Here is a 67,311-nt window from a genome sequence, read left to right on the forward strand (position 1 = left end):
TATAGAAACATATCTTTATGATTTCATGACAGTGAATGATTTCTTTTTCTTTTTAAAAAAAAATTTTTAATGTTTGTTTTTGAGAGAGAGGGAGACAGAGCATGAGCAGGGGAGGGGCAGAGAGAGAGGGAGATAGAATCTGAAGCAGGCTCCAGGCTCCAAGCTGTCCCCACAGAGCTGATGCAGAACTCGAATTCACGAGGTGTGAGATCGTGACCTGAGACGAAGTCAGACGCTTAACCGACTGAGCCACCCAGGCACACAGACAATGAATGATTTCTTAAACAAGACCCAAAAAGCACAAATAAAAAAGAAAAAAATTCAATAACATTTACCTTTGAAATTTTAGTAGAGGCAAAATATATCAACTAAGTTAAAATCAATTCAAAAATTGGGAGAACATATTTGAAAAGTGTATCATCAGTAAGGAATTAATATCTAGAATCCCTCAAGAACTTATATAAATAAGTAAGAAAAAGATAAAAAAAAAATTGAAAACTGAGCAAAGAACATAACCAGGCAATTCATAGAAAAGGGCACTCCACAAGCCCCTGGATGGCTCAGTTGGTTAAGCATCCAACTCTTGATTTCAGTTCAGGTGAAGATCTCACAGTTGTGAGATCAAGCCCCACGTTGGAGCATGGAGCCTGCTTGGGATTCTCTTTCTCCCTCACTCCCTGCTCCTCTCCCTCATTTTCTCTCTCTCAAAATAAACAAACAAACAAACAAACTTTTTTTTTGTGTGTGGAAAAGGGCACTCCAGTGGCCAATAAACTTATGAAAGATGCCCAAACTGACTAGTCATGAGGGTAATGCAATGAAAACAATTAAAACAACCAATCACACCCATCAAATTGGAAAATTAACCAGAGTAATAATTCCAGGTGTTGGTGAAGATATGGGGAGACAGGAATTTTTAGACACTTGTTGAAGGTATAAATTGCTATAGTCACTTTGGAGAGTAATTTAGCAACATCTAATAAATTTGAAGGTGTGTCTATCCTTCAACCCAACAACTCTCCTTCTAAGTACATACTCTAGAGAAATTCTCATACTTGGTCACAAGGAAGCATGAGAAAAATGGTCACTGCAGCACTGTTTGAAGAGTAAGACATAGGGGTGTCTGGCTGGCTCAGTTGGGAGACCATGGAACTCTTGATCTTGGAAGCAACTTAAAAATCCATCAGTAGGAGAATGGATAAGTAAGCTGTGGCCTATTTGTGCAATGAAATACTAGCTCAGTAAAAAAAAAAAAATACATAGATCAATTAATTTATAACTCCATATTTATCATCTTGGATGTCTAGAAAACTTGTTCAGGGAGAAAAGCAAGTTACAAAAAGATTCAGGAGCTATAAACTGAATATCAGAAGTAAAGCATACGTAATGCCATAGATTATCATGAGCAAATATAGATGCAGTAAATGTTTAATAACAGACAGAAGGATGGGTTTATTTATTTATTTGTTTATATGAAATTTATGGTCAAATTGGTTTCCATACAACACCCAGTGCTCATCCCAACAGGTGCCCTCCTCAGTACCCATCACCCACCCTCCCCTCCCTCCCACCCCCCAGGATGGGTTTAATAACACAACTTTAGGATGGCAATCACCTCTAGCAAGGAAGAGAGGAAGTGTATCTGTATCATTTTTTAAAAAATTTTATTTTTTTAAGTGATCTCTACACCCAATGTGGGGCTTCAACTCATAACCCTGAGGTTAAGAGTGGCATGGTCCACTGCTTGGGCCAGCCAGATGCCCCTGTATCATTTTCTTTCTGATTTAAAAGCATCTGAGGCAAGCAGGTTAAAAGTTGTTAAAACCAGGAAATAGATAAGTGGCTATCTTCTGTATTTTCTGTATTATACATATCTTTGAACTATTTAACAATTTGCTTTTAAAGTAGACACAATCCCTGCACAAGGTTGTTTGATGGTAGAAATTGATGTTTGATTTTGGGGAACTGTTCAGTTCCTGGGTCAGAAATTCTCTTTCCTCAGATGAGAATGGTGACCCTTCTTTTGTTACCTGATAGGGTTTTGGTGAGCATCAGATACACCCACACTCGAGAGAGCACTTGGAAAACTATAAATTCTGCTTAATGCTGATACTATTGTTATCACATAAAATGAAATGGCAAAAACATAATTAGCTAAGAACGGCTCAGTCTGAGATTTACAGTTAGAGCACACACTAATTTTGAATTAGGTTATAGATAAAGAGAAGGTACTCAATTTCCCCTTCATGTTTCCCCAGGGTGTTCTAAGCAGTGCAGATAAAGGCTGCTTTCCCAGGGAGGCAGGTGAGAAGGTCCTGGGCTTAACTGTAAGCATAAATCACTCCTTTGGCAATCTACCAGACCATCTATCAGAGGGGCCTTTTAGTGGAAAATGCCAGAGGCAGCAATCGAAGGCAGCTCTTAGAAGTGATTAGTTAGTCACAGAGGGGAGTCATTGGAGAGAGGATACAGGTGCATTCTTGGCATTCTTGGGACAGGAAGGCCATCAACACTTGCCTGTGAGCAGCTCAATCTCTCACACCTTTGGGCAAGAAACCAACTGTTTCTGATTCGCATTATTATTACTAGAATGATCTCAGCCTTTTAGATAGATTGGGAGAAACCAGTTTCCTGGACAAATCTCAGTAAAATCATTGTTTTCCCATCATCAGGTGGAAATCTTGTTAAGCGCTCCAAGGAGATTGATTTTACGGGTTTATGTTCCACAGCCCCTGGCACCTTAGCTAGGATTTCATTCTAAAATAACATTTCCTCTACAAAGTCTTCTAGCTCCACGCACTTGGGCTCAATGGCCTTCATGAGCTTTTGACTCAAGGAGGCCCAGGGGTGAACTGCAGGACGTTTACATATAATCTCTTAGTTGACCTACAAGATGAAGTGGGGACTCCTTCTGTAACTACCAAGAGCCCCATCCAACCATTCGGAATTTGTATTAAATGTAAAATTTTTTGAAAATAGATTTTACATTTGAGGGCACTTTTAGGTTCATAGCAAACTTGAGCAGAAGGTACACGGTGTTCACTGATCTCCCCTGCGTCCACATGCACAGCCTCCTCTCTAGCCACATTCCCCACCAGAGGGGCCGTTTGCTACAACTGATGAACCTACACTGACACGTTACTAACACCCAAAGTTCATAGTTTACATTAGGGTTTATTCTTGGTGTTGTATACTCTGTGTTGTACGTTTTGACAAATGTATAATGACCTGCATTATAGTATCCTAAAGAATAGTTTCACTGCCCCAAAATCCTCTGTGCTCTGCGTGTTCATTCCTCCCTCCCCGCCAACCACTAGTCTTTCTACTGTCTCCACAATTCTGCCTTTTCCAGAATGTCAGGTATATGTAGACCTTTCAGGTTGGCTTCTTTATATATGCAATATGCATTTCCGTTTCCTCTGTGTCTTTTTTTAAATATTTATTTATCTATTTTGAGAGAGAGAGAGAGAGAGAGAGAGAGAGAGAGAGAAAGAGAGAGAGAGAGCCAGGGAGGGGAAGGGGGGGGGAGAGAGAATCCCAAGCAGGCTCCAAGCTGTCAGCACAGAGCCCGATGTGGGGCTGGAACTTATGAACCATGAGATCATGACCTGAGCTGAAATCAAGAGTCTGTTGCTGGGGCGCCTGGGTGGCTCAGTCGGTTGAGCGTCTGACTTGGGCTCAGGTCGTGATCTCACAGCTCTGTGAGTTCGAGCCCCGCATCGGACTCTGTGCTGATGGCTCAGAGCCTGGAGCCTGCTTCGGATTCTGTGTCTCCCTCTCTTTCTGCCTCTAACCCACTCGCATTCTGTCTCTGTCTCTCTCAAAAATAAATAAACATTACAAAAAAAAAAAAAAAAGAGTCTGTTGCTTAACCGACTGAGCCACCCAGGTACCCCTCCTCTATGTCTTTTTATGGCTCGATAGCTTGTTTCTTTCTAGGGCTGAATAATACTATTCCACTGTCTGGATGTGCCACAGTTTATCCATTCACTACTGAAGGACATCCTGATTGCTTCCAAGTTTTGGCAACTAGAATAAAACTGCTTTAAATACCTGTATGCAGGTTTGTGTGGATATAAGTTTTCAACTCATTTGGGTAAATAATCAAGGAGCATGATTGCTAGATCTTATGGTGAGTGTATGTTTCATTTTGTAAAAAAACACCAAACTATTTTCAAACAGTGGCTCCGTCATTTTGCATTCCCACCAGCCACGAATGAAAGTTCCCGTTGCTCCCATATCTTCACCAGCCTTTAGTGTTGTCAGTGTTCCAGATTTTAGCCATTCAAAGAGATGTGTAGTAGTATCTTATTTTTGTTAAAAATTTTTTTTTAATGTTTATTTATTTTTGAGACAGAGAGAGACAGAGCATGAATAGGGGAGGGTCAGAGAGAGAGGGAGACACAGAATCTGAAACAGGCTCCAGGCTCTGAGCGGTCGGCACAGAGCCCGACGCGGGGCTCAAACTCACGGACCGCGAGATCATGACCTGAGCCGAAGTCGGCCGCTTAACCGACTGAGCCACCCAGGCGTCCCTTATTTTTGTTTTAATTTGCATTTCCCTAATGGCATACGATGGGGACATATTTCCATATGCTTATTGGTCATCTGTGTATCTTCTTTGATAAGGTGTCTGCTCAGGTTTTCCCTTTTCTTATTAAAAAAAAATTTTTTTTTGAAAGAGAGAGTGCAAGCAGGAGAGGGGCAGAGGGAGAGAGAGGGAAAGAATCTTAAGCAGCCTCCATGCCCAGCACGGAGGCTGACGCAGTGCTCAATGTCACCACTGTGCGATCATGACCGGAGCCAAAATCGAGAGTCAGACGCTCCACCGACTGAGTCACTCAGGCGCCCCTCCTTGTCTTATTTTTGAGTCCCAATAGTTCACTTATATTTTGAATATACAGATTATTTATCAGACATTTAGAAAATATTTGTCAGATGTTTCTTTTACAAATATTTTCTTTCAGTCTGTGATTTGTCTTCCCATTCTCTTGACAGTATTTTTGGCACAGGAGACCATTTTAATTTTAATGAAGTCCAGCTGATCAATTATTTCTCCTAGGGATCAGGCCTTTGGTGTTGTGAGAAAGTTTTCACCCTGCCCAAGGCCATCTAGGTTTCCCCTGTGTGATCTTCCAGCAGCTTTATAGCTTTGTGTTTTACACTTAGGTCTAGCATTAATTTTTGTGAAGCTTATAAGGTCTGTGTCTAGATTCACTCATGTGAACATCCAGTTGTTACAGCACCATTTGCTGGGAAAACAAAACAAAACAACAACAACAAAAGCCCTACTTCTATCTTTACAATCAAATGAAACTCCCAGTAAGCTGAGTCATTTTCTGAAATTATAACATTGCTCACCAAACAGAGAAACCCAAAGAGCATTTTCAGCTCTTTTCCTTTTCTGTTTATTATGTTTTATCAACCTCCCTTCTGCTCCTTCCTTCCTTCCTATTTTTAAATAATTTTAGACTTACAGAAAAGTTGCAAAAATAAAAGGGAGAATTAATGTATATCTCTTAGTCAGCTTCCCCTGATGTCAACTACTTATATAACCACAAGGCAGTTACCAAGGCCAGAAAATTAACATCTTTACAATACTACCAATAAAACTACAGACTTTATTTGAATTTTGCAAGTTTTCCTACAAATGCCCCTTTTTCTTATTCTAGAATCTCACATTGTGTTTGGTTGTTCTATCTCCCCAGTCTTCTTGGATCTGTGGTGGTTCCTCATTCTTTCCTTGACTCTCACATCCTTGATACTTTGGAAGAGCATTGGTCAATAACTTTGTGGAATATCTCTCCATTCGACTTTGTGTGGTGTTTTCTCATTGACTGGACTGAGGCCATGCATTACTGGGAAGAATACTCCAGAAGAGGTCGTGTGTCCTTCTCAGTGGATTCTATCTGAAGGTACATGACGTTTTCTTATTACTGATGATGTTAACAAAGCAGTGTCTGCCAGATTTCTCCACTATAAATTTATTTTTCCCTTTGTAATTGATAAATATCTTGGGAGAGCTACTTTGAAATGATGCTAATATCTCTTTCTTCTCAAACTTTTGTCCCCTGATTTTAGCCTCTATCTTGTCTGCAACAAGTATTATTACAGACACATTATTTCTTAAAACATTTTAAAAATTATTTATTTATTTTGAGAGAGAAAGAGCAGGGGAGGGGCAGAGAGAGAGAGAGAGAGAGAGAGGGAGAGAGAGAGAGTCCCTAGCAGTCTCTGTGCTGTCAGCACAAAACCTGACACAGGACTTGAACCCACGAACTGTGAGTTCATGACCTGAGCCCAAGTCAGATGTTCAACCAACTGAGCCCCCCAGGTGCCCCCCAGTGAGTCTTCTTTCTATAATTCAGTGTAGTCTCGTTTTGCAATTAAATTTATTTTGTGTGCAATGGAATATCACATCATATGTTTTAACAGCCATTTCTGTAATTCCTTTTCCTGTGAATTCATGGTTCATATCCCTTGGACATTTTTCTCTTGGGCTAATAGTCTTTATTCTTTTTGGTTTATGAAAGATGTTTATATATTAGGAAATTAGCCCTTGGTGATATAAGTTGCAAATATCCTTTCCTAGTTCGTGATTTGGTTTTGCTGATTGTAGTTTTTGTCATATAGACAAATTAAAAAAATTTTTTTTTAACTTTTAGTAGTTGAATGTATTAGTCTTCGGGGTTTCTGAAGGTTGTGTTATATTTAGAAGGCCCTTTCCTATGCCAAGATTATACTTTAATTACTCATAATTTGTCTAGTGTTTGTTTACATTTAAATCTTTAAACCAATTGGTTGTCTTTCATTTCTAAATACATCGTAATTTGATTTTTTCCTTTTTTTTCTTCGTCTGAGTATTTAGGAGAATATTTTAATTATGTTTTTAAAAATTTTTAATGTTTATTTATTTTTGAGAGAGAGACAGAGACAGAGACAGAGACAGAATCTGAAGCAGGCTCCAGGCTCCGAGCCATCAGCACAGAGCCTGAGGTGAGGCTTGAACCCACAAACTGTGAGATCATGACCTGAGCCGAAGTTGGATGGTTAACTGACTGAGCCACACAGGTGCCCCTATATTTTAATTATTTTTCTAGGCAGATAATGTTTTAATTGTCCTTTTGATATTATTAATCTTGAATATTATTTTACTGTGTTCACAGACTGTGACCTCTTTATGATTTTTCTATTTTTAGAGTTTGTTGAGTTTTCCTTTGTAGCTTAAATCAGGGTCCATTTTTTGAGACTGTTCCCTGCATGATGTGTGTGTGTTTGTGTGTGTGTGTGTGTGTGTGTGTGTGTGCATACTTTCATTGGATTTTGTGTGTATTTGTGTTTATGTGTATGTATTCACATATGTAATAGAAATTTATATATGATCAAGTTTAATTACGTTATCAAATATTTCACTTTTACCTAATATCTGAGAGATGTGGCCAAAATCTTCCACCATGTAGATTTATTAATTTCACCTTGATTTTCTTTATTTTACATGTTTATTTATTTATTTTGAGAGAGAGAGAGAGTGTGAGTGGGGCGGGCAGGGAGCAGAGAAAGAAGGAGAGAGAATCCCAAGCAGGCTCCACTCTGTGAGCACAGAGCCCAAAGTGGGGCTCAATCTCACTAACTGTGAGATCATGACCTGAGCCAAAGTCAAGAGTCAGATGCTTAACCAACTGAGCCACTCACGAGCCCCAATTTCACCTTGTTTTTCTATCCATTGTTGCTCTCTATATTCCAAAGCCATGTTCTTAAGAGCATAAAGGATCATGATTTTTATTTACCTTAATTTTACCACCAGTTGATACATAAATATGTCTCATGGTTAAAAAGCAAACAAACAGAAGCAGAAGTGAAAAATCACTACTCAGCTTTATAACATTAAAGCAACAACAAGATGCCATTTTCCCAATAACAGATCAACATTTTTGAAAGTTTGGTAACATTTCATGATAGCAAGCATGTATGAAAGGTCCTAGAAGTTCATTGCCTGGCAGCTGTGTTAGAGAGGTACAACAAATGTTACTTCTTGTTACAAGTGAAATTACTGGGTATGACGTTTATTTATTATATTTTTAAAGTTTTTATTTTTTTATTTTTATTTTTTTCAATATATGAAATTTATTGTCAAATTGGTTTCCATACAACACCCAGTGCTCATCCCAAAAGGTGCCCTCCTCAATACCCATCGCCCACCCTCCCCTCCCTCCCACCCCCCCATCAACCCTCAGTTTGTTCTCAGTTTTTAAGAGTCTCTTATGTTTTGGCTCTCTCCCACTCTAACCTCTTTTTTTTTTCTTCCCCTCCCCCATGGGTTTCTGTCAAGTTTCTCAGGATCCACATAAGAGTGAAAACATACGTTATCTGTCTTTCTCTGTATGGCTTATTTCACTTAGTGAAATAAGTTTTTAAAGGTTATTTATTTTTGAGAGAGACAGAGAGAGCGTGAGTGGGGGAGGAGCAGAGAGAGGGGGAGACAGAGGATCCCAAGCATGCTCTGTGCAGAGCCCCATTCGAGGCTGGAACTCATGGAACCATGAGATCATGACCTGAGCCAAAACCGAGTTGGACGCCTAACCGACTGAGCCACCCAGGTGCCCCACTGGGTGTGACATTTAAAACTTTGGTAGATGTTACCAAGTTGGTCAGCCAAAAAGCTTTTGTTTTTCAAGTTTATTTATTTAAGGAATCACCACACCCGATGTAGTGACCCAGGGATCCCTCAAGACCCAGGGATTAAGAGTCGCATGTTCTCCTGACTCTTTAGTAGCCCAGACACGCAATTTTCTGAAAAAGCTTTAATGGCTCTCTATCCAACCCACTGGGCTCTGAGTCCCCATGTGTCCTCAGAGACAGGGAAAGGCAGTCTGAGCCATTGTTTCCTCTCCCTCCATCAGGGTCGTGCAAAGGTTCTGGGCTGTCGGAGATGCTAAGGCATTGGCTTCTGGCTCCCGTGGGTTTGCCTGGAGCCGTGTGCTGTGCCAGGGTCCCCCCCCCCCCACCGCACCTGTGTACTTTCTTCCTGCAGGGAGCCCTGTGCCAGGCATAGGTTAAGGAGCCCTTTGACGAGGTTGGGAGTGCAGGTGCTCAGACCCACTGAAATCTTACCATCACCCTAGGTCACGTTCTTAGGGTCATAGACCTCTGTCTCCTTCCCCGACCCCTGGAAACCCCCCTTCCCCAGCACCACACGTCTTCCCTAGCCCCCTCCAAGACTCCTCATCTTATCCCTTGTTCTGTGGTTTAATACTTTATAAAAGGGGAAAGGCCTTTGCTTACAGTCTGTGTCTGCTTTCTGTCCGACTCTGAGGTAAGGAATTCCAAGTCCTGCTTGTCTCCCAGAGTTGAGGAGACAGAAAGGAAAATTTAAGGGTAAACGGATAAAGGGTGATATCTCATAAATTATTTTGCCATGGCATCTGTCATTATGATTCCACCTTAAAGGCTAAGGCTACTTTATTCTTTCCCAGCTCACTTAGTGTGTGCACCCCCAACACACACACACACACACACACACACACACACACACACACTCTTGTGCATTCCATTTAAAAAGACAGCTGAACTAATGGGTGCCAGGTCTGTGGAGCAGAGAGCCCGGTGCTGAATAGCTGCTAACTAGGCCCTCTAGCTCAGTGTCTCCCGAGTTTGTCTTTCCTGTAGGACCATCAAGGTTGCCTGGCAACCACCAGCAGGTCGGCCTCTCTCACGGTTTCCTTGAAGAAAATGGCAACGCTCTCTTTCCCTCACAGTGCAAGCAAGGCCTAATTAGTGTGAACCAGGGAATCAATCATGGAGGGGTTGGGAGTGGTGGTGCAGGATGGTAAAAGGGTGTGAAGAGCACAGGGGAGGGCCCAGTGTGAAAATAGCCATCATTTCTTCATTTTATCTCTTCCTGCCTCCATGACGAACCGAGGGCAGGGCTTATAACAACCGGGAACTTCTTGGGCTTGAGTCTGAGCTACGGTTGAAGGAATAGGGCACCTTGAATCTGGAGAAGACTCCTTTGAAGAACTGGAGATTGGGAGGCACCTGGGTGGCTCAGTCGGTTGAGTGTCCGACTTCGGCTCAGGGCATGATCTTGTGGTTCGTGAGTTCGAGCCCCGCCTCCTCTGTCTCCCTCTCCCTGCCCCTCCCCGACCTGTGCTCTCCCAAAAATACCTAAATATTAAAAAAAAGAAGGATTGGAGATATGGAAGTCTTTACATATTTGGAAGCCAAGAGTGCAGAAAAGGGATTAGTCTGGTTCTAGTTGGCATGAGAGGGAAGCACACGTGCGCCCATGAGGATGGAGTGGTTTTGTAAAGCTGTTAAGTCATTGATAGAGGAAAGGGTTTGTCTTGGGGAGGCAGTGAGCTCCCTGCAGCACAGGGATGCACACTGAGGAGAGGCGGTGCACAGGTGAGCACTGAAGCCTCTGATGTGTCGGTCTCCAGCTATGACACCCCATTTTCAGTGGGTCTGTGCTCCCGAGTGGACACAGGTGGTTCAGTGTGGGCACTGAGTCTGCCCCACCTGTACCCCGAGTTCCGAGAACCGGCCGTCCTCCGGTCTCCGTTGCCAGGTGTTGGGTATGCTGTTGACATCCTCCTCATATGCCATGGGAATTTCAGCCCAAGATCTCCTGAATCCACAGCTCTGGTTGGGGCCACAGCTTCTGCGGCCGAGGCTGCTGCTGGGGGCACTGAACACAGAGCGAGTTGGGTCAGTCTCGTGGGATGGAAAGGCTTGGCCCACTCTTACCGAAGCGGGCAGCAGCTGTGTGAGCAGGGGACGGGGCAGGGGTTACAAGTGGGACTTCCACAGTGGGAGTAAGGATGGGAAAATCACGGAGCTCATGATGGGGCAAGGAAGAGGGAGAAGTTGATGCCAAGTGACGTGGAAGCTCATTTCAGATACCGAGCGTGAAGCTGACACAGGGACAAGGAAGCAGGAAAAGGCTCTTGAGGGACCAGCTGTTACCCGGGGACCAGCACTGCCATTTGATGTGTGCCTGTGATGTGCCACGTGCTTTCCACTTAATTATCTTTAATCATCAACAATTGCTAAGGCAGGAAATACTATCCCCACTTTACAGGGGAGGAAACTGAGGCACAGAGTGGCCAAGTGACTTGCCCTCAGTGACTTAGGAAAGGGCAGAGATTCAAATACAGCTGTGTCTCCTTCGAATTCTACCTCTTTCCACTTTGCTGCCATCCCCCACCCCCCACCCCCCACTCCTGCCCCACAGTGGGCGGGGATCCAGGCACTAAAGCTACAGTTGTGCACACACAGCCTGGGTCCCTTGGTCATAGGGGTGTTAAACCTGAGAGTTTAGCAACACTCAGTTGTGCATTCCATGAAAAAAATAGATTTTTCTCTTATTTTTTTAAGTTTATTTAAAAATTTTTTTTTGAGAGAGAGATAGAGAGCAAATGGGGGGAGGGCAGAGAGAGAGGGAGGCAGAATTCCCAGAAGGTTCCGTACCATCAGCACAGAGCCCCACTCAGGGGTCAAACCCACAAACCGTGAGATCATGACCTGAGCCCAAATCAAGCGCTGGATGCCCAACCGACTCTGCCACCCAGGTGCCCCATAGATCTTTTTCTTTTAAATGTATAAGCAGATGAGGTGCCTGGGTGGCTCAGTCGGTTAAGCGTCTGACTCTTGATTTTGGCTCAGGTCATGATCCCAGGGTCATGGGGTTGAGCCCCGTGTCAGGCTCCACGATGAGTGTGGAGCCTGCTTAAGATTCTCTCTCTCTCTTCTTCTGCCCCTCTCCTCTGCTCACACACTCTCTCTCTAAAAATCAAATAGAAATAAATACAGTAAATGTGTAAGTAGAGGGATAATAGAGAGAGAGCATGTGCATCAAGGGCACTTAGGCAAATAGCTGGATGACGTTTTACAAATGCATACACCTGTCCGATCATCACCCAGGCCAGGATACAGAACGCTTCCATCAGCCCCTGTGTGTTTTTCTTAACACAACTCAGAACTCTATCAGAACAGCTAAATATATACATTAGTGGGTCATGTGCCACTAGATAGACCCTAACAAGATTTGCTAACATAGGTGCTGTGTTTTCTCTGCAAATGCTATGGTTTCCAGAGCTCAGAAGAGGAGGGGACGAGACAATTGTACAGCAGATAAGATCCTGAAGCCTAGCATTTGAGATGATTAATGGTCCCTGGGCTGCGCTCTTTTTTAGTCTGATATGGAAAGAGGGCAGCCTTGTTTAAATTCTCCCTGTTCCAGCCACTCCCCCGCCCCCCACTAACCAGGCTACTCTGTTATCTCAGCGAAGTCAGAATTAACTCGTGTTTAAACTACCGGCAGCCTTAGAGAAGGTGAGTGATTGATAGAAACCCATCTCTTAACAAAGTCAAATGAGAATTTCCGAAGTGTCACCTGGGAACTGAGAACACTGCCTTATAGCCCTTGGAGCTTGGGGGGTGGGGTTCATTCTCCCTGGCAGGTGTGTGGGGCCCCTGCCGCCCCCTGGCTTTGAAGAGGTGAGCAAGGAGGCCTGGGTGGCCATGTCTGGAGAAGGAAAGTGCCAGATGGCTGGCCAGGTGCTCCAGCTGACTTAACAACCTTATCAGATGTCCTGAGGGGCCCAGCCCTCAGCAGACAGTGATGTTTTGTGAAGGCAGCAAGAGAAGGTGTCCCCACTCCTCCCTTCCCTCTTCCCATCTCTTGAACCTGTCCCACATTGGTCGCAAGGCCATCCATTGGTTCTTAGCAGCTGACTGTCAGTCTGTCCCCAGAGGCTGCTGGCCAGGTCCCCACAAGGACCTTGGCTGTCTCCCAAACTCACCAGTTATGGACTGGCACGTGTGACAAATCACTCCGTGGCTGGCTGTGAGGTAGGATTCCTGTTTGAGTGGAAGGGGACGTATCTTACCAGGGCCTGACTACTCTGCCCTCCTGCACTGAGCCCCGAGCCTCCAGCCTTCAGTTTTTATCAGTGGGATGGAGGGGAGAAGAGAGTAACCCTGGGTGGCCTCACCCGTGGAAGAAGTGGCCAAGCTTCACATCCCAACTACTCTGATTATTGGTTACATATCATGAGTGTCAATCTCCAGTTGCAAATGCCCACCCCAGCCATCTTGGGACAGAGCCCAGTTCTTTCTGAATATACCTCAAATGATGTCCTTTGCCTATATTCAGCCTTTGGAGACTAGGGAGGCTAGATGTCCCCAGGATCACAATCCTTCCTGGCACCCCTGCTCCCATAAAAGATAGAAAGGCCACCAGGTCAGGGTGGCCCCCTGCACACATGTGTTTCCCTCCTGCCCACTCCAAATCCCAGGAATATAGAGAAGAACCCATGTACAGAGGGTACCCATGATGACAAGGGAAACAGGAAGAGGGTCAACTGTGCATTAAGTGACTAACAGTTTCCAGAAGGAAGAAAGTCGTGGGTAATACTGAGCAGGAGTAGCTGAACACTCTTCCTGTCCTGCTGCAAGAGGACAGGAAAAGCTCCAAATGCAGAGTCCGAGGAAAGGAGTGGCCAGCTGCTTGACATCTATTCTAGAAGGAGCTGGAAGAGCTCCTCTGGGGACAGACCCCTGGGGCTCCTGTTGTGTCTGATGGTGCTCTGCATCAGCGACCCTCAAATTCCGCGACACTCCAGAATCCCCAGAAATACCCCATGCCCAGGCTGTACCCCTGGGCGATGAAATCAGAGTACTTGGGGAGGGGACCTGGGACCCAGCTGTCGTAAAGCTCCCTAACTGCATTCATTGGGGGGTCATGGTTGAGAACCGCTGATCAAGGGGACACACTCTGTTCTGACATTGGGGAAGGGGTGACCAGCCCATTCACTGCTTGTTCCCACAGAGAGAAGGCTGCTGGTCAATAAGGGGGCTCTTTGTTTTTTTTTTTTTTTTTCCTATTTATTTATTTATTTATTTATTTATTTATTTTAATATATGAAATTTATTGTCAAATTGGATTCCACACAACACCCAGTGCTCATCCCAAAAGATGCCCTCTTCGATACCCATCACCTCCCCTCCCCTCCCTCCCACCCCCCATCAACCCTCAGTTTGTTCTCAGTTTTTTTTTTTTAACGTTTATTTATTTTTGAGACAGAAAGAGACAGAGCATGAACAGGAGAGGGGCAGAGAGAGAGGGAGACACAGAATCTGAAACAGGCTCCAGACTCTGAGCTGTCAGCACAGAGCCCGACGCCGGGCTCGAACTCACGGACCATGAGATCATGACCTGAGCCGAAGTCGGACGCTTAACCGACTGAGCCACCCAGGCGCCCCTGTTCTCAATTTTTAAGAGTCTCTTATGCTTTGGCTCTCTCCCACTCTAACCTCTCTCTCTTTTTTTTTTCCTTCCCCTCAATAAGGGGGCTCTTTGGATACACCCCCTGGCCTGGGCCCTCATCACCTGGAAAGGTGGGCCAGTGTCTCCCTCCCTCATGGCCCTGTCTCCACCCTCCCTGCCTGTCCTCCACAGCCCTGAGCTGATCTTCCTAGGGATTGCCTCCAATCCTGTCACTCCAATCCCTGCCCTCCACTGCAGACCAAGAGCAGCTGTGGAGACTCTCCAACAGATCCCCATGCTTTTCTGTCTAGACGAATTTCCTCTCCTGCCCCTAATACTCTGGTCAAACTGAGGGAGGCGTTCATCTTACTCTTCCTGCGCCCCCTCTCCACCCCCAGTGCCTGGCCAGGGGACCCGTGCATAGATGCTCACATAAAGGGCTCATTTTGCTGAACTGAGCGGTGTCTCTGGGCTGTAGAATGAAGGAAACATGATTTGTCCTTGCTGAGCTGTTCTGGCCACAGATGGCCTGTTCTGAGGGGAAAAGGCGGATTATAAGTAGCTTGAAAGCTCAAGCATTTTTCTCAACCTACCATTTTTGGCTGTTATTTGTGTTTTATTTTGAATACGTTCAGCGTAAATATCTGTACTGATTTTGCTGATCATTAAAATAAAACATGTTCGTTATAAGTCTTAAAAACAAGAAATATAGGGGCGCCTGGGTAGCTCAGTCAGTTAGGCGTCTGACATCAGCTCAGGTCATGATCTCGTGGTTCGTGCGTTCGAGCCCCGCGTCAGGCTCTGTGCTGTCAGCTCAGAGCCCAGAACCTGCTTCGGATTCTGTGTCTCCCTCTCTCTCTGTCCCTCCCCCGCCTGCGCTCTGTGTCTCTCAAAAATGAATAGACATTAAACACATTTTTTTAATAACGTAAACAAACAAACCAACCCAGAGATACATACGAAGTAGAAAGTAAATCTCTCTCTGTTACCCTGCCCAGGAATAACCATTGTCAACAGATCCATGTCTAAACTTGCTGACTTTTTGTTATCTGTGTAAACTCTTTTCTCCCTCAAGTGGGTCCACGCTCTGCATACTGCTTGTCATCAATGAACCATAGTCATGAATGTGCTTTCCAGTTCACACAAAACTCATCTCATGTAACCACTGTCTGATAGTCCACCTCCCTTTGTTAAACCAGAGTCCCCTCTTGGTCGACTGTTACGTTGTTCCCAACTCTAGCTGTAAGTATCACTTTTAGTTTGTGAAAAAGTACATTCTAGAAATAATTCATGGAAAAAAAAAATGGGAACAAAAAGCAACAGCACTCACTCACTGTGTCTCACCCAACTATTTGGCCATGGTTACTTCTGGGCATCTCTCTTCCCGTATGTTTTTGCTAAAACATTTTAGACTCAGGGTGTAGGCAATTCGGATCCTCCTTTGGCACTCATTTCACCATGAACTTATACCATATTAGGAGTCAGTTGTCCTGACTGTTGGCTTTGGAAGCTGCTTTAGACTCCTTGAGGGGGCTGTACAGAGTTTTCTCAGTCCTTGCCCTGCTGCAGGGCATCTTGGTTGTAATGAACAGTCTGGCGAGGATGGTGCCATTCCCCTAAGAACTGTGATTATAATTCCTGGTCAGGGGCACCTGGGTGGCTCAGTCGGTTAAGCATCCAACTTCCGCTCGGGTCACGATCTCACAGTTCATGAGTTTAAGCCCCGCGGTGGTCTCTGTGCTGACAGCTCAGAGCCTGGAGCCTGCTTGGGATTCTGTGTCTCCCTCTCTCTCTGTGCCTCTCACGCTCTGTCTCTCTCCCTGTCAAAAATAAATAAGCATTAAAAAAAATAATAATTCCTGGTCAGAGTGATGGTGCTCTCCTCCAAGATGCTTATCACCGGTTCTCTGTTTCAGTAATTTCCTTCAATACCTGCCTCCCAAAGGGAAATACGTGTTCTAGAAGGTGTCTCTCTCTGTGTGCTTTCTCACCTACTCTCCCTTCTGTTGCTTCCTCCCCCGACAGCTGCTCACCAGACCCACTTAGAGATTACTTCTTGAAGACCTTCCCTGACAAAGGAGCGCCTGGGCTCGCTGTCATCTGCTGTGTGTAGCCACATGGCCCCGTGCTTCCACACCCCTTCTCTGTTTGACAGTGGGAGTTACTCACCAATGGATCCTCAGTGGCTGAAAGGGAGGGCAATGTGGGGGATGGGAGGAGGTTGGGGGCGAGGGCAAAGAGGAATGCCCGGTCCACCTCCCACAGATTGCCCTCTGGCTCCCTCCAGGCCCTCTGGTGCCTGGTGGAGGTAGACAGGAGGTGCATTCTAGCTCGCCCACCCCATCACACCTGCCCTCAGAACAGGCCCTCCCCCCACTCCACAGTGCTTGGGCTGCCAGACCCCAGGAGTTAGGTGGTGGATGGGGAGGAGGCTTGTGCTTGTGGGTGGCCAGGCCACCCCCCCTCTTCCAGCCATCCCAGCTGCCCCCATATACAGTGGCCAGGAAGGACTGTTTGTTCAGTCTTCATAACAGAGGGGTGATTACCGGCGCTGGAGGGGAAGACCAGCCAGCCTTGGTCCCCTCACCTGATACCCTCCCTAGGTTTTATCGAATCTCTGTGTCTCACAATTACCTGTAATTTCATTGCCTTCGTGGGAAGAAGAGTGCTTTTCCCTGCAGCTAAGATTTTTCACCTTCCCTGGACTTTGCCTCCTCAGCCCCCAGCTTCTTCTCCTCATTTCCAGCAAGCATCATGAACAATCCTTCCCCCCACCCCAGCTCTGCCCGCACCCCTACCCTGGCCACTCACTCCTCAGCCATTCTCCCACAGTTGTCCTGCCCCGAGAGAGAGAGGAGGGTGGGACAGGAAGGCCCTCAGGCTTGAGGGACCCCCAGCTTGAGGGACACACTCCATGGGGCTCTGTTCTGTGGCTGAAACAGATACTGAAATAGGAGAGAAGGTGCTGATGGTTTCTTACCTCTCTTTCCTCCCCAGAGACCTTCTTCTGACCCTGGATCTCAAGCACATCTAGAAGGAGGAGAGCAGTGGAGCTCAGGTTTGGCTTTACTCATTCATTCATTCATTCATTCATTCATTCATTCATTCATTCACCATTTTAACAAATACTCGTTAGGACTCTAATATGCAGTAGGCAGTTGGCAATCAAGGACTACTTACTTAACACAGGATTGTTCAGCACAGTTCCCAGGTGAGGCGTGGTCATAGACATAATTTTAGGACATGGTAGCTGCCTTTGAGAAATTTCAAATCTGCCTGGACATAGAGACGGTTGTAGATTGAATAGCTGATCGGATCCAGCACTGTTGGAGGTAATACTGTTATCCTTGTTTCAGAGAAGAGACAAGTGAACCTCGGAACCTGTAGCCCTCCCTCCTCTCACTGCCTACTTCACCCTTTGTGATTCAGTACTGCCGAACCACACTGTGTTCTCTGTAGACACCGGGTTCTTTTGCATTTCAGACCTTGGCCCCTGTGGTCCCCACGGCCTGGAACACCATCCCTGCCTCTCCTTCGCCATCTTCTGTAGCATTCGTTTTCAGAGTGCTGAGCTGAGTGCCCATCTAGCCACCTTGCACAGACCTCTACCTGAGTGCCCACCGCATCATACAGAAATTAGCTGTGAGCGTGCGTGTCTTTCCAACTAGACGGCAGGCTTCTCCACGGCGGGACTTGTGATTCATTCGCCCCAGTCCTGCCACGTGCCACCCAGAGCCTGGTGCAGAGCCAGCATTTTAGAAAGATCGGCTGAAATAACAGATGGGTAAAGTCACTTGTCTAAAGTTGCGCTGCTAGCATGGGGTCAAAATGAGATTGGAACCACGGTTGTTGTTACCGCTAGGCGCCTTTATGTGAGTTAGGACAAAGCTCCCTCTCTGAGTGGAGGGACTGCAAAAAGAGGCAAGCCTTCTGCATGGACCAGTGAGAAAAAGACACTCCATCCCTGGCTGCTGCAGCTCTGTGCCAGGGTCCCAGCTTGGCTGAGCCAGAGCAAGGACAAGATTTCAGCCCCCTTCTTGCCGCCCAGGAGTCCCAGCTCAGACCCAGCAAGGGATGGCCTGTTTAAACCCAGGGCAGCCCTCTTCCTTCTTCTTTTTTTAAAAATTTTTTTAAAACGTTTATTTATTTTTGAGAAAGAGAGAGACAGAGCATGAACGGGGGAGGGTCAGAGAGAGAGGGAGACACAGAATCTGAAACAGGCTCCAGGCTCTGAGCTGTCAGCACAGAGCCTGACACGGGACTCGAACTCATGGACCGTGAGATCATGACCTGAGCCAAAGTCGGACACTTAACCGACTGAGCCACCCAGGTGCCCCAGGGCAGTCCTCCTTCTGAAGCCCATACTCTTCTTCTCTGCCAGTGAACAGGAGCAATTCTCCCTAAGCATTTCTAAGTCAAAAGAAAACTCTAGTGTGTGTGTGTGTGTGTGTGTGTGTGTGTGTATGTGTGTGAGAGAGAGAGAGAGAGAGAGAGAGAGAGAGAGATTTTTGGCCAGAGCAACCCTCATCCTGTTGCCTGAGCATAGGTACCCAAGACAGTGGGAAGATTGTCCAAGAAAGACAGGGCTGCAGGACCACCGAAGATAAAGAAAAACCGCTGCTGGGACAGGAAGCATTTTGCCGAGAGCATGGAGGGAAGGTACATCTTCCAACAGTTGATAAGAATTTGGATTTGGAATCTGAAGGCTGAGGAACTATAAGCAGAAACTGAGCATTTCCTGGAATTAGCAATAAAGGACTTAACTGGAAAGATGTGAGCCTTGGAGGGCGAGAATAGAGTGGCGGATCTCAACGAGGGGCAAGTGAAACTGAGCCTCAGTTTCTGCATCTGTAAAGTGGGGCTGACAATCTCTAAGTCACAGGGGATCAATGACATAATGTAGGTGAAATGATTGGCATGGTAAGTATGTGCTAAATGGCGATGGTGAGATGATCTTCATGAAACGATTGATGATGATAATGATGGTGATAATAACATGGCGGCAGTGGTATAATACTTAGGGTAAGAAATGTGTGCCACTGAATATAGAGGTGAAAAGAGCACAGCCAGCCTCTTCTAGAATAGGACAAAGAACAAGAGCCTCTCATCCTGCTTTCGTTCCCATCTCCTCCTCTCGTGGCTAATGCACATACCGAGCAGAGTTGCTAAAAGCCCCGGCAGAAGAGCCACAGGAGGACTGAAGTGACCGGAGAGGAAGCTCTCAGGTCCTCCAGGCCCCCCTCCCTAGCACTCCATCATCCCACTCACTTGGGGACCTTGTGTGCACTAGGACTCCCAAGAGGGACAAAGGAGTACGGGCTGCTGTGGGGGCTCAGGACTCAATGTTCTTCCTCGACTGGGAGCACAGTGGGAGGGAGCGGTGGGCAATTAGAAGTTGGAACATCTGGGAGAGGCAGGCAGAAGGCTGCGGAAATATCACATGTGTCATCTGAGGCACTGCCCTGCATGTACAGAAGGCTGGTATCAACACTGGACAAATCTTTATTGCATGCGCATATGCCTGCCACTGTGTTAGGCCTCTGGGATCAGTAGGTGCAAAACAAATGGTTCCTGTTTTCACGGTGATGACTTCAAATGTAGCCCAATCCAAATACTCTGTTAATTTCTTTTTTGTTTTTTAATTTTTTAAACACTTATTTATTTTTGAGAGACAGAGAGAGACAGAACGTGAGCGGGGAGGGGCAGAGAGAGAAGGAGACACAGAATCGGAAGCAGGCTCCAGGCTCTGAAGTGACAGCAGAGAGCCTGACGCGGGGCTCAAACCCACGAACTGTGAGGTCATGACCGGAGCCAAAGTTGGACTCTCAACTGACTGAGCCACCCAGGCGCCCTCAGAGTGAATCTTCTGAGACACAAATCTGCTTAAGCTGCTCCTCTGCTCAGAGCCCTCCTGTTGCTCTTTATTTCATTCTGCATTGAAGGCAAGTCCTTGCAAAGACTCAGAAGGCAGTCCTAGTCTTGCCCCTGGTTGCCTCTTTAACATCAGACTCTGAGAGCAACAAAACGAAATCCACTTCCTGGAAAAGGTAGGGAGGAAACACAACCTTGGGCCTCCTTTACCCCTGGCAGATTTTCCTGGAAGCACAGTGTGACAGCCTCCCCACGTGGGACTCTGCATTAACTTGACAAACAGCAAGAATCAGTCATGGGAAGGCAGAGCCTTTTAAAGACATCCCTATAAATAGATATTAAATACAAGTTAAAAATTAAGGACCAGCCAGCCTCACACAGGGAGAAGGTGTTTGCAGTCTTACTAAAGGATCCATCTCCAGAATATATAAATAGTTCCTACAAATCAATAAGGAAAAGTATCCCAGGAGAAAAATGAGCCAAGGGTATGCAAAGGCAGGTCAGCGTAAAAGCATGAACGGCCAATAAACATCTGAAAAAACAAATTAGTCAACCTCATCAGTAATCAAGAAAATCTAAACTAAAACAATAAAATGTCGTCTGCTGCTAATGTCATGGGCAAAAATAAGAAAGATTGATGACACATAGTACAGGCGAGGGTGCAGAGCAATGAGAATACAAACCGATACAACCTTTTTGTAATTAGCACTCTGACTTTTGAAATGCTAACTTTTCGGGGCGCCTGGGTGGCTCAGTCAGTTGAGCATCTGACTTTGGCCCATGTCACGATCTCACCGTTCTTGAGTTCCAGCCCCACATGGGGCTCTGTACTGACAGCTCAGAGCCCAGAGCCTGCTTCAGATTCTGTGTCTCCCTCTCTCTCTCTGCCCCTCCCTGCTCATGCTCTGTCTCTCTGTTTTTCTCAAAAAAAAAAAAAAAAAAAAAAGATATGCTAACTTTTGACCTAGTAATTCTACTGTTTAATATATGTCTTGTATGTTTATGCTTGTGCCCTAAGGTATAGATAAAAGATTATTCATTGAGGCAGCTTATATAGGTGAAAATTGAAAGAACTCTAAATGCCCATAAATAGGAATATAGTTAAATGAAGGGCGTTCATAGTGTGGAAAGAGTTAGATCTCTAGGTGCTGACCTAGAACAATCTCAAAAATAGTACTGACAAATGCAAAAGGCAAGTTGCAAAACGATACACAAGGCAATATCCATTCATGTTTAAAGAAAAAAGTGAAGCGAAATCCTATTTATAGATCTCTGATTGTTCATACATTTGTACCAATAATGCGTAGAAAGGCCTGAAAGGATAGGTGTGTAATTACGAGGTGGAAGGGGTGGGACTCAGGATGTGAAGGTGAGTTCCAGTTTTTACTCTCTTTTGACATCATTTGCCAGACTTTTACCAGAGAATTGTGTTTGTGTATTATTTTTGTAATTACAAGTTGTGCACAAATGCATTTGTATATTATTGGTTGAATTTACAAATTCATGTAAACATTAAGTCTCTTTTACAAACACAATGGCTTTCCCACATCGAAACCCCCCAGTATACCCATTTCACGGATGGGAAAGCAGGCAGAGAGAAATGACTTGCCAAAGCCACAAAACAAGCCAGTGGCGGGATTGCAGGATGAAGCCGATACTCACAGAGAAGTTAGAGCGGTCAACCTGGGGTAGGCAGACGGAAGTAGGAAACAATCTTTATCTTCCAGGGCCTTACAGCCTCACTGATGGTGAAAATTTGCAAGGTTCCAAGAGAAGGTGGCCCAGCATGGTGAGAGCCAAATTACCGCGTTAACATTGATGGAGACTAAATGCAGATGGTCCTGACTTACTATGGTTGGGCTCAAGATTTTTCAGCTTTACGACAGCGGGAAGGCAATATGCATTCGGTAGAAAGCACACGTCTGATTCTAACTTCTTGTTTTTTCCCAGGTCATCGCCATGCCATACGATGCTCTCTGGTGGTGCTTAGCCATGTGACCACGAGGGTGAACAACCGATATTCTGACAACCATTCTGTGCCCAAATGACCATTATTCTGTTTTCGACTTTTAGCACAGTGTTCAACAAATGACATGAGGTAGTCAACACTTTATTATAAAGTAGGCTTTGTATTAGATGATCTTACCCAGCTGTAGGCTAATGTAAGTGTTCTGAGCACGTGTAAAGTAGGCAAGGCTAAGCTATGCTGTCCAGCGCATTTTTGACTTATCATATTATCTTTTTTTAAATTTATTTTGAGAGAGAGAGAGATTGGGAGACAGAGAGTCCCAAGCAGGCTCCATACTCCCAGCGCAGAGCCTGATGCGGGGCTCGATCTCACGAACCATGAGATCACGACCCAAGCCAAAATCAAGAGTCAGATGCTTAACTGACCAAGACACCCAGGTTGCCCTCAACTTATATTTTCAACTCATGATGGGTTTATCTGGATGTAACACCACTAAAAGTCATGGAAGATGTGCCAGGCAGAGTGTTGAGAGCTTTAAATGCAATACTTAATTTTTTATTTCCTGTTGACCTTATAATATAGGTACTACAATTACTATGCCCATTTTACAGATGGGAAAACTGAGGTGAAGATAGGTTAAGCAAGGAAGTAGGAAGTACTGGAGGTCAAATGAAACCAGTTTCACTGCAACCTAACACCCCCTTTTTCTCTTGGGGAAAACTTCTATGCCAGAGGTCAGCAGAGGAAAGAAGGCAAGGCCCTATTGTCCTGTTGTCCCTATGCAGTGTTATGCTAGGGACAGGGCACTAGGAGTCCACATTCCAGAGGAAGGGAATTCCTTCTATTGCTCTGTCTTCACGTAGGCAAAGCCTGAGAGTAAGCTTATCAGCGAAGAGAGACACAGGCTGCCTGGATGCCAGACAGGGTGGAGGGGACTTTTACTCTCTGCTGTTGTTGCTGTTGTTATGGGAAATTTCCAACATATACAAAAGTGGAGGGAAAACTGTGATGAACTCAATGTCCAAGAATGCTTTTGGTCTAAACTCTGTCCCACAGGGAAGGCTTTCCTGGAAGAAATAAGAGGAGCTCCAGAAAGTCCTGCCTTCTCCATGGTGGGCGGGAATGGATAGGGAGGGCTGTGGAGGGGTGGCGGGGGCTGACCCCTGAAGAGGGGCTGAATAGAGAAGGGGAAGGCCTGCAGCCCACTCACAGCTGTCTCTACAGACCACCCCAGCCACGGAGCTGGGGACGACCTGAAGGTTAGAGCTCCTCCCACTTGTTTTTTAACTTGAGATATAATGTGCATGCCATAGAATTCACCATTTAAAAATGTACAGTTCAAGGGCGACTGGGTGGCTCAGTCGGTTAAACGTCTGACTTCAGCCCAGGTGATGATCTCACGGTTTGTGGGTTTGAGCCCTGTGTTCAGCTCTGTGCTGACAGCTCAGACCCCGGAGCCTGTTTTGGATCCTGTGTCTGCCTCTCTCTCTGCCCCTCCCCTACTCATGCGCTGTCTCTCCCTCTCTCAAATATAAATAAACATAAAAAAATAAGAATGTACAGTTCAGTGGTTTTGAGTATATTCACAGAGATGTGCCACCAACACCCCCATATAATTCCAGTACATTTTCATCACCCTGTAAAGCAACCCTGTATTTATCAGCAAAATTCCCATATTCCCCTCTTTCTTCAGCCCCCAGCAACCACTAATTTACTTTCTATTTTCAGGGATTCTGGATTTTTCATATATGTGGAGTCAGGCAATATGTGGCCTTTTATGCCTGGCTTCTTTCACTTAGTATAATATTTTCAAGGTCCATTGATGTCATAGCACATATCAGCACTCCAATCCTTTCATGACTAATCTTCCATTATATAGATATACCACCTTTGGTTTACCCAGCCATCCATTCATGGACCTTTGAGATGTTTCCACTTCGTAGCTGTCATGAATAACATTGCTGTGAACATTTGTATACAAGTTTTTATGAGGACATGTTTTTATCTCTCTTGATCATATATCTAAAGGAAGTATTTCTAGGTCATACAGGAACTCTGTGTTTAAGTTCTTAAGAAACTGCTGAACTATTTTCCACAATGGCTGTAGCATTTATTTCCACCAGCAGTATAAGAGAATTCCCATTCTCTGCATCTTCATTAATATTTTCCTTTTTGAAAATTATAGCTGTCCTAATGGCTGAGGAATGGTATCTCACTATGGTTTTGATTTGTATTTCCCTGATGACTAATGACGTTGAGCAGCTTTTCATGTGTTTGTTGGCCATTTGTATATTTTCTTTGAAGAAATATCTGTTTGGATCCTTTGCCTGCTTTTCAACTGGTTTGTCTTTTTGTTGTTGAGTGGCAAGGGTTTTTTTAAGAGATATTTTTGATGCTGTACCCTGATCAGATATATGATTTGCAAATATTTTCTCCCATTCAGCGGATTGTCTTTTCGCTTTCTCGTAAGTGTCTTTTGAAGCACAAACATTTTACAATTTTAATGAAGCTCAATTTATCTATGTTTTTCCTTTGGTTGCTTGTGCTTTTGGTGTTATACCTAAGAAACTGTTGCCTAATCCAAGGTCATAAAGAATTATGCGTATGTTTCCTTCTAAGAGTTTCATAGATTGGCCTTTATATTTAAGTCTTGGTCTATTTGGAATTGGTTTTTGTAGATGGTGTGAGGTGTGAAGCTTCTTTTCAGTTATTCTTCGACACCTGCTGCCAGGGAAGCTCCTAATTTTAATTACCAGGCTCAGCACAGAGGCAGCAGGCCCCAAACATTTCCATCTGGGTAGCACTGGATAGTTTAAACTACATTCTCTTATGTGATCTCTCTAATAATCAAGTCAGATAATTACCCAATTTTATTTTGTTTTTTTTTTTTTAATGTTTATTTTATTTTTGAGAGAGAGGGAGAGCGAGAGCAAGTAGGGGAGGGACAGAGGCAGAGAATCCCAAGCAGGCTCTGTGCTGTCAGCACAGAGCCCGATGCAGGGCTCGAACCCACAAACCGTGAGATCATGACTGGAGCCAAAGTTGGATGCTTAACTGAGTGGGCTGCCCAGGCGCCCCTCCCCAATTTTAGGTGTAAGAATACAGACTTGGAGAAGGTGAGTGAGTTGCTTAAAGTCATGTAGGAACACGAAAGGCAGAGTCAGAATTTGGTACTAGAGGAGATAACCCTGGAAGAGGGGAGAGGGGCGATGGAAATCCTGGGTCATGGTCTCAGTTCTTCCGTTTGTGTTTGTATGAACTTGTACAAGTCAGGTACCTTTTGGGGTCTCAACTGCATCATGGGTGGGCAAGGGAGTTGATCTTGGGTAATTACAATAATACTTTAATGAGCACCTACCACATTCCAGGCTCTGTGCAGGCCGCTTTAAGTATACCACCTCTAATATTTCCAATAACCTTACCTAGGCAGGCAACTCTTCCTTTCCCAGAAGAGAAAATGAAAACTGTGCAGTCAGTACCTGAGAACACAGTCTGGAAATGTCAAGGCTGGACAGAGAACCCAGCCTGTTTCCTCTCTGCTACCTACCCTTCCTGAGTCTGTGTGCTTATCTGTAAAGGTTAATTAACGTTCCTTCCTCCTACGATTGCTGTGAGCAATGTGGGCAGAGCCCTTCATTCGTGGGCTGAATCCTTACTGGGCACTTACAAGACGCTAAAGCCAGCTGTAGGTGAGGATAGAACAGAAAACAAGACAAAATCCCTGCTCTCATGGAGTTGACATTCTAGAAGGGGGAAGGGAAACAGAACAGGGAAAGAAATTTACACACACACATCAGGTAGTATCAGACAGTGATGAGTGCTAACAGAAAACAGCGGGTGGCAGTGGAGTGAAAGCAGCCAGGAAGCCATCAGGTGACTCATGCACAGAGGACTGAATGATCCAAAGGAGGCAGAGAGGGAAATCTGGGGGCAGACTGTCCAAATAGAGGTTATGGGACTAGGTTAGTGCAAGAAGCTTCTCTGTACTTCCACTATGTGCCAGCAACTGCTTTGGGCAGAGTGTTCAGAAATGAATCCAGTCCAGTGGTCCAAGTGCTCGCTGTGAGGGAGGAGACAACACAGAGCAGATCATTTCTTGGCCGATGAATGGGTGCATCTAATTACGAGGTGAAACATTAATTAAAAAAATTTTTTTTAAGTTTTATTTATTTTTTAAGAAATTTTTAAATATTTATTTTTGAGAGAGAGAGAGAGAGAGAGAGAGAGAGAGAGAGAGAGAGAAAGAGTGCAAGCAAGTGGGGGAGGGGCAGCAAGAGAGGGAGACAGAGAATCCGAAGCAGGCTCCAGGCTCTGAGCTGTCAACATAGAGCCCTTTGCGGGGCTCCAACCAAGAGATCATGACCTGAGCCGAAGTTGGATGCTTAAACGACTGAGCCACCCAGGTGCCCCTTAAGTTTTATTTATTTATTTATTTATTTATTTATTTATTTATTTATTTATTAAGAGAGAGAGAGAGAGAGAGAGAGAGAGAGAGAGAGAAAGCAGGGAAGGGGCAGAGAGAGGGAGAGGGAGAGAGAGAGAATCCCAAGCAGGCAGGCTCCAAGCCCGATGCAGGGCTCAAACTCATGAACCGTGGGATCGTGACCCAAGCCGAAATCAAGCGTAGGACGTCTAACCGACTGAGTCACCCAGGTGCCTCTGAAACATTAATTTTACCCATGTTTTTGCAAACGTGTCCTGCAGGCGCGGAGACCTCACCGTAAGAGATCACCAACGTGACCAGGTTAGGGCTCCCTGTTAATTTTTCCTTCACAGCCACTGGGACCCTGTGGTTTCGTTCCCCCCTCCAGGCACCAGGGTGCGCTGTATCTTCTCTTGGTGCCGGCTGACGACGATGCCGCGCTCTCCCCACTTCTTGCTGAGCCGCACTTCCGGCGGCAAGCGGAAGCGGGGACTCGCAGCCGCCGGAGCCGGAGGCATGGCGGGGGCGGGGCTGGGGGAGGCGCGTGCCGAGCAGGCCGGGGGGTCCGTCTCCCCGGCCCTTTGAACCCGGAGCGTACAGGTGAGGACCTCTCCTTTCTTGGCCCAGCCCCCAAGCCCGTCAGGCCCTTCCCGAGGCCTCCCCGGCTTCCCGCCGCGGGGCGGCCCCCTTCCTGCCAGACGCCGAGGCTCCGCGGCCCCCGCCCTCCCTGAGCGGTCTCTTCCCATTGAGGCCCCGCCCCGGGCTTCTCTTTCCGGGGGCGCCCCCTTGGGTGTGTGTGCCCGCCCCTCGGTATCCCCTTACCGTTTTTGGAAGCTGTCACGAGGAATTGAGGGGGGGGGGGTGCACCGGCCCCCGTGGGGAAGCCGAGACGCAGCAGAGGAAAAGGACAGGTCTAGTGCCACTCGACGAGCTAGTGGCCCGATCCAGCCAGGCTTTCTTCTCGTTCCATAAAAAACGTGCCGAACGCACACGAAGGGCCAGCCCCATCGCTAGGCTCTGAGAAAACTTCGGTGACTGGTGTGGACGTGGTTGCTTCCTATCCGGGGGGTACCGTTTAGTGGGGGGAGTAAATTATTAAACGCACAACCCTGCAAGTACAAGTGCGTATTCAAGTCGTGGCCGTTACTGTGGAGAAGACAAAAAATAAACGGGGAGCCCTGTGTTGGAGAGAATGGTCAGGGAAGACTTCCTGGAGGAGATGGCAGTTAGGCTGCAACTTGAGAAGTTATGGTAAGGGCCTGGGGAAAGACGTTCTAGGCAGAGGGAACAGCACCTGTGGATACCTGAGTTGGCAAAGAGCTTGGCGTGAGGCAGGTCCAACGTGCAGCAGATGAAGCTTGAGAGGTGTCAAGCTCTTGAGTAGTGTGATGGGCGTGCAGAACACCCACAACCTAGTGCCACAGATAGGAGTAAAATGCAGGGACAGAGTTGCAAGCGTGGTAAGTGCCGTGAAGGAGAGGTGTGGCCAGTAAGTATTTTAGCTAATGGGGAGTCGAAGGAAGACTCCTCTGAGGAAGTGATTATGAGGCTGATGGCTGAATTGGGAGTTAACTCAGCAAAGGAAGGAGGAGAGCTTTTTTAGGTTTGGTTAACAGCAGGTGCCAAGCTTCTGAGACAGGAGGTAGGGTCCCTCTTGAAGAAAATAAATGGTTAGAGTTAACGGGAAAAGATGAGGCCGGAGCGGCAGAGCTGAGACCTTTGAGCACCTGGTTGGCATGTTGAGGGCTTGATTCTTCTCTTTAAGAGCAGTGGGGAGATACTGACCTGTATTAGTCCACAGGGGAAAGGACGCGGTCACCAAAGCATTTTGGAAAGGTCACTCTGGCTGTTGAAAGGAGTGGATTTAGGTAGGAAGCTGGTGCAGTAACGCAGACGTGAAAGTGTAAAAGTTCGGAGAAGGGTGCCGGCAGCTTGTGACAGGAGTAAGTGGAAGATTAGAGAGGACTGTTTAGAGGGTAGAATCTCCAGAGTTTGGTGACTGATCAGGGGGCTGAAGGAAAGAGGGATCAAGGAAGACTGTCAGGTTTCTGGTTCCTGCTAGCTGGAGAGTTGCTAGGCCATTCATTCACTGGCCTAAGGGAGCTGGGAGAGGGCCAGATTTTAGGACACTCGTAAGTTCCTCTCTTTTTTCGTAAGTCTCACCCTGACTAGAGGGGACTTTCATTACATACTTTTTCTATAGTGTTTGAGTTTTTATGAGCGTGTACTTTCATAATCAGAACAGTCAGGGAACAAATTGAAAAAGCCTTGAAAAACTCCATGTCTCTCAAAATCACAATTGTGTGATATAAAATTGTGTGTGTGTGTGTGTGTGTGTGTGTGTGTGTGTGTGTACGTACAGAGAGGGAGAGAGAGAGAGAGCATGCACGCTGAGGGAAGGAAATTCAGTGACGATTTCCTGTACGATTTGGAGCTGAAGCCAACAGGTCATCAGCTCCACTCACCCCACCCCTTCACACCCATCACCCCAGTTACTGGTGTCTTTCTCTTAAAAAGACAAATCAGAGAGGGGCGCCTGGGTCGCTCAGTCAAGCATCTGACTTGGGCTGAGGTCATGATCTCGTGGTTTGTGAGTTCAAGCCCCACATCGGGCTGTCTGCTGTCAGCATGGAGCCTGCTTTGGATCATCTGTCCCCCTCTCTCTCTGCCTGTACCCCACTCGTTCTGTCTCTCAAAAAAAAAATATATATGTATGTGTGTGTGTGTATATATATATATATATATATATATATATATATATATAAGACAAATCAGAGAATTTCAGATGGGACTATGCAAAATGTATCCCAATTTTCTTAGAATTAAGCATCTGTTTTGCTTAATATGATCAGTGGCTCTTAGCTGAGCAACTCTAGTATGCACTTTATCCGACTCAGCAGTTCGTCTGTTAGATGGTGTCTGGTCCCTATTCCTCCTGTTCCTGGGCTTCGTCTGCCTTTCTCATCCCGGTCTGGTCTCCCTCTGACTCCAACCCAGTCTTAGGTTGGCAGGATTGCCCTTGGCAGAGATTGAGTGAAGCAGTTTTGTATGCTGTTTGGTATTTTAAAATGCTTCAACCTGAATACTGTGTTTTTAAGGCTGAATCAGAGTAGCCACATCAATAATGTCACTGTTACAAGGAGTAGCTGTGTGTGACTTAATACCGTATTGTTGTCAGCTGTGGAGGACTTTGCTTACTTGATCATGCCAAGGGTCTTTGAGAAAACTTATGAGATTGCTTTTAACCTCCCACCGCTTCTTCCAAGCATCTGTTATTAAGTTTGTATCTTATTGGCCGTGCACATTCTGTAACTGATTGTGTTTTCCTTTTTGCTCTGGCTGCTGAGAAAATCAGGGCCAAATGAGACGGTTGGCAGTGCTGCAGGTCCGTGTGGTGTGCCTTTCTGCGTATGTCTGGCTTCGTCTTATTGTCCTACCTTAGTTTTCTCTTCACAATTATTTTCTGATTAAAAATTCTGAGTACAAGTAATACTTTGAATATATGTAATCTTTAAAGAATGACAGTACAGTGAGTGCTGATTTAGGAAAAAAATGTAACCTTGGAGTTGCCAGTGTGTCCCAACCCGTATCCAGTTTCTTAATTTTCTCAGGTAACCACTGTTCTAATTTTATAATACCTTTGCTTTTGATATTTGTGTTCCATATCTATTGATGGCTTTTATTTATTTATTTATTTATTTATTTATTTTTTAATTTTTTTTTTAAATGTTTACTTTATTTTTGAGACAGAGAGCATGAATGGGGGAGGGCAGAGAGAGAGGGAGACACAGAATTGGAAGCAGGCTCCAGGCTCCGAGCCATCAGCCCAGAGCCCGATGCAGGGTTCGAACTCACGGACCGTGAAATCGTGACCTGGCTGAAGTCGGACGCTTAACCGACTGAGCCACCCAGGCGCCCCTATTGATGGCTTTTAAACTAGAAATTGTTTGAAGCTTGTGTAAAGAGAAACACACGAAATACTCTGCTGCTTGCTGTTTTCATTCATCATTGTGTTCTGAGATTCATTTAGGTTGTTATGTGTAGCTAACATTAATTAGCTAAGCATTAATTTCTTGCTTCATGAGATTCCACTGCATGAATATGCCTGGAAGAATTTATCTAGTCTTCTGTTGCTGGGCATTTGGAGTGTCGTCAGTTCGGTCCTGCTGCAGACATTCTTGTTATTTACGTGCAGATATTTCTGTAGATCAGGGTTTCTCATCCTTAGCACTATTGACCTCTTGGTCCAAATGTGGGGGCCCGGCCTGTTTACTTGGCAGCATCCCTGGCTTCTGTTTGGTGGACATTCATAACACCCCTCCTTCCCAAGTTAGGACAACCAACCATTGTCTTCAGATGCTACAGTTGCTCCAGTTAGGAACCAGTGCCCAAGATCAGTGGTTGGCAGACTTTTTCTGCAAGGGGTCAGATAGTAAGTATTTCAGTCTTGTGGGCCCAGTGGTCTTTGGTCTCAACTAATCATCTATGCCTCTGTAGGACAAAAGCAGCCATAGGTAACCTGTAAATAAATGGGTATGGCTGTGTCCCAATAAAATTTCACTTACAAAAACAGGCAGGCAGACTAGATTTGGCCTGAGGGCATTATGCGCTCTCTTGCTGTAATCTAGATCAGTAGGGAATATATTTTATATCCTCACCCAGTGCGTGTAACTCATATGTATAATTGAAACAAAAGTTTCATGAAATAGTACTTACCCTTACTGTATGTGATACAGTTCGGTGTTTTCTGTTTCGTTCCACTTTTTAAAATGTCTGGTATATCCACTAAATTTATTTCAAAGCCTCATCAATGAGTTGTGACTAACAGTTTGAGAAATTTAGTTTGCTCAGTCATAGAGATATGCACATCTTTCACTGGACCAGATAGTATCTATACTTATGTACAGCATTTCAGATCCCTTTTAGAAGGAGGCAGGGTATAAATAAATACCACACTGTGTATATGCTTTTATTTCTAAAATATAGATTAGGTCAGTCACTCCTGGTTAAAACCCACAATAGCTGGTGTGGCATTGGTGTGGCCTGGCGTGACATGTGAAGTGTTTTCTAGTCTGCCTCCAGTCTGCTTTTCTAAGCTTCTCTTTTATTACTCACTCTGTGCTTTCTGGGCTCTAATCACTTGGAATCTCTATTCCCAAATGTATCACGCCTCTCTCCTTCCAAGTGTATTTCCTCCAAGTGAACGTTCCTCTTTTACTTTGCCTTGTGAATTCTTTACCCTGCAGGGCCCATTTTGAATGTTGTTCCATGCATTCATTTAACCTACTTGTGAGCACTTGCTGTGCCTGGGGTTCTGCCCCAGGTGGTGGTGGGGATTCAGCAAGGAATTGGGCAGGGTACCTGGGGTCTTGTGTGTGGTGACAGATACTAAAAAGGTAAACAAGGTAATTTAAAAAGTGAGAAGGGCTGAAGAAAACAAAATAGGGTGGAATGACAGTTGGTGTGGAAGGGAGGGAGAATCTGAGAAGTTGCTGTTTTAGCTGAGATTTGAATGGTGACACAGAGGCAGCTCAGCGCTTCAGAAACTTTCTGCTTCCTTCCGGCTTCCACAGTTTCCCAAGGAATCCACAGATGATTGCATTGTTCCCCTCCAGACAATATATCATTTATCTGGTTGCTTGCAAGATTTCTACTTTGTGTTTCCGTTTTTAAGTTTGACTGTGATGGGTCTGGACATAGATGTCTTTGTGTTTATCACGCTTGGGGTTCTCTGAACTTCTGAATCTTGAGTTTACATCTGTGAGGGTTTGCTTTCGGATTCTCTATTGTCTTCCATTGGTGTATTTGTCTGTCTTTATGCTGGTACCACACTTAAAAAATTACCTTGGCCTTGTAATATGTTTTGAAATCAGGAAGTCTGAGTCTTCCAACTTTGTTCTTTCACAAAATTGTTTTGGCTGTTTGGGGTGCCTTGAGATCACTTGTGTATTTTAGGATGAATTTTTCTATTTTTGCAAAAAACGCCATTGGGATTTTGATAGGGATGCATTGTGTTTATACATTGCTTTGGGTAGTATGGACATCTTAACAGCCCAGTAAATAGATTTCTTTAATGAATGTGCACTGAATGTTGCTGTTAACACTGAACAACTCTGATGTAGTTCTAGGTTTATTCTCTTGAATATTCCCAACATCTGAGCGTGCTTTGCAGGTGTTCCTAGTGAATCAGGTCCTTCCCTCAAACCTGTTTTTGGACTCAGAAGTGTCGGGACCACTTTCTGACTCTAATCTGAGAAGGAGAATTGCTGATCACTGTCATCTTGGGAGTTCCTGGGTCCAGGGTATAAGGAGGAAAAGCTTTGACTTTCTATACTTCTATACTTTCTATACCTTTCTATATTTGTATTTCGGCCAATTTTGTTTTGTTTTCGTGACTTCTTCACTTTTCCGTGCAGAGATGTGATAATGGATCATCATGTTTCCACCATCAAACCTCGAAGGATCCAGAACCAAAATGTCATTCACCGCCTGGAACGCCGACGGATCAGCTCGGGCAAGGCAGGCACCCACTGGCATCAGGTCCGAGTATTCCACCAGAATGTCTTCCCCAACTTCACGGTCGTCAATGTTGAAAAGCCTCCTTGTTTCTTGCGTAAATTCTCACCTGATGGACGCTACTTTATTGCTTTCTCTTCAGACCAGACGTCTCTCGAGATCTATGAGTACCAGGGCTGCCAGGCAGCCGAGGACCTACTGCAGGGCTATGAGGGGGAGATCCTGTCCAACGGCAATGACCAGCGGTCGGTCAGCATCCGCGGCCGGCTCTTTGAACGCTTCTTCGTCCTGCTGCACATCACCAACGTGGCCGCCAACGGTGAGCACCTGAACCGGGAGTGCAGCCTCTTCACTGACGACTGTCGCTGTGTCATCGTGGGCTCAGCTGCCTACCTCCCGGATGAGCCGCATCCTCCTTTTTACGAAGTGTATCGCAACAGTGAGTCCGTGACCCCCAACCCCCGGTCCCCTCTGGAGGACTATTCCCTCCACATCATTGACCTTCACACCGGCCGCCTATGTGATACGCGCACCTTCAAGTGTGATAAAGTGGTCCTGTCGCACAACCAAGGGCTGTACCTGTACAAAAACATCCTGGCCATCTTGTCAGTGCAGCAGCAGACCATCCACGTCTTCCAGGTGACCCCTGAAGGCACTTTCATTGACGTGAGGACCATCGGCCGCTTCTGCTACGAGGATGACCTCCTCACCGTGTCAGCTGTCTTCCCTGAGGTGCAGCGGGACAGTCAGACGGGCATGGCCAGTCCTTTCCGAGATCCCTTCATCAACTCCCTCAAACACCGGCTGCTGGTGTACTTGTGGCGCCGGGCGGAGCAGGACGGGAGTGCGATGGCCAAGAGGCGCTTCTTCCAGTACTTTGACCAGCTGCGGCAGCTGCGCATGTGGAAAATGCAGCTTCTGGACGAAAACCATCTGTTTATCAAGTACACTAGTGAGGACGTGGTCACCCTGCGGGTCACGGATCCATCACAGGTATGCGGTGCTCTCCTGCTCTTTGCTCCTCCCATCCCCTTGGGAAGAGGAGAACATTTCTGTCTTTGCCTATAGCCAGCCTCTCCGAAATTCGCATTTCATGTAGTCTTGAATTTTTGTTTTCCTAGGCCTCAAACTCAAAGCAACTCCACTTTTCTCTGGCCACGTGTATTCATTTGGACAAATGGAAGCTAAATCTCAAGCCATTGGCATGTGGATAGTCAACTCTGTGATTATTACCCTGATTCTTCTGCAGAGCATTTTCAGTACCCCTGAGATAGAAGCCCAAATGCTACAGGGTCGAAGTTTGGACTGCCTGTGGATAATCCTGCCTTGATTTTGTGAGGCTGTGATTAGTGGTCCGACTGCTTTAGTTCTAGGAATGAGAATGAGCCCACCATACCAGGAACATTTTCTAAAAATTTAGCCTCTCTTTCCTGCCCAGATGGTTAATGTCAGTATACTTCTTCATAAAGCCTTTAGAAGGTAACTAATAGGTAAGCTCATCTGGCAGTTAAGTTTTATGACTTTACTCTGACCTTGCCCATGCATAGATTGTAGGGCAGTGAAAAGATTAAAAGGAAGCCAGAGTTTCTTATCTCCCAAGTGAATCATCAGGACTTCCAAGTATTAGGGTTTTTCACTTTAGATAAAAGATCTCTTTAGGGGAGATAGCTATTTCTCAGATGGGAATAAAATGGTGTTAAGGGCACGGAAAGCTGTAAGGCTCTTGGGTTGAAACACCATGTTGAAATTCAGGGTATTTTGGGCATTTCTCTTTGAGAGGCTCTCCACTTTAGTGTTGATCAAGTAAGATACCTACCTTTCTATACCTTTGCCCCCCTGTTCTATTTCCAGAATCTCTCCTTAGATAGGAGTTTGGGAATTGAGAATAGAGAGCAAACCAGTAAACCACAAAGGGGGCTGAGTCTGGTATCTCCCACTGACTTGCAGTTGCTTCTATCATAGGAGAGACTGTACAGGGCATTGTTTCCTGAGACCTTACCAGGCATCCATGGTAAAATGTTTTCCAGTATTTTTCTTCTGAATCATAGCCTGTGTATTCTTCAAGGTGGCGGGGAGGGGGAGCGGTGAGTAATAACGGTTGGATGTTACTTTTTCTGGATTCTTCTTCTTCCCTATTAATGATGAAGTCACCCGTTGAGCATCACGAAGGAGCATCTAGTGTATCTTATGTGTCATGGGGGGTTGGCAGTGAAGCCCTTGACTTCTGTACCCTTCTGTCTTGTATTTCCAAGTCTGCCCTGGAGGCAAGCCTAGTAAAGGTTTGTGTAATTTTATATTCATATAATTGTGATGGATCCTGGTGAAGTCCTGAAATGATCCAAATGTTGTCCACGTATATAGAAAGGACATGACTCAATCTTTTATTTAGGTTTGAGCTATAATTACCTTTTTCTTTTGGAAGGACTAAGTCATCTGTGGTAGCTGCATTTGAGATTATCCTTCTTCCCTTTGCTAAAAAACATGACCTACTTATTTCCGGTAGCTGTAATAAATTGTAGCTAGAATCAGTACTGGAGCTCGGTGTTTTGCTGACAGAGGTTGTAACTTTAAACCCAGTTTGCCCTAGTTGTCCTCCCACCTCCTTCCCCAGTTTAATTTGATAGGTTTCAATAAAGTTAATGAGTAAAAGGCACATGTACACACAAAGCCTTGCTAATATTATGGGTATTATTCTCAGGTTACCCTCCAACCTCTTTAATTTACAGCCGTATTTAATTTCCAGGTGACCGAAAAAGTCATGTAATGAAAACTCTGGAAGGACTAATGACTAGTAAAACAGGTGGGCCACGTGGCTCCAGGAATTGGTGATGGAGACTTAAAGTCAGTCATAGGAGGGGGAGTACTAATCCTAATGTTCTGAAAACTTCTAGAGTCCTGTTGGAAGCCTGCAGATTGAGTCACACTGCCACATTCATTGTGACAAAACGCAGGGATTCCTGGAGCTTCCTTGTTAGGCAGAGCAGAGAGCACTGGTTGTTTAAAGGAAGAGGGCCTGTCTCCCAGAGGCCCATTCAGAGAAAGCAGTAACCCTGCCACCTGTGGCATTTGAATGCTTTTCAGATGTCCCCTCTGATCTTAATTGCTACAGATCTCAAATGTGTCTTACAAATGCTCTTGGCTGAAAGAACACTTGTGAAGGAAGAAATGGAAAACGCGACTCTGATTTTCCATTTGTTCAGTGGCAGTTCCCTGCTTGGTGACAACTTGCCGGGGCAGTTTTAGGACACAGTGTACTTAAGGTGTCTCGCTGCATGTTAGAAATCTTAAGAGGGAAAATAAATGCCCCTGAATTGAACTTTCAACTGTACGTATACAAGAGAAAATAATTTGCCAACAGGCAGCTACAGGCTACCAATTACTTTCTCAGCAGGAGGGAGAATTAAATCTGGCATTTTAAAAAAGTGCTTTTTATTTCAGGGTGGGTTGGAGAGCAAGTCAGGAATAATTACTAGGAAGGAAAAATGTTGAATTTGCAGTCTTAAATGAAAGATTGAAAACCTTTCTACACACATACGTGGGCCAGCTCGGTAATTCTAGCAGCAGATCCAGTGGTAAATCCGGCGACACTGGCCATGACTGATGGCCCTGGACTGATCAAGTCCACCGAGGCCTCCTCCTTTCCCAGAACCACGTGCAACCACGTTGCTGTGCTAGTGCAGGAGTGGAAGGGTTCGCTTGTTTTCCTTGGGTAGTTTGAATTTTCAGCCAAGTGAGAGGTTTCCAAGGCATGGCCTCATACCCGCTGTCTCAAAGCTCTCTCTGTTCTTCTGCAGGCATCTTTCTTTGTGGTGTACAATATGGTGACAACAGAAGTGATTGCTGTGTTTGAGAATACATCCGATGAGCTTTTAGAGCTCTTTGAGAACTTCTGTGACCTCTTCCGTAACGCCACCCTGCACAGTGAAGTCCAGTTTCCCTGCTCAGCTTCTAGCAACAATTTTGCAAGGCAGATCCAGCGCCGGTAAGCTCTTTCAGGCTTAACAGGCTTAATCTCTCTAGACAATTCACTGGTGTTAGGCCAGTAGTTGCTTCCTCCAAAAAACTCTCCCTGTATTCTCTCCGCCCACCTTGGTTTGGTTAGGTCTGCCTGTGGTAAACCCTTGGGTCACCCTGACCTTTTCCTTTCTATCTCCCAGCACCTGTGGAATTACTAGTACACTGTCCGTGATTCCTCCCAGACTGTATGTGAGCTACGGAAAGATCGAGACTGTGTCTTTACTATTTATTGCTGTGTTCTCATGAATACGTTTATTATATGTATTGCATTTAAGTATTTGTGGAGTGATACGACTTAAGGAAATAATTTTAGAACTTCTGGTTAAACAGGATACGATGTGTTGAACACATGCATTTATCTCTGCTTCATCCCCAAATCCTATTAAAGTGACAAAAAGAAGTAAAAGGTGTAACTTTAACAAAAACAAAGAGAATGGGAAAGGAGAGACCTGAGAGGCAGGAGATGATTGGCGACGGGATAGGAATCAGTGTTGGGAGCTGAGAAGCTAACTGATGAATGGTAACTGACTTGACACACTTCAGAGAACAGAAACAAGACTGCAGAGCTTAGCCATCAAGAAACAAGTTGCCTTGCACCAGAGAACTCTGGAAAGGGTCAGAGAATTGGAGGCCCTAGGTACCTCTGAAGATACCTGTAATGTGGACTTAAACTCAGAGGATTGGGTGAAGTTCTTGCAAGGAGCAATCAGAGGGCTCCTGGTGGCTCAGTCGGGTAAGCGTCCTACTCTTGGTTTAGGCTCAGGTCATGATTCTCACGGTGCATGAGATTGAGCCCCATGTTGGGCTCTGTGCTGACAGTGTGGAGCCTGCTTGGGATTCTCTTTCCTTGTTTCTCTGCCCCTCACCTGCTTGTGTGTGCTCTCTCTCCCTCAAAATAAATAAGTAAACTTAAAAAAAATTAAAAAAAAAAAAGCAATCAGGCCCTTTAGCCCCTTTCTCTAAGCCTACTTAGCCAATTGACTGTGTCTTCTCTACCTCCGCAGAAGGCTGGAGGTTCAGTCTCCTGAGAAACTGAACCATGTAGGCCCTGGTTTCATGTTCGTGAGGCATAGCTGAGAGTAGGGATGAGATTGTCATGCTAAAAACAAGAATTGAATGAAAGCCAACAAACTGAAAGGTAAGATATGACAGCCAGGCTTATACTCCTTATGCAGGAGATTAGAGATTTTTCACTAGGGAAACTGACCAACCCAAAGAAGAGACCTTCAGATACACTTACAAACACCTAGGTCACCCTAAATTAATACCCACCAGCCCCTCCCCCCCATCATCAGACAGGGTTTTCTCTGAACCAGAGCTTCTGATATAATTATCTGAGTACAACATTATTGTGAAATGAATGGTTACTCTGGGCCAAGGGCCCAAGCTGAATCCTACTCTAGTCAGTGCCTCATTGGATGCCACTTTAAATTGCTCCCCCAACCTTGGCCAGTTAGGGAAAAGATCTGCTTTAGGTTTCAAGATAGATCACACTGGAGTGAACAGAAGAATCAGAATAAGCATAACTGCCACTAGGAAAAATGAGCAGAGTAGGTACATTAATGCAGTGGCATCATCTTTATATAAAAGGATAGTAATCAACTAGAAATGGGTATTGGTTTTCAGACAGCTAACTTGCCTTTTCCTTTTTCTCTGGTTCTCACAAATTTTCTGCCTTCTAAGCATTTCTGTTCAGTTATGGAAGGATATTTGGAGACAGAATGTGGCTCAGATTGTGGTTTTTTCTTTTTGGAACAAATTTCCTTCTTTTAAAATTAACTTTAAAATTAGGCAGATCATTATCAACTAATTACAAAGCTGGGTACAGCTGGCTGAGTCAAAACATCAAAAGAAGTCACTGGAAAGAAGGTAAACTCCCATGAGGGCAGGGATTTTTGTCTGTTTCATTCACTGCCATATCCATAGTACCTAGGCCAGTGTCTTTCATGTGGGAGAAGCTTATTAGGTATTTGTTGAGTGAATGAAGTCACCCAGTAATTATAGGAAGCTATGTTTTGTGTTGTTTTTTTAATTATTTCAGAATGCATCTGGAATTAAGTGAAATTTTAAGAAGTCCCAGGAGAAATAAAGTTTGAAGAGAAAGGTGGTGTTCTAGCTTTGTGATTCTCAAAATGTTGGATCATACCACCAAAAGATGTTGAACAACTGTAGATGTCCTTACATATTAATTTTTAAGTTGATCTTAACATTTTTTTGCTATTAAATTTGAATAATTGCAGAAGATGCAATTTTCAGTGTATATTAAATATTCGTTTTTAAAAATATTATAAGCTTTTTCCCCCCAGCTTTATTGAGATACAATTAGCATATAACATCGTATACGTTTATGGTGTATAACGTAACACTTTTGAACATAGCCAGGGAAACCTAGTTGCAATAGTAATTTGGTGTTAGTATTTGATATAAAAAGTAGAGAGCAAATTATTCCCATACTGTTTGAAATTTCACATTGTTTCTTCTTGTCTTCAAATTCGTATTTGTATCCTAATATAACATTTTATATGAATTGTATCCTAATATATCCTAATATATATTCCTAATAGATCCTAATATATTTTGTTAGCCATCTTATCATGCTTTGCTGCATTGAAAGTACAATGTGTATATAAATTGGAATCATTTTTCATTTCGTGTGAACACATGACTCTAAATGCTCAATTTTACAGTCTCCAGTAATCTTTTGGTAAAAAATAAGTGAAAGTGGATCCATTATAGGTTAGAGCAAATGTTCAAGAAAAAAAGGAGGTGGGGCGCCTGGGTGGCTCAGTAGGTTAAGCGCTGGACTTCGGCTCAGGTCATGATCTCACAGTTTGTGAGTTTGAGCCCCTTGTCGGGCTCTGTGCTGACAGCTCAGAGCCTGGAGTCTGCTTTGGATTCTGCGTCTCCTTCTCTTGCTGTGCCCCTCTCTCATTTATGCTCTGTCTCTCTTTCTCTCAATAAATAAAAAAACATTAAAAAAAAAAAAAGAAAAAAAGGAGGGGAACACTGAGGATCATGAGTTACTTAAGGAAAATCTTTAGACCAAAATAAAACAGTAAAGAATAAAGGAGCAGTATTGCAATCACTGAAATCATTGAAGCTATAAAAAAGGAAACATTCCTAAAACAGAAATGTAAACTTTGTTAGGTATAGTTGAGAGAGGAGAATAAACAGATAAAAGTAGGAAAATGGGAGAGAAACGATGAAAAGGAATTGCAGAATTTGCCCAGGAGGCCCAACATCTGGTTATTTGCAGAGGGTGGGTGGAGAAAATGACGAGAGGAAATAGTGTAAGACAGTTTCCCAGTAGTGAAGACAGTTTCCCAACTTCCAGGTTGGCAGGACCTTTCAGTGATGTGCTGGGGCTGGCTTGTACTGGCTCACGAGGGCCAGTTGTTAAACATGGCAGGGATTTTTTGCAAGCTATTGCTAAACGTGGTGATTATTAAAAATTAGTTATTTCCTAACTATTTTACTATTATTTATGGTCTTGAGTGTATTTGTGTCTATCTCCTCTGTGTGGTGAAAATACTGTATATTCTCTCTCTCTGTATATATATATATAAATAATATATATATTTTATATATATATAAAATACTGTATATTCTCTCTATATATACATACATATATATATATGTATATATATATATATATATATATACACTCTCTACTGAAAATCTGCTGCTGCTCATCTTTCGACAATGCCACATTCAGTGATGTCACGTTGGTAGCTTGAAACTGACCACAGCAGTAGGATTTACAGCACAGAAATTGGCAAGCGCTGCAAATCATGGCTTCTTTCCCCAGATAAATACTTCTTAAGTCTTTATTAGTGTATCACCAGCTCCATCAAGTACCCAATGGAAAAAAGACCTGTATGGAGGCATACCATCATGAAAATTTGGAACATTGAGGCCAAAGAGAAAATTGTAAAAACTTTCAGAAAGAACATACATTTCACATGTTAAAAAATAAGTTAGCAGAATGGTATTGCATTTATCAATAATAACACCGAAAGCTTGAAGCCATTAAAATCATGCCTTCAGAAGTCTGTGGAAGAAAATGATACCGAGTCTAGAATTTTCTATCCAGTAGGGTGGAACAAAGATTTTTTCAGACATGTAAGTTCTTGAAAAATTACTTCTCATGTACCTTTTCTAAGGAAGCCTCTGGAAGATGTGTTTTCCACATAAAACACAAAAGCATGGTACAGGAAATAGTCTGAAACCAGAGAGAAGCACAGAGCTCTCTGAAGATGACGGTAAAAGGGAAGTTCTGGGGTGGCAGAACACCAGGTGGGCCAGCTGGAGGAGGCAGGAGGGTGGAGGTTTCCAAGAGGCAAGTGTCCAGGGCAAGATTGTAATTGTTAGGAGGTCTGGTGGGTTTGAGTGGATCAAGAAGAGATTGTTAGCTCTGTTCCAGTAGACTTGTCAATGTGGGCCTCACGAGGGTGATAGCTGAGCAGAGCTTTTGAAGGAGGTCAGGGAGCAGGCCATGTGGATACTGGGGGGCACATTATCCCCCAAAAAGGTAGTGTCGTTCTGAAGGTCCTGAGGTGGGTCTCATGCATTTGAGGAACACCGGGGAGGCCAGAGTGGCTGGGCTGGGGTGAGAAGAAGCCCAGTAGTTGGAGACGTGGTCAGAGGTGGGGCCAGACACCTGAGGCTGTTCTGAGGCTTTGGCTATAACTGCAGATGAGATTGTGTAGCATTTGAGCAGAGGAGTGACACATTCTCACTTGTTATTTTACCAGGGTCACTCTGACTGCTGTGTTGGAATAGACTGTAGGAGGGTGGGGTAGACGCAGGGACCCCAGTTAGGAGCCTGGTGCAAGGATTCGCTAAATATGTCTCCTGCCACAGGGAATATATATTTATATATTTACGCACCTAGAAGCATGCCTGGCGTATACTAGGCTGTTGGTAATTATCTGTTGATTGAATAACATTGGCTTGGATCAGGGTGGGAACAGTTAACCCTTGAACAACATGGGCTTGAACTGCATGGGTCCACTTACATGTGGACTGTTTACAGTAAATACAGAACCGTAAATGTATTTTCCTCATGATTTATTTTCTTAACAACATTTTCTTTTCTCTAGCTTATTTTATTGTAAGAATACAGTTTATAACACGTGTAACATACAAAATATGTGTTAATCTCCTGTTTGTTTTCTGCTGGTAAGCCTTCTAGTCAGTGCTAGGCTATTAAGTTTTTGAGGAGTCAAAAGTTGCATGCAGAGTTCTGACTGTGGGAGAGGTTGGTACTCCTGACCCTGCGATGTTCATGGGTCAGCTGTGATTGTGTGCCCAACGTATTTTGAGAATAGAACCCTAAAGATTAGTGGAGGATGGGGTTTGGGCCGTGGAAAGAGCAAAGTCAAAGACGATTGTTAACGTTTTTGTCTTGCAAAAGAGAGTTACTCTCAAACTGTGATGGTGAAGCTGTGGGTGAGGTTCAGGGGAGAAGGTTGGAGGTTCTGTAAGTGGAGAGGTCTGGTAGTTTCTCAGGAAGAAGTGTCAGATGCTTCTGCCAGGGCAGGTCTGTATCTCCTGAGAGATAAATCAGCTACTGGAGTTAGCAGCATGGAGGTCATTGGTGAGCTCCATGAGAGTGGCTTCAGTGGGATGGTGGGGAAAGCCTCTCTGGGGTGGGTTTAAGGAAGAGTGGGAAGAGAAGGCTTGGAGACAGTACCGTAAGGAGTGTTCTGAGAGTTTTGTTGTCAGGGAGGGCTGGAAGATGGTGCCTGCACTGGAGGGGGTGAGTGGTGGTGCTTTTATTATTTTGTGACTGAGTGGGGGGGAAGTGGCGTGTTTGTGTGCAGATGAGACTGTGTAGCTGGGGGGAGCTCGAGGTTTAGGAAAAGGTGGGGAAGAATTGATGTCGCATATGAGAGGCGATGGGACCTAGTGCCCAAGTGGGGAGATTGGTCTCACACCGCAGCACAGACAGTAGTATAGTGCAGATCGCCGATGGGGGCCTCACAAAGTTCTCTTCTCCTTGCTTCTGTTTGTCGGAACAAAGCAGGAGATGCCATTTGGTGAGGGTGGGCCTGGTGGAGGTATGAAATAGGCATCAGAGGGAGTGGGAGGGCTGGCTGGACCGGGGACTGTAGCCTGAGTGCCTGCAGCAGGAGGGCCCCACGACGTTCATGGTTATACATTTAAGTGAGCGTTGTATGTTTCCCTCCAGCCGTGGAGAACACCGAGCAGATACAGGCATGGAACGGGCAGAGTTGAGCTTAACTAGGGCTGTAGGTTTTCCAGGGAAGTGCCACCAAGCAAGAGAAGGCAGAGCTGTGGAGGATGAGTGCAGTGGATTAAGTGTGGAATTGAAGCATGGCCTGAGGAAAGAGAGAGGACACAGGATATGGTCAAGGTGTAGGGTGACAAAAACTGGTAGAATCAGTGGACTGTAGGTCCAGGGAGTAGAGGGAATGGGCTGGAAAGATAGGCGAGGAGGAGGCTGGAGAGAGTGGTGCCTCACCCTGATGTTACAGAGAGGTCGCAGTCATGGGTAATGGTGAGACTGAGGATGTAGCACCTCGGAACGAGGGCTGAGGCAGAGAGGAGGTTCAGGAACCAGGGGGCCATGGTGCTGGAAGGATCATCTCTACGAATTTGGAAATCCCCACGAACTGAGAGAGGCATAACTGGACAGAATGACGGTGAGCCAGGATTTAAACGCTGCAAGTTGTCACAGGGATGACGGCTTCGTCTTTCTGTCTGTGGGGAGCACGGCGAGTGGAGGTGGTGGTGCCGCTGGAAAAGCACTGCCTTCACCGTGGGCCAGCCCCCGTCACTGGGAGCCGGTGAGCCAGGCAAGGCCGTGGTGCGGGTTGAGAGAGGTTGTGCTGGATCTTGGCTGACAAGGAGCTGAAAACGATGATTCCTGCTACTTCAAAAGGAAAGAAATAAGTTCTCTTTGGCCCAAGATTTAATTTTATGACTTACACTGAGGTGGTGAAAATTACTGTCAAGAAGAGTAACGAAAAGCAGTATTGATAGCTAGGCTCATAAACGAGGTGTCAACGTCCATCTAGAATCACAGGTTAATGGTGAAGACAAAATACAGAACCCATCTCATCAATCTTTCTGGTCTCTTCAAAGTCAGGAACATTTAAGTTTTTAAATTTATTTTATTTGGTTTTCATGCCATTAATTTCAGGGATGAGATGTCATATTTTGTCCCTGGACTAAATTATTTTCCCTTTGTATTTTTTTTTTTTTTCAACGTTTATTTATTTTTGGGACAGAGAGAGACAGAGCATGAACGGGGGAGGGGCAGAGAGAGAGGGAGACACAGAATCGGAAACAGGCTCCAGGCTCTGAGCCATCAGCCCAGAGCCCGACGCGGGGCTCGAACTCACGGACCGCGAGATCGTGACCTGGCTGAAGTCGGACGCTTAACCGACTGCGCCACCCAGGCGCCCCTTAATGTTTATTTTTGATAGAGAGGCAGAAGGTGAGTGGGAGAGGGGCAGAGAGAGAGGGACACACAAAATCCGAAGCAGGCTCCAGGCTCTGAGCTGTCAGCACAGAGCCCGACGCGGGGCTCGAACTCACAGACCGTGAGATCATGACCTGAGCCGAAGTCGGATACTTAACCAACTGAGCCACCCAGGCACCCCCACCACCAGTCTGATTTTTAGGACTAATTTTTTTCTCTGTTTTTTTTCTTTTTTTTTTAAATCATACTGTGTAGACAGAGTGTAGCCTGTTTCTTTTACTTACCATTATGATAAATGTTTCCACTGTTACTATGCAGGCTTTGAAAATTACGGTTTTCCATTAGGTTCTTAATTTTCTGTCAATTTATTGCTATCATCAGCAATGCTTTATTAAAGGGGCACAGAGATTTTTCTAAGTATGCGATTGCTTCCTTAGGGTAAATTTCCACAAGAAGAGAAATGCTTGGTCAAAGGGTATTAAATTTGGTATTCATTACAAGTGTGAGAAATTGCCCCATGGTTGTTGTTATTAAAAATAAGTGAGATGTGTGACTCTGTGTCCACGTGACAGTTCTTCAGATGCTGGCATTTCTGCAGGAGCACAGGTAGCTAGCTTGTAAATTTGAACACAGAATGAGTAGTTCGTCCAAGGTTTTTTTTGTTTTGTTTTAATGTTTATTATTTTTGAGAGAGAGAGAGAGAGAGAGACAGAGAGCAAGCAGGGCAGGGGCAGAGAGAGAGGGAGACACAGAATGGGAAGCAGGCTCCAGGCTCTGAGCTGTCAGCACAGAGCTCGACATGGGGCTCAAACTCACAGACCACAGATCATGACCTGAGCTGAAGTCGGCTGCTTAACTGTCTGAGCCACCTGGCGCCCCTAGAGTTTTGATGGAAGTTGGCTTATAACTGATCCCAAGGAGAGTCACAGAGAGGCCGCTCTATTCTACAGGGTTCTTTGCTCTCTAGAACTCTTGATGCAAACCTAGGCTATTATTTGGGGGAAGTAGAATTGAATGGAAGTGCTGTCACAGAGTAGTCACACTCCTTTTAAACTTGCTTGGAAAGTCTTTTTAACTCTTCTAATGTAATTTAATGTTCCTATTGGGAATTTTTTTCTGTTTCTGAGAATATTTGTAGCCGGGCCGACTGGGGATGTGTGAGAGCTCTGACTTCCTGCGTTACCTAGATTTCTGTTTACAGAATGAGTTGTTTTTAGACATGTTTTATCAGCTTAAAATCCAAGACAGCTTGGTGTGTCCACTAACACAGCCTTCCTCACTGGTGCTTTATTTTAGGTTTAAAGACACTATCGTAAACGCCAAGTACGGAGGGCACACGGAGGCAGTACGCCGGCTGCTGGGGCAGCTCCCCATCAGTGCCCAGTCTTACAGCGGTAGCCCCTACCTTGATTTGTCTCTCTTCAGCTATGACGACAAGTGGGTGTCCGTCATGGAGCGACCCAAGACTTGTGGAGATCACCCTATCAGGTACACCATTACTGTAGCCTCAGGGCTACGGGCGGCCCGCCCTCTCTCTCTTCTTGGACATCATTTCACTGTGACTATGTCCGCTTGTACTCATGGCTTCAGTTGGAGGGACAGGCTGTTTCTGTAATGTGGTGAGTGCTTTTGATCATGTAGGTACTAGTCTCGGTAGTTCTGCCCTTTGCTTCTCCTGAAAACATCCAATTCAGATGAGTTTGTTCCTTTTTAAAGGTATCCAGGGTATAAAACCACATGCCATTTCATAATAGCAGTAGGTTGAGACTTTCTAAATTTATTTCACTCAAATCATTTTATCTCCTGTGTTATCTAGTAGAAAAGCTAGCAGAGATAGTTTGGGGAACAGGCAGGTTTTGGAGAAACTCCCGCTTCCTCACTTGAAGAAATTCTGGAATGTTGATACTGTATTATTGCTAGAAACTTGAGACTGACCTCTTACAGGCAGTCCCTCCCTCACAAATGTCCTCTTCACAGACCCCCTCCCCCCCGTTGGGAGCTTGTATTGTTCTGTGTGATGTATGGGGTACTAGGGAGAGGATTGAGCACCACCGCCACCTGTGAGGTTATTTCGGGGGAGGTATGTTCTGGAACCCTGGGCTGGAGAGTGGAAGCTCTTTTTCACGTAGAAACATAGAAACAGTGGTAGCTGGTATTTCACTGTCCGGCTTCATTGTGTATGAAAGAGGCCTGTGTAACATATTCTGTACAATTAATCACCATTCATGGCATTTCCTTTGGGAAATTTCAGTCAGTTTCCAAAAAACAGTTAACCTTTTTTTTTAATTGCAGAAAGTTTTAAACATATAAAAGCGGAAGAGTGTAATGAACCTGCATGCGCCCACCACCCAGTCTTTTTTTTTTTTTTTCCCACCACCCAGTCTTAACAGTTGCCATCCCATCCCATGGTCAGTGTTGTTTTGTTTTTCCACCACCACCACTCCCCCTCGCCCCAAATGCCACCCTTGATATGATGAAGCAAATCCCAGATTTCATAGCATTTTGCTCATATATATTTTAGTAATGTCTAAAAGAGAAAGACTTACAAAAATACAACCTCAGTACCATTCTATCTTAAGAAAATTATCAAAAATTTATTAAGACCACCCAATACCTAGTTTTCACATTTCCCTGTTGTCTTGTAAATATTCTTTTGTGGTTCCACGTGTTCCCATCAGGATCTAAACAGGGTTCATACATTGTATTTGGTCGCTTCTCCCTTAAGTCCGTTTTATTCTATACGTTCCGCTTCCTTCCTCTTTTCCTTGCAGTGAAATTGTTGAAGAAACCATGTTGCTTGTCCTGTAGTGTTTCCCACATTCTGAAGTTTGCTCACCGCATCCCTGGAGTAGTATTTACTATTTTTCTCAGTCTCTCATATTTCCTGTAAACTGGTAGTTAGATTTAGAAGCTCAGACAGCTCGCTTTGCTTACAGGCCCTTTGTGTGTTGGGGACTATGTGGGTGAGGTGAATGTGGTTTTCACGCGTAAAAGCATATCGTGGGCCTCATTTGATATTGTCAGGTAGTGTGAGATACACTCCCCTCCTTTCTGACCTGCCTCTGATTTGAAAAGATTAACCTAAGTGACAAATTTGGAAATGGCTATTGCCCCTGACTACAGGGGTTTTTCACTTATTTTTAATTTAAAATGAGAAATGTAAGGATATTAGAGGCACTGGAAGAGGAAATGCTGTGACTTGAACACCTGTATTGTGTATTCCAGTCTCGTCTGTCGTTCTGCAGGTTTACACGTGCCAAGTTGTCATCCTGGTTAGCGTAATACTTTGTAGTCGGCTTGTATTTTATAAATGTTTTTCTGTGTTGTTACATAGTCCTCCGAACAGCAGTCCTGATGACAGCATATTGTTCCCTCGTTAGACGCACCGCAGTTGATTTAACTCTTCCCCTGTTGCTGAGCCTTTATTCTCAGTGTGCATTTTTACATTAGAGCTTTGATAGAGTAGCCGTCTTTATTCACATCACTATTAACTTCATTTAGTTTAAATTCTGAGGATACAAATTCTTGGAAATGGGATTATGAGTATCTTTATGGGTACATATGTTTGTTTTCCAAAAGGGAAATTACAGAGCTCTCTATTTCAGAGCTCTCATTTTTCTGGAACTTACCCTAATTCAGCCCCAACCCCCCTGAACATCTCTGGTTCCTGATTCCAGAGGACACTTACTTTGCATATGGGAAAATGTATTTAAGTATGGGGATGAATGGAATTATTCGATGAAAAATGTCAGACTAGTTAGTATTTTGTTTTTGGGTGTGAAAAAGAAGAACCTTTCAAAAGAGTTTGTTCTTAACAACTCAAATATGGGTCTACATCTACACTGTCCTATATCGGAGCCACTAGCTGCATGTGGCTGTTAAGCATTTAAGATGTGACTAGTCCAAGTTGACATGTGCTCAAGTGTCACACATCAGATTTCAAAGACTTAATACAAAAAAGAAGAATGAAATATCTCATTAGTATTTTTTTACATGAATTATAGGTTGAGATGATAGTATTTTGGATGCCAATATTGGGTTAAACAACATTTTATTAAAATTAATTTCACCTTTCTCTTTTTACCTTTTTTAAATGTGACTACTTGGAAATTTAAAAGTGTACACGTGGCTTGCATTTCATTTCTAGCTCTGGTCTAGATACTCTTGGGGCAGCGTGTCTGGAAAAGAGGGGGCTGTAGTTAAGGCTGTAACTAAGGGTTATCTTGGGAAAGAGAAAGGAGCCAGTGACTCAGGACAGCACAGTACAATTCACAGTGACCCCGTGCATACCACGAGCAGCTCAGACAAAGGTGGTTTCGCAGTTCTGATACCCTGAGGCTGATGTAAGAGGAGATCCCGTGAGTAAGATTGAGTGACGAGTTGCCGCGTTCCCGTGCTGAGCGGGTTGCAAAGTGGTGGTGAATATCTCTGTACCATCCTCTCTTTCTCTCCTTGTTCTGTTTAGGTTCTATGCCCGGGACTCTGGTCTGCTCAAGTTTGAGATCCAGGCAGGCTTACTGGGCCGCCCCATCAACCACACAGTGCGGCGCCTTGTTGCATTCACCTTTCACCCTTTTGAGCCTTTTGCTATTTCCGTGCAGAGGACTAATGCCGAGTACGTTGTCAACTTCCACATGCGACACTGCTGCACGTAGGTGCCTCACCAGAGCCCCGTTACCTGGTCTTCCGAAACGTTGCCCCCTTCTTGTCTCAGCGGACTCTGAAGCAAAAGCTCCTGCCTACCGGCTTTGTTGGTTCCAGATGGTTATACCTCAGTTGGGGAGAGCCGGAGAGAGGAGCGAGGGTGGCCCAGCCAAATGGAATTTTTATCGTATCCAACTACTGATTGATTGCAAGTCCTCTGGTCCTTTCCCTGTGGGAATGCCCAGCATTAATTAAGTCCAGTTAGTTTTTGTTCTGTTTTGCATTTTATTGCTATATGAAGATGACAGCATTACACCCCCCCCCCCCCCATGTCCATTCTTTGGCATTATGGTATGCGGTCTGAAGTGGGTACATCTTTGCTCACAGGAACTGTGTCCATCTTTCCACGTAGCCGACAGCAGGGCTATCTTTATATAAAGAGAACACAAATAAAGCCTTGGTATTTTCTTACTTAAATATATCCTGTTTGCTGACTGCCTTCTGTCCCGATCTCACTGAATACTTTTCACGTTTGTGGTTCCAGGAGGGACTGTGAAAGGGACTGGAGGCCATGGCTCCAGCACCTGCCCTGGGGAGAGCGGAGTGGTGTGTGCCGGCACGGAAGACCGTTATCTGTCAGGATTGCCGTCTTCCCTGGGGTTTCGTCCTGGTAGTCGTTACAGCTGGAGGGGCCGGGCATAACTGCACGTTGTCATGTGGAAGCACGCTCCCATCTGCACGGTCTGTGTCATGCAGGTGGGAGGGTGATCCGTTCTCTGGGGCCGTAGCGGATACAGACACTGTGTAGCACGCACAGCAGTTGGGTTGTGAGAGCTGGCAGGCTCCACGTGTCCCTAAAGAGATCAGACTGACTGCTCCTGGATGGCCCGGCCGTCACAGCTCCTCCGAACACCTGCTGGCCCCCAGCCAGCCTCCTTCTGTGCGGTCTCAGCCAGTGTCGTCCGGCGGGCTCGTGAGGCTGCTTCTGTCTCATCCGCATAACGTATCCCCCCGCTTATGGAGTCAGCTTGTTTAGTAGCACCTGACTTTGAAAGCAGCTTGAAATGTTGGATTTCAGAGCAGGTTGTGGAAAGAGTCACGGATGCGAACAGATGGATTCCGTATCCCTCTGCCATCCAGATCGACCTCCCTTGGGAACATAACAAATGTGATAGGAGATACAGAGGCCCACCAAAACCAGTTCAGCGAATTTCATCATCCTCAATATCGAACGGCTGCATTCTTTCTCATTCAGCATGCAGCGCAGGATTTGAGCGCCAGCTATGGGTCGGGTAGATGCTGTGCTGAGATCTGGCGGATGAGACAAATAGGCCAATAAAGAGAATTATAATGCAGAATGGCAGAAGCCCCAGTAGTGGTTCTCTGGGAACAGTGGAGAAGGATGAAGGAGAGGTGGAGGAGGGGAGCCATACTGGGGAAGGGACACTGGAGCCGGACAAACGGGAGTCTGTTGTGTGGACCAGGGCAGGGGACGTTTCGAGGACAGAGCCAGCATGCACAAAGGCGCGGAAGGGTGAACAGGGCTGTCAGGGCCGTGGAATGGTAACGAATTCGGCTGCGGCACAGGCTGTGGGGAGGCCGGGGGAGTGTGACCGAATCATGAAGAGAAGTCTTGTGTGTGGTGTTAGGGTTTGTGCGGTGGAAGACGTGATCCGAATTTCACAAAGACTGTCTTTAGCAGTCTGGAAGATGGTTTGGAGGCAGGCTGACAAGCCAGTGGTGGTAATCCAGAGGAGAAGAGGAGGGTTTGAATGACCTCCCTGGGCTTCTGGAAGGATGAAATACTGAGGCATTCTCCTAGATTCTTCGCAGGTCATGACAAAATCAGGATCCCAAAGCAGTCACACGTTTGTGGGGACTCAACCAATCTTTCGTGGTTGAAGCCCTTCACCTGCAGCTTTCTTCTGTGCCAGGTTGCTTGACTGTACCTGAGGGACTGGGGAGTGGAGTCACTCGGGCTGCAGTGGGAATCCCCGCCCTTCTGCCCAGTAGGTCTGTGACCCTGGGCGGTGTCCTAGCCTTTCTGAAGCTTAATGTGTACTTCCTGTCGCCTTTCTCCTCCATTCTCCTGGTCGTATCTTCTGTCTTCCATCTTGTCTAACTCCCCAAGCAATTCTCATACGCTTTCCTGCTCTGTTTATTCTCCCACTCGCTGAAATTGCCGCTTGACACCTTCATTCCTCTTCCAAAGCCCACCTTCCTTTTCTCCCTGATCACCTTGCCACCCACTTCCAGACGGGAGTGGAAACAATCACATGGGGAAATTGCCTTATCTTTCTTTCACCATGTCAACCCCATGACTTGTGTCTATGTTCCTCGCTTGCTTTTCCTCCGGAGTCCAGTAGCCTTGCTTCCCTAAAAGGCCAACTCCTCCCCGTGCTCACTGAATCCTGTCTCTTCTAGACTTCTCAATTTCCTCACTCCTGCAATTATTCTTTACTGTATCTTCCTCTTGATAGGTCATTTCTACTGGCACAGTAGATACACTCTAGGATGTTCTTTTTTTTCTTTTTTCTTTTTTTAAAGATTTTATTTTTAAGTAATCTCTCCACCCGACAAGGGGCTTGAACGCACAGCCCTGAGATCAAGAGTTGCACGATCTACTGACTGAGCCAGCCAGGCGCCCTTACGATCTTCTTTATCTTTTTTTTTTTAAAATATTTATTTATTTTTGAGAGAGAGAGAGAGAGAGACAGAGTGCAAGAAAGGGAGGGGCAGAGAGAGGGAGAGAGAGGGAGACACAGGATCTGAAGCAGGTTTCAGGCTCCGAGCTGTCAGCACAGAGTCCAATGTGGGACTCGAACTCACGGACCGCGAGATCATGACCTGAGCCGAAGTCAGACTATCAACTGACTGAGCCACCCAGGTGCCCCATATCTTTTTTCTTTAAAGTCTCCTGCTTTGGCCTCTTCTCCCCCTTCAGTTACTGCCCACCTCTCTGTTACCCTTCACAGAAAAACTTCTCAAAAGAGTTGTTTAAATTAAGTGTTTTCACCCCACCACGTCCTGTTTTTCCTCAGCCCACTCCAGATGGGTTTTAGTCCCCCCTCCACTGACACAGCACTTGTCCCAGCCACCAGGGACTCCATGTTGCCAGTTCAGCACGCACCTCTCATCCCTTTTGTGCTCAGCCGCCCGACATCGGGCATAATTCATTTCTCTCTTTGTCAGGAAGCACTTGCCTTTCTTGGTTTCCGGGACAGTACGAGTTTCGGGTTTTCTTCCTGCCTTGCTGATGGTTGCTCATTGGTCCCCTTTGCTGGCTTCTCGGCTCTACCTTTAGATGCTAGAGTGCCCCAGCCCTTGGCCTTGGATTCTCTGCTCATTTCCTCTGTATACCATTTCTTTAATTGATTTGTGCATTTCCCTGGTTTTATATTCTAGCTATATGCTGATGATTCTCAAAATTATAACCCCAGCCCTGATGCCTTCCTGGACCTCCAGATTCATATATCCCATGGCTTACCTGGCATCTTCATTTGAATATCTAATAGGCATTTCAAAACCAGCATCTCCAAAACTGGGCTCTTGAGTCTCACTCCCCACCTCTAACCCATTGTTTTCCTCCCAGAGTTTCCAGATGGCTTCAGCGTTTACCCATTTACTGCAGGCAGTAACTTAGGAACTATTTCCAGTTTTCCTTTTTTCCAGCCCCCACCTCTCCCCCTGGCGCCCACATACCTGCCTTTGCCTTACCAACCGTGGTGATCGCTTACTCCGTGTTAGTGACTAGAACTAGGTCAAGACCAGCTGGCAGAAGGGGTTAGTTTATGAATGTCGTGTGACTTCTGTCAGGTCAATTATACTGTAAGGTAGAGGTTTCTGGAACTGTGGGGGAAACATTTCTCTTTTGAAAATGTCTGTGAGGAACCATGTGGGCCACAGTTCCACAACCCACCACCCAATGATCCTATTCAAAAAGAATCAGCCAGGGGTGCCTGGGAGGTTCAGTCGGTTAAGTGTCCCACTTCGGCTGAGGTCATGATCTTGTGGCCTGTGAGTTCAAGCCCCACATGGGGCTCTGTGCTGACAGCTCGGAGCCTGGAGCCTGCTTTGGATTCTGTATCTCCCTTTGTCTCTGCCCCTCCCCTGCTCATGTGCACGCTCTCTCTCTCTCTCTCTCTCTCTCTCTCAAAAATAAACAAATGGTAAAAAAAAAAAAAATTTTTTTTTTTTTTTTTAAATTCCCTGAGGAGGGAGCTGAACTGGATGGCAGAGTAGAGAGGAAAGAACCCGGATCGTAGATAACGTAGTTGGTTGGCTGAATCACTCAACCCTATAACCCATCCTACATCTGGGTTTCCGGTTCTGGGAGACAGTAAGCTTCCATACTGTTTAAGCCACTTTGAATTGATTTGTTGTTGTTGTTGTTGTTTCTTATAATTGAAAGCAAATTAATAGATGCAAAGAGAAAGGCAGGTCCTCCGTGGAAAGAGTCAGGAAATTCCTGCAGGCTGGGTATCTTATTAGGTTGGGTTTGAAAAGGCCCAATTATGACTCCTGTTCTCTGATTTCAGTAAGATTCCTGGCTCTCTGATAGCCCCCTTCAGCCATACCTGTACTGGCCTGGGTGTTTCTTATAGCTAAAAGGATGTAACTAAAATGAGCGATAAAGCACTGAGCTCATTGAGCACTTGAGCCATATGAAGTTCACAACCCCTGTGTGTTTATATTAACTTTGTTTCTAAAGGATTTTAGGCCCCTCTCAGTAAATTCTAGTGCCTTCTTTCTACAGATATCCAGTGAACTTCAAGAATCTTTGGAGAATCAAGCTCTTTGGAACCAAAAATGTTTAAGAAAAGCAGAGATTTCAGGGGATTTATCTTTCAGATCTAAATTCTTGCCTGGAACTCTCTTCTCATCCCTATTCTGCAGGGGCTGATGTGTCTATGATCAGGGCCAAGCCGTTCTGGGCCTTTGAGAGAAAGGCTCCATTTAAATTTAGTCTCTTTCATTCAGAGTCCTTGTAGAGAAGCACAGTATTAAATCAGTGAAAAGCCTAAATTAGATAATTTTTAAAAGAACGGTAGCTTCATTATTTTTCAAGTACACAGAGTAACTGCCTCTCAGCCATGAAGTGTTCCTTTGTAGAAACCCTTGGAGACTTTTCTTAATGAATGGATTATAATTATTGGTAATCAGCATAACGGTTCTCTGCAATACGTGCTTCGAAAGGAATTGAGCATATTAAATGATTTTGATGTTCCAGAGGGCAATTTTGTTTACAACATCAATCTGCTCAGTGTATACCCTTTATAGCTATAACCCTCTGTTGTTTAAAAAAAGAAAAAAAAGAAAGCAAAGAAAGGAAAAATTCTGAAGACTCTCTCCATCATACAACATTTGATTACCAGAGGCAGAAATAACATGGGAGGATAGAGAGATGCATAGTAGGACTCATTCTTTACCCACGTTGTCCTGACAGAACTATGGGAACAGGTCAGGCTGATGAGTGGGGCCTGTCCCTGTCACCTGCTAGCTCTGTATCCTTGGGCTTGCTTGATAATAAGAATTTTACCGAGTTTCAATTTCTCTGTAAAATGGGGTAACGTCTGCCCGGCAGGGCTGATGTGAGCAGTAAATGAGTATTAGTTGAAGCTCTTCACACAGGAAGTAGCCAATAAATCCTAGCTTCCATTCTCTCCCTAGATTTCCTGGCCTGTGGGGGAGGCTCCCCCCGCCTCCTTAATGTCACAGAGACCTCACCCAGCCCTGGTGGTGCCTCTCTGTTCCTTGCTGATCCAGAAACACAAGCTTGCCCCTTCTCTAGGCCCAGCCCCTACACAGGACACCGGTGGCTTTTGAGGGGGTGCCATTCTGCCACCACAGTCTCCGTTCTGAGAAGACCAGAACATCCCTAACCCTCTTTGCGGCCAAATACATTGGATTCAAAGGAGCCTTGTTTGCTGACAGTTTGTTGTCGTTGATCGTGAACGTTTACTAAGTGCTCGCTCTGGGGTCAGGAGCTAGGTAAGCACCTTATATTGGAAGGTATTCCTTCATTTCATCGATTCTGAGATGCATTTTTCAAAATTGGAGTGTATCCAGTATGGGGATCTCATCAGTGTCAGTCGGCAACCACAACCTCACCGTTGTCGTCGCCTGTGCAGGTTCACACTGAGCATGCTCTTCACGTTGTCCTCCTTGCTGTTGAGTAATGTGCGCTGGGGATACCACATGTGTTAAGTGTCCATGCTCTTTGAAGTGTCTTCAAAAATATAATCCTAGGATTTGGTGTTGAAAGGTTCTTTTATATACAGAAAGGTATGGAAGCCGAGCAGTGTGGTTAATTTTGGTATCAGCGAAGCAAAGGTTTGCCACTGAAGGAATGAACGTGAGGCTACATTTTTTTGCAGAGCAGCCACCGAGTGAGTGCTTTTTGGAACTAAGAGAGAAAGATAACCACTGGCAAACGAAGTTTTACTGGCATACTGAGTTTCGTGGAAAAGGACCGCCTGTCACACAACCAACAAGGCAAGTGAAGGAAGGGGAGACTGTCACAGGCCTCGGAATAAATGGAAGAAGTTGTAATGCAACGAAAGGCCTTGTGTGACCAATTCATGCAAAGCGCAGGACTAATCATTAAGGTGTGAACTGGTCAGAAACTTCCTGCTGACTCTGAACAGAAGTTGATTCACTTCCAGGGGCATGTGATTCAAAATAGGAAGAAAATGAAAACTAGAACCTAAGTCGAATGAGAAATACTAATGACACTGGATGTTCTTCAGTGTGCCCCTAATACCTCTAAATCCAAAAAAAAAAAAAAAAAAAAAAAAGGCCTAAAATGCTCTTTGAATATGTATATGTTTTAAGGGTACTAGTAGGGTTTGTTTTAACTCCATACGGTAAGACACACAGAGATGGAAATGACTGTCATGAAGGAAGAAGTCTGTTTTACCTACACGTCTCTAGAAATGGGGCAGGGCATATCAGGCCCCATGGGGAGGCAGCTGGGTCAATCGGGAGGTCGAGGAGCCAGGGGAAAATGTGGGTGAGAGCCTTTATTGTGGTTTCTACAACAGGCAAGGCAGGCTGAGAAGGCTTGGGATTGGCTAATCTGAATAATTTCGGTGAGCTCTGCGACATAGGGGCTGCCCCTAGTTGTCTGATACCTGGCTCTGAGGTGATTAGGGCAGCTGGATAGTGGCCCAGAGTGTGAGAGCACCATATAGGAGGTGGTTGGGGCGTTGGCTCCGGATTGGTTGGTGTGCGTCTAAAGGCACACTCCCAGGGAGTTGTTTGCTGTCTCTAGGAGTTAGCTGACCCTGGGAGGGGCAGTCCCTGTAAGGTCAGTGAGGTCCTAATAGGTCAAAGCATCAGAAAATAAAAGGTACGGTTAATACGGTACAAAATGTCCTAAGTACTAAGCGTCGTCATGGTACGATTATCTAGGTTCCTTTGTTAGTGCCGCATGGTTGGTAGCCCGCTTCCAGGATGTCCCGCAGTGATCCCGCCTCCTCGATTCATGCTCTTGGGTAGTTCCCTCCCACATTGTATCTGGGTTGGTCTGTGTGACCAAAACGACACAAGCAGAAATGTGAGTGTGTCACTTTCAAGCCTCGGTTTATAAACGGCATCTTGGGGCCAGGCTTCTGCATCCACTCTACCCCCCCCCCCCCCCCCGCTTCAACCACTCACTCTGGGGGAGACCAGCTGTCCTGTCGTGAGGACATTCGGACAGCCTTCCGGAGAGACCCGCTTGGCTTCTTGCTAATTAGCATGGGAGGGAGATACCTTGGAAGCGGGTCCTCCGGCCTCAGTCAAGCCTGCGGATGACTGCAGCCTCATGAGAAACCCTGAGCAAGAACCACCCAGCCAAGCCACTTCCAGATTCTTGACTCTCAGAAAGCCTGTGAGATAAATGTGGTTTTAAGCTGCTGAGTTTGGGGGGCAATTTGCTATGTAACAATATCTGATGAACACACATAAATAATGGCGTGTTTTGCAATATGGCACCTTATGTTTGAAAAAGGCCATATTACCCTCGTTTTATAAATAAGGAAACTAATCTCTGAGACGCTAAGTGATTTGCCCATCATTACTAGTTAATAGCAGGTAAAACTAATCCAGCCTGTGTCAGAATTCACTTAAATCCTGGATTTATAGAGATCTAAACTGGGGTTTCACTGATTACCAATAACATTCACAGGGAATTCTTACGTTTCAGCGCCTCTGTATCCACTCCCTCCCTTAGAGGGGGATGACCAATAAGGATATTTTTTATTAAGGTTGAAAATCCACATATTTCTCCCTCTTCACACGAGTTTATTGGTTGGCTTATTTGTTCATTTATGTATTAAAAATGTTTTGAGGACCTACTAAGTGCCAGGAACTAGGAATATAAGAATTCGTGTCATAGCCCCAACCGTTTCTGGTCTGAAAATGTTTCTGAATACAGCCGTACCTCAGAGATAGTGCCAGTTTGGTTCCCCAGCACTGCCGTAAAACGGATATCACAATAAAGCAAGTCAAATGACTGCTTTTGTTTCCCTGTGTGTATAAAAGCTGTATTTACACCATGCAATAGTCTGTTAAGTGTGCAGCAGCATTATGTCTAAAAAAAACAATGCACATACCTTAATTTTAAAAATGTCGCTAAAAAATGCTGCCACCTGAGCTTTCAGTGGGCTGTAATCTTTTTGCTGGTGGAGGGTCTTGCCTCAGTGTCGACGGTGCTGACTGGTGGCCGCTGAAGGTTGGGGTGGCTGTGGCAATTTCTCAAAATAAGACAACAGAGAAGTTTGCTGCATCAATGGACTCTTCTATCACAAACGATTTCTCTGTAGCTGGTGATGCCATTTGATGACTTTTTCCCACAGCAGAGCTTCTTTCAAAATTGGAGTCTTCTCAAAACCCGCCGCTGGGCTGTCAGCTGAGTGTAGGTAATATTCCAAATCCTTTGTTGTCATTTCAACAGTCTCCTCCGCCAGGAGGAGGCGCCGTCTCAGGGAACCGCTTTCTGTGCTCTTCCCAAGAAGCAACTCTTCATCTGTTACAGTTTGATCATGAGATTTCATCAATTCAATCCCATTTTCAGGCTCCGCTTCCTGTTCTCTTGCTGTTTCCACCACATCTGCAGTGACTTTTTCTCCTGAAGTCTTGAACCCCTCAAAGTCATCCAGGAGGGTTGGGATCAATTTCTTCCAAACTCCTGTTCATGTTGGTATTCTGACCTCTTCTCATGAGTCATGAATGTTCTTATTGGCATCCAGAATGGTGAAGCCTTTCCAGAAGGTTTTCAATTTACTTGCCCAGATCCGTCAGAGGAATCCCTATGTGTGGCAGCTGTAGCCTTACAAAATGTATTTCTTAAATAATAAGACCTGAAAGTTGAAATTATGTCTGGATCATGGGCTGCAGAATGGATGTTGTGTCAGTAGCTGTGTAAACAACATCAGTCTCGTACATCTCCATCAGAATTCTTGGGTGACCAGATGCATTGTCAACGAGCAGCAATATTTTGAAAGGAATCATTTTTTTTTTCTGAGCAGTAGGTCTCAACAGTGTTTGGGTTTGCAGTATTTCGTGTACCATGTTGTAAACAGAAGTACTGTCCGGACTTTGTTACATCACTGACAGAGCACAGGCAGAGTAGGTTGAGCATAATTCTTAAAGGCCCTAGGATTTTCAGAGTGGCACATGAGCACAGGCTTTCACTTGAAGCCAGCAGCTGCATTAGCCCCTACCAACAGAGTCAACCTGTCCTTTGAAGCCAGATGTTGACTTCTCTCCAGCTAAGAAAGTCCTAGATGGCATCTTCTTCTGATATAAGGCCGTTGCATCCACACTGAAAATCTGTTGTTTGGTGGAGCCACCTTCATTAACGATCACAGCTGGAGCTTCTGGAGAACTTGCTGGAGCTTCTACATCAGCACTCGCTGCTTCACCTTGTAGTTTCATGTTATGGAGAAGGTGTCTTGTCTTCCCTTAAACCTTACGAACCAACCTCTGCTGGCTTCCAACCTGTCTTCTGTGGCTTCCCTACCTCTCTCAGCCTTCACGGAAGTGAAGAGAGTGAGGGCCTTGCTCTGGATTAGGCTTTGCCCCCAGGGAAGGTTGTGGCTGGTTGGATCTTCTCTGCAGGCCATGAAGACTTTCTCCTTGTCAGCAGTGAGGCTGTTTCTCTTATGTGTGTGTTCACTGGGGTAGCACTTTTAATGTCCTTCAAGAATTTTTCCTTTACATTCACAACTTGCCTAACTGTTTGGGGCAAGAGGCGTAGCTTTTGGCTTCTCTCAGCTTTCAATATGCCTTCCTCACTGAGGTTAATCATTTCCACCTTCTGATTTCAAGTGAGAGATGTGTGACTCTTCCTTTCACGCAGACACTTAGAGGCCACCGTAGGGTTACTAATTGGCCTCATTTCAATATTGTTGTGTTTCAGGGATCAGGGAGAGTGAGAAAGAGGGGGACAACTGGTTGGTGGAGCAGTCAGAACACACGACAAAACAATTATGTAACATCAAAGAGCACTCATCACAGATTGCCACAACAAATATAATAACAATGGAAAAGTTTGGAATACTGCAAGAATTACCAAAACGTGACACGGAGACTCAGAGTGAGCAAAGTGTTACTGGAACAATGGAGCCGACAAGCTTGTAGACATGAGGTTGCCGTGTAAAATCTGCGGTGTCTGAGAGATCCCGTAAAATGAGGGGTGTCGTCGTGCCATCAGGGAAGCTTCCAGATAACCAGTGTCTGAATGCGGAGGTGGGAGGAAGGAGCCGAGGGGTGGGTTGTTGTGCGGTGGGAGCCCGGGCTTCTCTGTGTCCTGTTTTATTAACTCTGATGATGGAGTTCCGTCCCCCCCAGGGAGCACTTACAGTTCCGTCCCCCCCCCCCAGGGAGCACTTACAGTTCCGTCCCCCCCCCCCCCCAGGGAGCACTTACAGATCCACAGGACAGCTGCCTGAAACTGCCGCCTGGCCCTGCCAGCGGAAGCCGAGTTCCCAGGCCCCATGCTGTGCGTCCCATTCATCGTCCTGAGACCAGAGAGAGATCTCCTGGTCTTCAACTACTGTGTGTCTTCCAAAGTTAGTATTAATTTCCCAGGATTAGGAGAGGAGACTGTCACTTCGCTTTAATTAATTGTTGAAAGAACAGAGAGGGGTCTATATTTCTAAAAGGAAAATTTAAAAAACGGAGGGAATGGAAATATTCTGAATGGGGGAACCCAGAAGTAAAATAAAGGTGGTTTTCAAACTCAGTTTCTTCTCCCTCATCTTTAAAGGGTTTTTTGGGGGGCGGGGGGACATGTGTTATGAGGTTTGAAGTCTGTCCTTAAGGAGGGATATGTTATTGAAAATAAATTGCCTTTAGATTGTTTTTCACAGTCAGTTTATTTTATTTTATTTTTATTTTAGAGAAGAGAGCGTGAATGGGGGAGACGGGCAGAGGGAGAGAGAGAATCTTAAGCAGGTTCCACTCTTAGTGTGGAGCCCAATGTGGAACCTGGTCTCACAAACCATGAGATTGTGACCTGAGCCAAAATCAAGAGTCAGACACACAACCGACTGACTACCCAGGCACCCCTTCCACAGTCAGTTATTTTTAAAGAAATGTTTTAATGTCATTTTGGTTAAAATTTTTAAGAATATAGCTTATCTGAAAAGTGATTATCAACTCAGGGTAGGCTACAGGTAAAATTGAGGTCGTGGGCATGTTAGAATCTTGACAGAAATTTTGAAAAAATTAGTTGAGATTTTTATTGGGAGAATGAAAAAGTGTGTACGTTTTCACATTACAAATTGCAGAAAGTTTAAAAAAATCTTATCTGATGAGGTTATGCAGAAGATGGATTCATAACTGAGACACATCTCCCCCAAATCTTGGAGGGACATGAGATTTTCCTGCTTATCAGATAGGGGGATTAGCTTTGGAAGGCTGAAAAGCATTGCATTAGATAAATACTGGTTTTCAGGGCTCCTGGGTGACTCAGTTAAGCGTCTAACTCTTGATTTCAGCTCAGGTCATGATCTCACAGTTGGTGAGATCGAGCCCCACACTGGGCTCCACACTGAGCATGGAGCCTGCTCGGGATACTTTCTCTCCATCTCGGTCTCTGCCCCTCCCCTGCTCATGCTCGCTCTCTCTCTCTCTCAAAAAGAAATAAACATTAGAACAAGTTGAACATATACAAGTGGAAACTTTTGCATAACAATTATCAAAACAAAATCACATGACAAATGACAACACATTTACCAAAGGATTGATTTTCTTAGTGTAGAACATTTTTAAAATATAAAAAGATGAACAATCCCCAGTTAAAAATGGGCAAAGAATCTTATTAGCAGAGTGTTCACAGAAAAAATACATACACGTGGTCAACAGCTATATGAAAATGTGACATTTATGGCACAAAAACAGACACTCAGATCAACAGAACAGAATAGAGAACCCAGGAATGGACCCACAAACATATGGCCAACTAATCTTTGACAAAGCAGGAAAGAATATCCAGTGGGATAAAGACAGTCTCTTCAGCAAGTGGTGCTGGGAAAACTGGACAACGGCATGCAGAAAAATGGACCTGGGCCACTTTGTTACACCATACACGAAAATAAACGCAAAATGGATGAAAGACCTCAATGTAAGACAGGAAGCCATCAAAATCCTCAAGGAGAAAGCAGGCAAAAACCTCTTTGATCTTGGCCGTAGCAACTTCTTACTCAACACGTCTCCGGAGGCAAGGGAAGCAAAAGCAAAAATGAACTACTGGGACCTCATCGAAATAAAAAGCTTCTGCACAGCGAAGGAAACAATCAGCAAAGCTAAAAGGCAACTGACAGAATGGGAGAAGATATTTGCAAATGACATATCAGATAATAAAGGGTTAGTATCCAAAATCTATAAAGAACTTATCAAACTCAACACACAATAAATAAATAATCCAGTGAAGACATGGGCAAAAGACATGAATAGACACTTCTCCAAAGAAGACATCCAGATGGCCAACCGACACATGAAAAGATGCTCCACATCACTCATCATCAGGGAAATACAAATCAAAACCACAATGAGATACCACCTCACACCTGTCAGAATGGCTCACATTAAGAACTCAGGCAACAACAGATGTTGGCGAGGATGTGGAGAAAGAGGATCTCTTTTGCATTGTTGGTGGGAATGCAAGCTGGTGCAGCCACTCTGGAAAACAGTATGGAGGTTTATCAAAGAACTAAAAATAGAACTACCCTACGACCCAGCAATTGCACTACTAGGCATTTGTCCAAGGGATACGGGTGTGCTGTTTTGAAGGGGTACAGGCACCCCCCCCCAATGTTTATAGCAGCAGTATCAACAATAGCCAAAGTATGGAAAGAGCCCAAATGTGCATCGAGGGATGAATGGATAAAGAAGATGTGGTATATATATGTATACAATGGAGTATTACTCTGCAACCAAAAAGAATGGAATCTTGCCATTTGCAACTATGTGGATGGACCTAGAGGGCATTATGCTAAGCAAAATTAGTCCGTGAGAGAAAGACAAATATCATAGGGCTTCACTCATATGAGGACTTTAAGACACAGAACAGATGAACGTTAGGGAAGGGAAGCAAAAATAATATAAAAACAGGGAGGAGGACAAAACATAAGAGACTTAAATATGGAGAACAAACAGAGGGTTACTGGAGAGGTTGGGGTGGGGGATGGGCTAAATGGGTAAGGGGCATTAAGGAATCTACTCCTGAAATCATTGCACTATATGCTAACTAATTTGGGTGTAAATTTAAAAAATAAAAAATTTAAAGCAGAAAAAAAAAAACAAGAAAAGAAACCATAACCTATAAAGAGAATATATGATAGTGGCATCCTATCAATAAACCATTATGACTTACATAACAAAAATGTGACATTTATTTTTCACCCATCAGATTAGCGAAGGTTAAGTGTTTGATGATGCCATGTTGTCAAGAGCGTAGGGTGCTCTCCCCTACTGTTGGGGGAGTAAACTGATTGAAACTTCTTGAAGGACAAAAGAGCAGTGTCTTTGTAAACATATTTTGAAAACCCAGTTAAATTCTATGCATTAGGACAAAACATTTGCATATGTGAGCAAGACATATGCACAAGTCCATTTCATTGTAACTTTTCCACTGTGAAAAAGTGGAAACTACTAGCTGTGCATTGATAGAGGACGGACAAAATGAATTACAAGCTCTGTCCATAAGGTTGGAGCTGATACAGCTGTGAAAAATAATGAGGCAAGTCCATACATATTGATTTGGAAAGCTCTTTGAGCTGTAGTAATTGAACAACTGTATTTAATGTGAAAACACATTTTTTAAAAAAAATTAAAAAAAAATCTGCTGAAATTGAGGTCACTATAGATATTAAATATATACATAGTCATGGCGTCTAACACTTTTGAAAACATACTGAAGATGCTATTAACAATAATTACTTCTGGAGAGCAGACGTGGGGGCAAGGGAATGTGGACATTTACTCTCTAGCTTATTTCTTTTATCTCTGTAATCCTTTAACTGTGAACACGTATTACTTAGAATTTTTAATGAGTTCTGTTCAATTTTTAGTTGGGGTATAAAGCACAAACCATCAAATTTACCAGCGTACTTATTTACGTGCAGTTCAGTATTGCTAAATATATTCACGTTGTTGTGCCATCAGTCTCGGCAGTTGGTTCATCTTGCAAAACTGAAACTCTGTCCCCATTATGCAATAATTCCCATTTCTCCCTCGCCCAGCCCCTGGCAACCACCGTTGTGCTTTCTTTCTATGAGTATGACTAGTTACGTCCTGTAAGTGGAATCATACGGTATTTGCCCTTTCCTGGTGTCTTTTTGTGACTGGTGAATGTCACTTAGCAAAATGTCCTCAAGGTTTGTCCATGTTGTAGCCTATGTCAGAATTTCCTTCATTTTCGGGGCTCCCGGGTGGCTCAGTTGGTTAAGTGTATGACTCTTGATTTTGGCTCAGGTCACGATCTCACAGTTTGTGGGTTCGAGCCTCGCGTCAGGCTCTGCGCTGGCAGTAGGGGAGCTTGCTTGGGATTCTCTTGTCTCCCTCTCTCTCTGCCCCTCCCGTGCTCATGCTCGCTCTCTCTCTCTCTCTCTCTCTAAATTAATAAATAAACATTAAAAAAAAAGAATTCCCTTCATTTTCAAGGCTGAATAATATTCCATTACATGTACGTGTATACCACCCTTTGTTTATCCATTCACCCCTGTGTGGACACGTACGTGTTGCTCTCGGCTATCGTGAATAGTGCTTCTGTGACCATGAGTATACAAATATATCTTGGAGATCCTGCTTTCCATTCTTTTGGATATATACTCAGAAGTGGGATTTAAAGAGTTAAAAAAAAAAGTGTTTAGCTAATGAATTCACCTGTAGCAGCCGGGATGGTATTAGGTAGGCACTCTGTGGGCTAGTTGAGCCTCATAGTCTGAGGCCGGGATTTTCTTTACTAGCCCCCGGGGGCTCGGCAATTTCATTGCAGCCCCCTGAGCCTTTTCCCTGTACAGCCAGGAGGGGCCTTAGCAGGATGGTGAACCCGCTGCTCCCTGCCTGCTCCTGCCTGCATTAATTCAGCACATTTCTATAGCTCCCTGAAGAAAGAGGCTGCAGCAGCATTTAATTAGCAGCCAGGAACATGCTTTCCCAAGGACACGACTTATTTTGCAGCCAGCTGTTGCCAGTGGCTCCCTAGCAACATGCAGTGCTCACATCGGATTGCTTCTCTCCAGACAAGTGGGGGGTGGCGGTTGGCCAGTCCACCTGCTGTGACAGCCTGGGGTGGGGGCATGGGGCAAAGGGTCCCTGGGTCCAGGGCTAATTCTCTAAAAGAAGCAAATGATCTGAACCTGTTATTCCTGCAAAGCCAGATGTGGTGCTAAAACCTCATGACCCTTGAACTGCCCACCCCACCCATCCTTCGAGTGCATGATCAGAGCAAACAGCAAGAATATCACCAGCTATAACACAGGTAGAGCAACATGGTCTAGAAAGGTCCATTGGGATTATGAAGTGCAGCTGAGAGACTTTGGGAAAGAGAGATGATCTCACCCCATAGTAAGCAGAGCCTGCCTATTAGAATGGACTTGGGGGTGCCCTGGGAGCACCCCATCTTGGACAAGAGCAAAAGGAAAGCTTCACTCCAACTGGCCCACTAACTGCTCTGGGTTTCCTGGGGCTTTGGGAAGAGGGCATGGGGAGATAGAGGTCAGTGGCAGCCACCACCCTGAACCTGAACTTGCCATTCCTTAAGGGGTCTGAGAGGTGGCTGCTCAGCAGCCTGACTTGAGGCCCTGGTTCCTCCCAGATGCTTCTTCCGCAGAGGCCACAGACTGGACGTTTTTGAGATGAGGTGCTGCTCAGTGACACGCTTTATGTAGCATACGTGGTGTTTTTACAGTTTTGAGGATTTGTAAAATAGCCATGTTGCCATCAGGAGGCCCACAGGCTGGCTTGTGTAACCCCACTTTGCCCATCCATCGGCCCGTTGTGTGTGTGAGTCCCGCGCCCTTCTGCGCCCATAGTGGTGAGGGAGGCTGCACCTGCAGGGCCCCCCTTGTATTTACTCATCGTTCCACAGACATTTCTTGAGCTGCTTCTGAGTGTCAGAGCTGAGCTGGGCGCTGGGCTGAACAGACCCAAGGAGACAGGCTGCGGGATTCCTTGAAAGCAGCTGAGAGACAGACGGGTGCACCAGGGGCCTGGGAGCAGACACTCTGGGTGCCTGACCCACACGGGGCCAGCTTCTGGCAGAGATGCTGCCTGAGCCCAATTCCGAAGGAAGACGGGGGTTAGCCTGCTGAGGAAAGGGGAGAGGAGGGGAGAGGGAAGAGGAGGGGACCCCGCCAGAGGCTGGAGTCACAGAGCTTGGCCTGCTTGGGGACTGGCACAGCAGACCTTCAATTCCCCAAGGCCAAGAGCACCTGAGGGGGTGGTTCTGCTGAGGGCTTGCACTTGGCCCTGAGGAGTGTCATCGTGAAACCACGTGTCAGATTTGTGTTTCCTGACCACTCCGGCTGCAGAGTGGATTTGATCTGGTGAGGGCAGTCAGGAGGTAGGGAGGGGCTGGGAACAGGCTGTTGAGGTGACAGAGGAAGTGAAATATCTGTATAGGGGCTCTTTGGGGTCCTCCCTGTCACACCCCAGGCAGGGGACAGAGCTGCCTTCATAGGTGCATAAACCCTGCAGGGTGGGCCTCCCGTCCTCTGTGCCCAGCCTGCTTCTCACGGCTTCTCCTGCCCACCTGGTTCCTGCCTTCTCCCACCTGACTAGCTCCGTACATCTGGCGGCTGACCCTGGAACGTCAGGTGGAGGCTCGGCGCCGTGTGGCCCAGAGTCAGCGCTCAGGCCGTGACAGCTCCTGTTGGATGTCAAAGCCGGTTGAAAACTTGGCTTCTCTCCGAGTTGCTGCCTCTCAGATGAGGACCATCTCTGTGCTTGATCTGGCCCCGGTCCTGGGCCCACCGAGCACACTTGACCAGGCCTCTGTGCCCTGTGGCCTGTGGGGGGGTGGTCAGGAGCACTGGAGGCCTGGCAGTGACCCAGGGGTGGGGAGGGGGTGAGCAGTTGTACGTGGGGGCTGGGGGAAGAACAGGTAGGGATGCGTTAGGCAGGTGGGACGGGGCAGTGCCCGACCAAGACCAGGGACCCAGGAAGAGGCTGTTGTGGAAGGCAAAGTACCAGACACAGTTGGCAGGCTGTGGGACGCCCAGTGAGGCATCCGCCGGAGGGTGCGTAATGAGCCTGGAGAACCAGAGCTCTAGCCTGCAGGTCAGGATCGAAGGGCCAAGATCACCCAGGGGAGTGTTCTTGTTGAGAAGAAAATACAACAACAATAGCTAGACTCAATTGATGGGTCACTGTGTGCCCAGCATGGTATTTAAACTACATGTTCATTAACTCCTTAAATCCTCACGACAACCTCATGAAGCAGAAACTGTTGTGGTTGGCACTTGGAAGACCAGGAAGGAGAGATTAGGAGGCATTTCCGGATCACTCGGCCCCTGGCCCTTGGTCACTGGGTGGGAGAGTGGAGATGGGAGCCTGAGTGGCCTGGTTCCAAAGCTCGTGTTGAGAACTGACTGTCCTGGGCTCCACCCGTGACTGCCCTGCTGTGCGATCCCACCTCTCTAAACAGCAGCGCCGTGTGG

At 45.4% G+C, this 67,311-nt stretch overlaps 1 protein-coding gene across 8 annotated transcripts; it reads left to right on the forward strand.

The window, feature by feature from the left end:
- Positions 1–23,312: 23,312 nt before the first annotated feature.
- On the forward strand, positions 23,313–60,333 carry DET1 (DET1 partner of COP1 E3 ubiquitin ligase). 8 transcript variants are annotated; one of them, XM_047863897.1, is made up of 6 exons: positions 27,403–27,783; positions 32,949–33,072; positions 33,191–34,041; positions 36,843–37,030; positions 45,812–46,003; positions 48,981–49,636. In XM_047863897.1, exons 1-6 carry the CDS (start codon positions 27,781–27,783, stop codon positions 49,168–49,170), a joined length of 1,548 nt encoding a protein of 515 aa, XP_047719853.1. In that variant the 5' UTR covers positions 27,403–27,780; the 3' UTR covers positions 49,171–49,636. The 8 variants fall into 8 exon arrangements, with proteins under 8 accessions (XP_047719851.1, XP_047719850.1, XP_047719856.1 ...); XM_047863895.1 differs by lacking the exon at positions 27,403–27,783 and adding an exon at positions 23,313–23,368 and having other exon boundaries at positions 32,949–34,041; XM_047863894.1 differs by lacking the exon at positions 27,403–27,783 and adding an exon at positions 27,025–27,132 and having other exon boundaries at positions 32,949–34,041.
- The last annotated feature ends 6,978 nt before the right edge of the window (positions 60,334–67,311 follow it).

Source organism: Prionailurus viverrinus, chromosome B3 (genome assembly GCF_022837055.1).
Source record: "Prionailurus viverrinus isolate Anna chromosome B3, UM_Priviv_1.0, whole genome shotgun sequence".
NCBI lineage: Eukaryota > Metazoa > Chordata > Mammalia > Carnivora > Felidae > Prionailurus > Prionailurus viverrinus.

What these genes read in the sequence shown, in the direction of transcription:
- DET1 (XM_047863895.1), top strand. Translation starts at nt 32,959, where the DNA reads ATGGATCATCATGTTTCCACCATCAAACCTCGAAGGATCCAGAACCAA. An exon ending in GGGTCACGGATCCATCACAG is followed by an intron (nt 34,042 to 36,842) that starts GTATGCGGTGCT and finishes GTTCTTCTGCAG; the next exon opens with GCATCTTTCTTTGTGGTGTA. An exon ending in GCAAGGCAGATCCAGCGCCG is followed by an intron (nt 37,031 to 45,811) that starts GTAAGCTCTTTC and finishes GCTTTATTTTAG; the next exon opens with GTTTAAAGACACTATCGTAA.